General features: G+C 36.4%; 1 protein-coding gene and 1 pseudogene across 1 annotated transcript; both read right to left on the minus strand.

Moving 5' to 3' along the window:
* Positions 1-29823: 29823 nt before the first annotated feature.
* LOC113294383 lies at positions 29824-31354 on the minus strand (annotated as a pseudogene).
* Positions 31355-31960: 606 nt separating this feature from the next.
* On the minus strand, positions 31961-33949 carry LOC113296733 (40S ribosomal protein S5-like). The gene is made up of 4 exons (XM_026545058.1): positions 33763-33949; positions 33062-33333; positions 32447-32650; positions 31961-32222 (listed from the first exon to the last, which is right to left on the minus strand). The coding sequence occupies exons 1-4, from the start codon at positions 33844-33846 to the stop codon at positions 32168-32170; spliced, it is 615 nt and encodes a 204-aa protein (XP_026400843.1). The 5' UTR covers positions 33847-33949; the 3' UTR covers positions 31961-32167.
* Positions 33950-72089: the final 38140 nt, after the last annotated feature.

Genomic DNA, 72089 nt, shown 5'->3' on the forward strand with positions numbered 1-72089 from the left:
GTTCTTGGAAGCCAGATGAACCAACTCTAAACTTGTTTGGTAGTGTGGCAAATCGATTCCAAGATTGTAAATATGAAAAAGGATTTACAAAGTAAAGATGTCGACATACTTTGAACATGTGCAGTAACTCTTATCATTTATTGTTCAAAGATATTCCTTAATAGCTAAAGGAGAATCCCGGATCGAAACAAATTGAGAATCTTTTAATTAAGGTTTTTAGTTTTATATGCTTTTAATTTCCATCAATTAAAATGCATATCTTTAGAAAATAAAAATTAGTAATGTGCATTTACTAGTTGGAGATTTTCTACTGAGATTTCGGTCATTAATTGGACAGAGCATTTCCAGGAATTATGAAAACCGATTTTGTGTTTAATGCATATCTTTGAGAATATTTGGTTTTGGAAATTCTTTGGTGTCCAAACTTCCTTGGTCTATAAATATTGAAGTTTGCATTTCAAGCAAACTAATCCTCAAAGCCAGCAAAACTACCTAGTTGTGTTGTTACTGGTGGATCCGCTTATTCGGGAAGGAAAGTAACCTAATTAGGCGAAATCTCTTACGACCACTCGGTTTAAAGACTTCTTTGGGATTAAGAAGCTCCATTAGTACTGCTGGTGGGAAACTAGATGATTGCAGTTTATTATTAGTTTTCGACTAATTTGATTGACTAACGGTTGTTGAAATTTGATTGCACCTAGTTTGTTTATGCTTGAGAATCTTCTCTTCTGATATAAGATTCAATCAAACTAGATCGAAGTTTCGACGGGGATATTTAGACTGTTTGTAGTTTTAAAGACGTCTTGTGGTAATCCGTAGTTAACAGACTCCGTTATGTGTGTGATTGATCACAAGAGATTCAAGTTTATTGTGTGCAGGTGTTTATTGAAGATCTAAGAAGATTTGAATACGAAGAAGATTTCTAATTTGGGTTCATAATCTTTGGTGTACACAAAACTTGTTTCGGCTGGAAAAGGATCCAACTATAATCAGTTTATCTTTGTGATAGATTTGAATGATTAGTTGTGTAGATCGGCATCAATACAATTCTTTGCGATTCAAAGTATTGATTGCAAAATCTTGACAATTAATTTGGTAATTGTTATTGGATAGATCTAAGGACCTGACAAAGGAGTTTATTGGGATAAACAGAAGATCCTTTTTTCAAACTCATATGACTTGGTTGAAAAGAGTTGTTACCGAACAGATTTGTTGTTCCTTTACTGTTTGGAATACAAACCAAATGAATTTTTCTAAGTGCGTGACTTATTGCAAGTTGGAGGCGCAAGGATAAAGACAGAACTAGGTGAACTATAGGTTTACGTGCTTGGTATCAACTATACGAAGTTGGTTTAGATTATGTATAACATCTTAATCCTGAGAGTATTCAATTCTGGACAAGGTCCCGGGGTTTTTCTACATTTGCGGTTTCCTCGTTAACAAAATCTTGCCGTGTGTTTTACTTTTCTATTTCCGCAATCATAATTGTTTTATTATAATTAGAAGTAAATACACAAATGTTAATTCATATTTACTTGATAGCAATCCTATTGTGTTTGGTTAAGTCCGAACCTTTTATCAAGTAAACATACTTCGTTGTTGTATTATCTCGATCTTGTATCCATAGTCAATCACACAAATTATCTTGTTGTTGTATTGTCTCGATCTCGTATCTATTGACGATCACACGAAGTGTGAACCGATTAGTTGTATTGTCTCGACTCACTCCATAGACAATCATTTTCGGAGAAAGGACTTATAGGTGGAAAAGTTTTAGATTGAGGTATATTTGGGCACCCTCGTCTTTTCACAAATGGTGAAAAAACAGTCAGTTCTGGTATTTGTGCTTCCTTACACTGGAAAATACAGAATCATGACTTCATTGGTGATTTACGACTACTTCCATTGGGAGGTTGTGATGTAGTTCTTGGTGCTGATTGGCTTAAGAATCTAGGAGATATACTTCTAAACTTTTCTACATTGAGTATCTCTTTTCAACATCAAAGGCAGCATATAACTTTAGTGGGCACTCATACAACTCCTTCTCTTCAGATGATTGATTCAGAGGGCTTCAAGATTACTTTATGAAGAATTCTCATGTAATAATGGGTCAGTTATTCTCTGTTACCCCTACTCCACCCCAATCCCTTCCCCCACCAATTATATTTGACATTCAACAACAGTTTCAAGATGTTTTCTCTGAACCTACTGCACTTCCACCACAAAGGCCTTTGGATCACTCTATTCCCCTCATCTCCAACTCCGCACCAGTTAAACAAAGAACCTACAAATTCCCTTACATTAAAAAATAGGTGGTTGAAAATTATTCCAAGAAATGCTACAAAGTGGAGTCATTCATCCAAGTCATAGCCCATTTGCTTCTCCCATCCTTCTAGTAAAGAAAAAAAGACAATAGCTGGAGATTCTGTGTTGATTACAGAAAACTCAACAACATCACAATTAAAGATAAGTTTCCTATACCTGTTATTGATGAGTTATTAGATGAATTATTTGGCTAATGTGTATTTACTAGGATTGATTTAAGATCAGGTTATCATCAAATTAGGGTCAAACTAGCAGATATTTACAAAACAACTTTTAGAACCCGTCATGGCCATTATGAGTTCACAGTTATGCCTTTTGGCCTTACTAATTCACCCACAACATTCCAGGATTTAATGAATAATATCTTTCATCCCCATTTGAGAAAGTTCATCTTGGCCTTCTTTGATGACATTCTAGTATATAGTCCTGACATGGAAACTCATGCAAAACACTTGCATATTACACTCTCCTTATTGAGACAACACCATCTATATGCCAAATTGTCTAAATGTTGTTTTGCACAACCTGAACTGGAGTACTTGGGTCATATCGTTACTGCACATGGTGTTGTAGATGATCCTGCTAAGATATCTGCAATGAAAAGCTAGCCTACTCCTACAACTATCAAAGAACTCAGAGGTTTTCTAGGCCTCACTGGATATTACAAGAAGTTTGTGAAAAATTATGGTGTGATTAGTAAGCCACTCACTGATTGCTGAAGAAAAATTCCTTCACTTGGACTGCAGCATCTACTCAAGCTTTCAACACTCTCAAAATGGCCATGATCACTACTCCAGTACTTGCTCTGCCAGATTTTCAAAGCCTTTTGTTCTGGAAACTGATGCTTGTGCTACTGGCATTAAAGAAGTACTTATGCAAGAGGGCAGACCAATTTCTTTGTTTAGCAAACCATTTGGTCCTAGAGCAACGGGCATGTCTACTTATGAAAAGGAACTTATAGTTGTAGGGTATGTTGTGACCAATTGGAGGCACTATTTGCTGGGCCATCACTTCACTATCAAGACTGACCATGAGAGTATCAAGTACTTTTCGGAACAAAAAATAACTACTGGCATCCAAAAAAAATGGCTTATGAAGTTACTAAGCTATAATTATGATATTCAATATAAAAGGGGGTGGAGAACAAGGTAGCTGATGCTCTCTCCAGAAGATGTCATAATGAGATCACCTGCTGCAGCATTACACTTTCTCAGCCACTGTGGAGGCAAGAGGTGATTTCCAGTTATGTACAAAATCAGAAGGCTCAACAACTAATTTCCCACTTACTTATGGCTCCAACCTCTAGTCCTCCTTATACTTATCAAGATGAGGTTTTGAGATACAAGAACAAACTTTTTATTGGCACCAGTAATAATGTCAGGCAGTCTGTTCTCTTGGCCATCCATGCTTCTGTAGTGGGAGGACACTCAGGCATACATCTACTTATATCAGAGCCAAAAGACATTTCTTCTGGCCTGGCATGAAACATGAGGTTTTTTCTTTAGTATTTACTTGTGATGTTTGTCAGAGACACAAGGGAGAACACACATTACCAGTTGGGTTGCTTCAGCCTTTACCAATTCCAGATCATGCTTGGTGACACATCAGCATTTATTTTATTTAAGGCTTGCCAAAAAGTGACAGAAAAGATGTCATCTTAGTGGTGGTGGACAGATTCACCAAGTACAATCATTTCATCCCTCTTCAACATCCTTATACAGCTTCCTCAGTGGCCAAAGCATTTATGCACCACATCTTTAGATTTCAGGGTTTGCCTGCTTCTATTGTTTCATACAGGGACAAGGTATTTACCAACAACTTCTGGCAAGATTTATACAAGAATTTGGGTATTGCTCTCAAGCTTAGCACTGCCTACCATCCTAAGACAGATGGTCAGACTGAAAGGGTCAATGCTTGTCTTGAAAATTACCTTAAGTGCATAACTAGTCATCATCCCAAGAATTAGATGCATTGGTTGTACTTGGCATAATGGTGGTATAACACCAGTTTTCACACCAGCCTCAAGGTGTCTCCCTTTAAAGCCCTGTATGGATATGAATCTCCACACTTGGATTTCCCACCTTCTGCTAGCACTTCACTGGACTCAGTGGAGAAGTATCTAAAACAGAGAGATGGCATTTTACTGATTCTTAAAGATACCCTGAAAAAAGCTCAAGAGAGAATGAAGCATTTTGCTGATGCCAAGAGAAATGACAGAGTTTTTAAAGTTGGTGATCTGGTTTACCTCAAACTACAACCCTACAAACAAGTCTCAGTTTCTCTGAGAAACAACTTCAATCTCTCAGCTAAGTACTATGGTCCCTTCCCTGTGATTCAGAAAATTGGGGCTCTGGCTTACAAGTTACAATTACTTCATGAAGCTAGGATTCACCCAGTGTTTCATGTCTCCCAATTGAAGAAGAAAATTGGAGTTTCTCACACTCCTTCCCCTACACTTTCAGTGGTAGATCATGAAGGGCAAGTCATTGTCACTCCCATTGGAGTTTTGGGTAACCATTCAGTTCCACAACTCCTCATTCACTGGTCCAACTCATCATCAAAGGAATCTACATGGGAGGACTCAACAAACATATCAGCTCATTTTCCATATTTTAATCCTCGAGGACAAGGATTGTCCTATGGGAGGGGTATTATCATATGTCTAACTCCTCTTCTAGGTTAATCTGTTGCGTGTTGCTAATAATTTACTAGGGTGTATTAATAATGTTGAGTCAGTAGTTCCCTGTTTAGCCGTTAGGATGTTGACATATGTTAACAATCATTTAGTCCTTGTTTTTCTCCCCTGAATGGTTAGGGGTTTAAATGTGTAAGAAAGAGGATGGCGGCTGGGAGGAAAGTAATGAAATAGTTTTAGTTTTGTGCTTAATTTCTTAATCTCATCTCTTCAGGCTGATTGTTTGAATCACATTTCTCCATTATCTTGATTCTGTGTGTTAATTTGTTGTGGAAACACAACATGATCATAAACTTTGTTAAATCATATTAGTGCTTTTACACATTTGATTACTTTGATTGGCCTGATTCCATAGAACTTAATGCATCTAGAGAATTAAAATTAATTAGTGCACTTTCTACGTTAGGTTGTTTAATAAATAAAATTCATGCTTGCGTTGTTTTATGTATGTGTGATGAAATCAGAAAATTAACGGGATATTCTTGCGACCAAGGTATCCTAAGGCTTTTGATAAAGTTAAGATTAAGTATCAATTCTAGTTATTGTTTCAAATACATGTTTGTAAATGAAAACGAATCTTTGACCAATATCTTCATCTTATTGATTACTTCCAACTATTTACTTTGATTTTGATTTAGTTTTCATTCTTTTCAAAATTTCTGAAAAATCCCCGTGGTTTCGTATAATATATTGAAAACAATTAACAACCTAGACCTCTATGTGGGAATGATCCTTTCTTACCCAGTACTTCATAATGAATTTTAGGTAGTGAGAAAGTAACTTAATCTTGACATGCGTACGACCACATCAATAGTTGAGTATCAAATATTACTTGATAACCATCGAAGATTGAATACTACAGAACAAACAAAGACATTTACGAGAACTTCATCAACAAAGAGGTATGTGAAGACTGACTTATCCTAACTCATCATATCTACCACTCAATCTTATGAGACGTTTTCATATGATTTTATTAGATTTGATATTGCAAAAAAGAAATTTTGAGTTCAAGCTTGTCTTTGTTAAACTCTCGAATTATGATTCAAGCAATTGATGTTCATAGATCCTTAACAATCTTAGTTAGAACAATTTATTGTTCATAAACTATTTTTGTTCAAGTTGATCATTTGGAAATTTCCCAAGAAACAGTGCAAATTTCCTATGGCTATTAGGAATATTTCAAATTTAAGAATGAGAGAATTACAGAACTGCTTAAAGCAAGGTATGCATTCCCAGTATGCATACCTAGTCGATCTGAATTCCTCGAACTATAGAGGTTTGCAAACCCAGTTTGCATACCCTTTACATATGAACTCGGGAATATTTGAGATTTGCATACCTATCCAGTTCCAGATAGCAGAAGTTCACGAACTATCTTGCATGACTATGTTATCTTTTGAGATATGTAGTGGAGAAACAAGCTATGTATGAATGTTGCTTCAACATTTATTGAGGTTGAAGCCTCCACATGTTGCTCTTAGGTAGCCTCCCTCAGAGATCCCTCAAGGAAGTGAATTAAGTCCCTTTTCCTTGTGGAACTGCTTTTTGGTATCCTTTAGAACCGTTTATACATATTAGCAATGGCTAAACTTTTTTTTCAAAATTTTATACAAGCCGCGAATCATATTGCCGCTTATGGGGAAAAATTAACTAAGGGGCTAATGATCACCCACTTGGTTGGTTTTTTTTTGGTTGATCAGTCGCTTGTTCATCTTGAGCGGCACAATTTCAATCCTTTTCTTTGGGAAGTATATGTTCAGCCTCTTAGTCTCCGCTATCAGCCATTCCTTCACTTTAGTGAGTATATTAATGAGGTTTGGTAAAAAATTAAAATTGGACCTCTCCACCACCCATAAAAGCACCTAATTTGATCGTTTTTGATCAAATTTTTTCACTTTGAGTAATAATTTTCGTCCCATAATACTTGCTCTGAGTCTTAGGTAATTAGAGAATTTAGAAATCATCTTCCCTATTATTTTGTGAGTGAATATTCTCGTGTACGACCATGGAAATGGTGAAAACCACTAGCAGAAGTATTAATGATAACAAAAAAAAGCGACCCATTAATTTTGATAAAAATCAGATACAAGTACCCGTATCCACACTATAGACAGACCAATTACATACTCATACACACTACTATACAAAAAGTAAAAATAAATAAAATCACACACTATTCTTTATAAATTCCATTGCTAGACATACACCGGCCAAGCCATAAGGCCCAAGCTCTTCTTGATGAGAAAACCCATGAAAGTCATCAAGGCTTGAGTAAAGGCTGTAAACAACCGAATTATATCTCACAAACAGATCAAATTCGGAACGACGGAATCCACCAAACCAAACTTGCAGCTCTCCAACAAAGTATCTGATTGTTTAATACGGATATATTAAACATAAAAAGACACGCAACTTTCTTCTCCTACTTATGAGAATACTTAATCGAGTAGACGGCCTCAATGAAATTGATTACATAGAGCATACTTGCTAAAAGCGCTAATATCCAACGCCAACGCCTAATAATCCATGCAGAAATTTCGGATACCCTAGTTTTGTTTTCATAATATTTTACCACCTCTTTTATTATAGCAGCAGACTTGTCGTCTATATTATCTGCCATTATGATTGTGTCCCTCGTAAGCTCCTTCATTACCGAAATAACAGCCTCGTCGCTAGCAAAAGAACTGGCTATGATCCCTTGGGAACGGAGCGAGTTAACATCATCAACCGATAGAATAAAAAAAATTCAGGAGGTGTATGTAAGAGATCAATTCCTTACTAGTATCTCCAACAAGTTGATAAGTTTTCATATTATAGAATCTACATATTGTGCCTTCGTCGATGATGATGGTAGGTAGCTTCACTGTTTTAGATCTTCTGCTAAACTTCATATCCTTGTAGGTTGCAACAGGCTTAAATGTTATTCTATATGTTTTGGTAAGCTCTGCCGCAGAAACTTTCACGACACTTTCTCCCATAATTGGTTCCTGGCATTCTCTTCCTCCTAGTGTTCCTGTTATATACATGTCTAACAAGTGATGGCCTTCGATCGTGGTTGGAGCAAGCATGAGTCTGGCTAGATAGTTTTTTGTTTCCTGTCAATGCATAACTGGATGAATATTATTCTCGAAAGAAAAAGAAATACGATAGATAATCCCAATCTCTTGGTATTTTTAACATTAATATCACCGGTAACAAAAACAGTAAGATCGTAAACAATTCATTTTTCACAAGTAATATTAACAACAAAAACTGACATTTGAGACCGAAAAAAAAATCAAAACAAAATGTAAAATAAGAGTTTTTGATATTGAACAATAATAAAAAAAAATAGAAAACCGAAACAACAAATGAATAAAAAATTATAATAAAAAGATGTTTTTTAATTTATTTTATGATCAAAACTAATTTCTAAAATCTGATTTTTGAATTAATTAAGATATGAGAGGGATGTACCACCGAGATTAAGGAGTTAAAGAATGTATTTACCTCTGCTGATAAGCCTTCCGAAACAGTAAGCAATGTGGAAAGCACTAGATAAGGAACTTGGTTCTCCAGCAACAACAAGTCATCCATCACATAACTATAGTTCAAGATATGCCCCTGCTTGCCAAATATAAGGTCGGTAACAACATAATCATTACCATTGCGATTACCCTTAACGACACCCAAGAACTCCAAAATGAAAATTCCGTCCACCATCATCAGTTTGATGAAGTTCTCTGGCGTCCAACTATGCAATTCAGGGACCTGCTCGTAACTTTTCCACAATTTGTCATAAACTTGCATGAGTTCGTTTAAGTACGTCTCTTTGGCCGTGGTTGGTGATCTCTTCAGGAATTGAGTTACGGCTCTCTTCTTGTGGGACTGCATGGGCTTCAGTTGAGGTCTACTGTAGTGGTACGGACCGATGGATACCATTTTAGGCTGATATGCTTTTGGGTTTCTTTTCTTTACATGACTTGGGATTACGAATATTTGTACTTGCGTCTCTAACTCTTGAGGAAGCACGTCGATGATTGCATGCTGTACAGGCCTCTCCAATTCTGGTGAAAGCATGTCGTTAAGGGCATCCTGTACAGTTCTCTCCAACTCTTGTGGAGGCATGTCGATGAAGGCCTCGATCATCTCCAACTCTTGTGAATTTTCTTCCACATCCAGTGAGTTTTCTTCTGCACTTGATGTTGCGTAATTTTCTTCCATATCTGAACTCATTTTTGGTATCTCAAGAAATCCTCTCTTATGTTTGCCTACCCTCTTGAACTAAATCTATTACTTGAGAAACCCAGTGAGTAGTGTCCACATATATATACAGGTGCTCCTGCAAATGTAACCGCCTTCCTAACCCCCAAAGTACTTAAATTTTTTTGGCAAAGATAGCCATTAGCCAGGTCATTTTCACTTTGGATATCCTACCTATGGTCGGCGTGTGTAATAAATTAGCAGGCCCGGCTGATATAGCCCTACTTGCCTATTGTCGTGGCCTCGTGGCCTGTGGTTGTGCAACTATAAGTGATGCATGTAGTCGTGTCAATGACCGACCATCTACATGCTTAAATACTCAACGAGTGCGAATTCGTGCACCCTTCTTAACGAGGATATATTTCACATTTTAATCTCTACCCTTGATTTAATTTAAGGCGTTATGTAACGAGGATCATGATTCTAAACATGAAGGGTAATGGGACCATCAATTAAATAATCAACCAATCAAAAAAAATATGTGAAATATACCCTGTTAAAGAAGTGTGAACAGATTTGGACTCAATACTCAACTGTCTTGTCTGCTTGTTCGTACAGTTTGTACACTATACGTCTATACCCTGGTTACCGAATGCACGCGAATTACACGCATAGTTTCCGAGTAAGCTACAATCCATTAACTCTTCTTGTGACTATTGAAAGACCGAACCGACTTTTCAATGCGACTACTTGTAATTTTGCTGGACCAAACAATTTAATCACTCGATTGACGTCATTGGGTTCATCACTGTTTTGTACTTGATTGACGTCATTGGTTATGCTTTATTAAAGAAAACACCTAAAGGCAATTCCTATGGCAATCAACTTATTATTTTGTTGAGTCACGTGATGAACAAACTGCATTTTACATTATGGAAAGAAGGTAAAATGAACAAATATGATATTTTAGGGAGCCACTAGTGATTTTATTAATATAAACTAATAAGAGTTGGGTCCCACTAATGAAATAAACTAATAAGAGTTTGGTCCCACGGATTATTTAACTAAAAAATAGACCTTAAATATGATAACCGGGTTTGGGAGAGAGAAAAGCAGGGGGGGTTTTCCTAATGATATAAACTTCAAACGCTGGAAGTTTTTCCTTCTAACTCCAGCGTTCTCCCTTCAAGCGCCAGCGTTTATGCCAAGCTCGCCCCGTCTTCTATTACGCGCGCACTACATGTTTCATCTCACTCAACAAACCAACAAATTTGTTGGTTTGTACATCCATTTTTCATGTTTGTGGAGTCCATAGTGGGATCAAAATCAACAAACTTCAAGTTTGTTGATTCCTTAGGAAGTGCTCTAATAAACCACACTCTTCTCTCCTCTAGCCTCTTTTACGTTAAAAAGATGCCCACCCACCCCTCTATAGGTCTGTCATAATTTACTTGTCAGAATAGTTTGTCCCGAAATACTTGATATATTTCGTATATTTCGTTTTTTTATCCTAATCTACCCCTAACTTAGAATCAGGCCTTAACATAGAGAATTGTGTAATTTAACACTCTCAAATACTAATATATATATATGTATTCCTTTAACGTTTTTTCTCTTGAGTTATATAGTTTTCTCAACTATAAAAAATTAGGACTTGTAAAAATTAGGATCTTAAATACTAGCCTAAGGTAATTGTGGTAAAGAAACTATTCTCTTTGTATTTCTTAATATTTGTGCAAAACCATATTTTGGTAAGTAAACTATGCAGAGGGAGTAAAAACATTTTCGAGTTCAACTTTTCTTTAAGTAAAATTATTAATTAATTAAACAAAGAAAAGAAATAAGAGGCGGACATAAAACAAGTACCTCCTGTAGAAAGGAAAGGAAGAATTACATCAACAACCTCATTAAAAACATTTCATCTTGTTTAAGTCCATGGGCATAACTAATCTCAAAAACCGGCGTGTGAGATAAGGGTTGCCCAAGAATTATAAACTGCAAGATCTTAAACTTCTCGTACCATGTAGGACTAATAATCTTAACATATCTGAAAATTATTTTCAGGAGATTTCAGGTAAGTTCCATATTTTGGTTTAACATTTTTCTTATTGAAGCCACTCAAAATAGGCTGAAAGGCATCCAATGGAGGAATTAGAGTATCTTCTACCACCATATTCTCCAATGTTGGCCATGACGAAAAATTGGATAGCCATCATATTTATTATCATCTATAAGCATGCTAGACTACTAAATCTATTAGTGTTAGCATGGTATCTATGTTTAACTTCCGAGAGGAGATCCATCCTCTATGTCCTGTTTGTTGTGAATAATCCCATCTTCCTCCTTGGATAAATCTGCCTAGTGAGAGAGCCTTTCAAAATACCGAGAGTCACAACATTCCCGGCAGTCTCATTGACACTTTTATAATCTAAAGCTGGATGTAAACTCACATCATCTAAAAGTTGACAAGAAAAGGGTTTATTTTCCTCTTGTTGCTCAAAGTTTTTACCAAATTTTTTTTGAAGTAGATTCTGTTTGGCTCTCTTAGTGAAGAATACCAACATCATCATTCTTTTGCTCCACTACTGGTTCTGGGGAAACAAATAAAGTGTTCAAAATATCACCTTGATGAGTGACACTATTATTGAAAGCTCGCTGCTTGGGACTGTTAGAGCATCGCTCAATTGAACTCACAGATTTTTCTATCTCCAACTTGTTGCCAATGTTAGTTTCACAAACCTATACCTTAATTTTAAGTCTACAAAAGTCAAGTCCTCGGACTAGGATTATAGCATAGTAATTGAGTATCATATATCACTAAATAACCCTCGAATATTGAAGACTGAAGAACAAACGAAGACATTTGCAGGAACTTTATCAAAAAAAGAGGTATGTGAGGACTGACCTATCCTATTTACTCATCATATCTACCATTTTTTCTTATGAGACGTTGTCATATGATTTTAGTAGATTTAATATTTCAAAGAATAAATATGGAGTTCAAGCTTGTCTTGTCTAAACTCTCGATATATGATTCGAGCAATGGGTAATGTAGTCTTAGTTGGAAAAATTTATTGCTCATTAATTTATTTTTTTAAGTTGATCATTTGAAAATTTCCGAAGCAAACAATGCGAATTGTCTATGGATATTGAGAATGTTTCAAATTTAATTGTAAGATAATTACAAAACTTTTTGGAGCAAGGCATGCATATCCAGTATACATTATTAGTCGTATACTTAATTACGCGTACTGTACAGGTATGCATGCCCAGTATACATACCCTTTCCATCTGAGTTGCAAATGAGGGAAGGTATGCATGCTCTTCTGATCTGACTTCGCGAACTGTCATGAGGTATGCATACCCTCCAAGAGATATGTGAACCTGATCTTTTATACCTATCTAGTTTCAGATAGCAAACGGACTTCCAACGGCTTTGTATATTTGTTGTGCGTACCTAAACTGTGGCTAGTCCATTTTTGCATCTCTCGTAGACACTTCTAAGCCAACTTTATTCACAAAATCTCTTTGGGCTTGTGGATTATTTTTTAAATCTTGAGTGTTCTTGTGCTTGTAGGTTCACTGGCTTACTTAGCCGCTATGGATTATCATTGTGCACGGTTTCATAATTCTGGATTAATCTGTGTAATTTCAAGGTGGACTTTTAACATGCTTACATGAATTCTTAACTTAAAATTTCATCTAAACTGAGAAAATGTTTACTTGAATCTCAAGCTAATTTAGATTGAAAACCTATAAATAGAGAGACTATTACAACATGATTTATTAGTCCCTGACACTCTTGTGTCCTAGTTGTAAAGCTAGATTCATTCTTTATAACCTAAGTTTCTTTATAGAACTAAATCAGGTTACGACTTTGAAGATTTCACTTAGGGACTCACCGAGCCCGGTTAGACGATCTTTTTATCTGATAATTCTTGTATCTATATCTTGTTTTACTGGTTGTTGAAGTTACGAACTCTAGATCAAGAACAAGATAAGTAGAAGTCACAAAGTTATCTTCGTCTCAGATTTTGTGATTCCTCGAGATAGATATCTAAACTCTTCTTAGATTTTTTGTGGATTGTTCGTGAGAGGTGGTTAGTGGTCTAGGCTTCACTTTGATAAGAGTGCAAGTGTTCCAGATCCGTGAAGTTTATTAGACTTGTCTACTGCAAACATATTTTTAAACCTAGATTGAAGCATATCAAAAGGGAAATCAAATAGGCTTGTCTGTCAGAGGCAGATAGGTACCAAAAGTCTTCACTGAGGTTGAAGCAACTCTTAGGCTATAAAGGAAGTCAACTAAGGGAATCAAATGCGCAGAACCACATCAGGTCAGAGACTTAAGGAGCATGAGTGTAACTGAATTTCCTGAAGGTTTATTTCGGTCTCAACTGCATTCTATCGGGAAGTCTGATAGTAGGCTAGTGTCTGTAGCAGTTTAATATACTGTGGTGTTTAAATTTGGACGAGGTCCTCAGGTTTTTCTGCCAGTACAGTTTTCCTCTTTAACAAAATTCTCATGTGCGTGCTTTTCAGTTTTGTGCATTAAAGGTTACTATTTCGATTATTAAAAGTACTACACATGTTCATAATCATATCAAATAAAAAGTTGGTGATGTACTTGGTACCTTCTCTTTTACAATTTTGTATCATATATAGCAGGTCCGTGTGTTACGGTGTAACATCCGGAAATGACAATCCCTTGCTTTGATAGGAGCAATATGTGTACAAATTCTGAGCGTGTTCTCGAAACCATTAATGATAATATGTACACATATCATGGATAAAGTTATCAATAATCTTTGTTATGAAAAAACACGATTGATAATGAAAATTGATGGAACTTATGGTGAACTATATATCAAGAATTCTGATATTCGAGAAGGATATGAAAGAGAGAATATTCTTCAAAAAGGGTTGGTTGATAAAATCCGTATAAACGAGAAAAATGTTTCTGTGTTAGCCGAGACAAATGCTTCCTTGAAGAAAGCTCTTGTGGATTCGAAACCTGAAAAGAAAACATCCAAAACCTCGAAGGATCTAAATCGTCCGTCTCTTGATTCAGGAGATAAAAGTGGCATTGGCTTCGAGAAACCTGTGTTGACTTATATGCCGTCGAAAATTACATGGTACATTTAATTCCACATCAATTTCCTCCTGTATGTTTTGTGATTCAAATGAACACTATCAATATACCTATTAAATCATCACGTAAAAGATTTCCAAATCTCTTCACAAAAAGGCTAAAAAGCTTCTTTCTAATATAAGGAGACTTACAAAGAATCTGACAAGATATCTTGTGAAATTAAAAAGTATTGTCAGTATGTGAGAGTTTTCTCTAAAATCCATTTCATCCTTTCAGTGGTTTCTTAATAGTGGTTGTAGCCGACATATGACATGTTATCTTTCATGGTTCCTGAACCCAAACTATTTCAAAGGAGGACCAGTAACCTTTGGAGACGGTATTCGTTGCTATATTAGCAGAAAGGTTACGATCACACTTCATATAGTCCCCGAAATTCATGACGTTGTTTAATTCAAAGGTATGACTTATAATCTTCTTTTTCTTAGTCAAATTTGTGACAAATACCAAAAAGTTATATCTAACACCGAATGATGTGATATTAGAGATACGTATAGAAAAGTAATTATTCATGGCATTCGTGGCAAAAATAATTATTATATTTTAGATATTCAGTTTAATCATTGTTGAAATTTTACCAAGATGGAGTCAACGAACCTTTGCCACCAGCGTTTTGGTCACATCAATTATCGCTTACTTGGCAAGATCATTAACAAAGAACTGTTCAGGGGGTACCCAAATCAATGCCAAAAATGTGGTTCTTTTCAAAAGGGAAAACAAGCAAGAATTTTACATAAGTCATGAAACATTGCCAACAAAGCACCACTTGATTTAATTGGACCTTTTTGGGCCAATCCAACTACCTACTATTAGAGGGAAAAAACATGTTTTGGTAATGGTTGATGATTAACACCAGATTCACTTGGGTGACATTGCTAGCTCATAAGAATCATATCCTATGTGAATTTAAGTTTATTGGGAATGGAATATAGTATGAACAAGGTGGAAAACTAAAGAAAATTATAAGCGATCTTGGAACAAAATTTAAACATACTAAGATATTTGAGTTTAGGGACACACTAGGTATAATTCAACAATACTCACCACGTATAAATCCACAAGCTAATGGAGTTGTAGAAGAAAAAACAGGAATAACCAAGAAATGGCTAGGGTAATGCTCTGTAGTAAAAACTTACCTCTAAAGTTTTAGGGAGAAGCTTCCTTCACAGCATGTTACTTTATCCATGGGGTATACTTAAGGTCTCGTACCCTAAATATTCCTTACGAGTTATGGTATGGTAAATACCTAACTTGGGATATTACTGTGTGTTTGCAATCATGTGCGGCATCCTCAAAAATCAAGAACAAAAAGGGAAATTTGGTTCTGAAAAATGACGAAGGAATTTCCATAGGCTATGCCTCAAATAGTCATGGGTTTAGAGTTTTCAATATCCAAACCAATGCCATGATGTAATCAACTAATGTTATTATTAATGACTTGAGCAGTTTTCATAATGATAACATTCATACTGAATTTTCTCCTAAATAGACAATTGAGAAAGAAGCATCAACATCAGTAGAAGTTATACCAACTGCTATTGATATTGATATGACTAGTGATAAAGAGAAAATCCCTGACAAGGGTGCTCCTGATAAACGAACCAATGTTCAACCAAGGCTCAAAAGGATCATGATACCACCAATATCACTGGGGAAAGGACTTTACTGCTAAAACGCGAGGTCAACTTCAAAATATATGCAAATTTCCATGCTACATATCGCAAGTTGAGCCCGAAAACATTAATGAAGCTCTGAAAGATCTTGGTTAGTTTTGATGATATGCATGATGAGTTAAATTAATTCAAGAGACAAGATGTTTGGATTCTTAGCCTTTTCCCTACCAACGTAAATATTGTAGGTACCAAGTGGATATTGAAGAACAAGTCGGACGAATTCGAAACAATGGTTTGGGATAAAGCAAGATTCGTCGCACAAGGATATTCTCAGATCGAAGGAATTGAATTTGATAAAACCTTCACTCATGTTAAACGCCTTGAGTCCATACTTTGCTAATAGATCATGCTTCTTTTCTCAACATTAAGTTATATCTAATGGAGATGAAAGAAGGGGTTTTTGTAGCTCAACCTAAAGGATTTGAAAGTCCACAACATCCGATCATTATTCATGATCAATAAAGAATTATATGGATTAAAACAATCACCTCGAGTTTGGTATGGAAATCTGACAACTTCTCGTCTTAGAAAAGGGCTCTCAAGAGGTGGAGCTGCTAAAACATTGTTTACCAAATGGAGTGGCAAGGATGTCTTGACTTCTCAAATTTATGTCGATGATATCATCTATAGGATAACATCCAAAAAGCTTGCTAATGAATTTCAAACCTCTGTAGGTGAAGAATCCGAAATGAGCAATGTTGGTGAATTAAGGTTCTTTTTAGGGTAACTCCTACGTCAAAGGAAATCATCCAAATCTTTGTGATGATCCTCATCTTATGGATTAAAAAACGCTACTATGGATGATTTATCATCCATATGTTTATGAAGTCCATATGCTACTCCACAAATTTGAGGGGGTCTCTATGGAGTAGTTCATCCGGTCATAGGCTGATCGGACACCCCATACGGACATTAAGTGTTCAGATGTATTTTTTTTGTTCTGTTTTTTCCCACCTTCCGGTCACCTAATAACCAGATGCAACAAACTATTTTTTCCATCCGGCTACTTTACAATCGGATGTGACTTTTGGTTTTTGGTATGGTAATTATATATCTATTCATATGTTAAGGAAACTGTTCCTTTATAAACTAGAACGCTTACAAGTGTTGCTAATTTCAAACATTTGAAATCAAACTAAATTTCTTTTCATCCGATCTTGGAACAAGACGAATATTTTGAGACTATATTTTTTTAAGTCCGGACTATAAGGGACCGGATGGACTAAGTTTTTGGTGAATCTCCATGGTGGGTTTTAACTCCACTAGTTACTGAGGGTCCACATATATGTGGATACTTCTTATGTTATGGATGTTTTTCCTCTATACCATAGGAGTTTCCCTTAGGGCTAAAAATTCAACAACATATGGAAAGGATTTACATCTCTCAAGAGAAATATGCCAAGGATCTTGTCAAGAGATTCGGCCTTAAAGAATACACTCCAAATCCCACTCTCGTTTCCACAACTAGGAAACCATAAAAAGGTGAGAAAGGTGTTAAAGTGGATCCAAAACTTTGTAGATCTATTATTTTAAGTCTCTTGTATTTAAAAGATACAAGACCTGAAATTTCCTTCAATATTGGTTGTTGTGCAAGATTTTAAACTGATCCTAGAGAGTATCGTCTCCCAGTTGTAAAAAGGATCTTCCAATATGTTAAATACACTATCGAGTTTCGTCTATCTTACACCTTTGATATTAACACTGATCTCATAGCTTATTCTAATGTAGACTGGTAAGGATGTGAGGAAGACTCAAAAAGTACATCAGAAGGATTATTTCACGTGGGACTAAGTCTTGTTTCTTAACATAACAAGAAATAAACTCACAATCTTTATCAACATGTGAAGCAAAATACATTGCATCAGGTTCGTGTTGTATTCAACTCCTATAGATGAAAAAACTGCCTACAAATTATGAAATAAATATTGGAACTATGAATATGTTTTGTAATAACTCAAGTGAAATTCGAATTACTGAGAATCCCATTGAGCACTCAAGAACAAACCATATTGACATAAGATAACACTTTATAAGATATCTCTTTGAGAATGATATTTTCAAAATGGAACATGTGCCTTCTGATCGATAATTGGATGATATTATTAAAAATCCTCCGGATACACGAACGTTTCACATCCTTCGTCAGGTTATTGGCATTGTTCTTGGTCATTAACGCAAGATGGTTCTATTTCCTCGATCCTATCTATATATTTTGGGAAATAAAGCTTGGGTTCTAGTAAAAGAATTGTCATTGTTTTTATTTTCCTTCGCTATTATGTTCAGTAATGTGTTTTGGTGGTTCCCCAATCTCTATGTGATCTTTCGTTTCAAATTCTTCCCTTATTCATTTTGGAAGACTATAATTGTCAACTATATTTATCGAGCCTTGCTCCAAAAATATGTGTCCTAGGTTCATCAAGTTACATGACCAGTTGTTTCTGTAAGTTTGATCGTTATCATATATGTCCTCCTTGGACCTTATAGATAAGTCAGTTAACTTGGTGCTATCACATCAATAATAGTGAGTCCAATATGTAATGACTCGATATAGGTATATACAGTTCTTATGCTCCTTGTAAAAAATTATTTATGTATATCTGACTCTTAAGCAAGAGACAGGAACAAGATCCATGGGAATGTTTAACATAATAGACTAAGAAAAATATGCGCCAAGATTAATCTATCTTCTTATAATATTAGTATTTAAACTTAAAACAATCATTGGAATGAACTAACAACACAAACTATCATAGATTTTTCAAGGAACATTATTCACCTTAGTCTAACATGCAAACTTTTCTTAATAAGAATCGTAAAGAGAACTTGGAGAATTAGTTCAATTCATATTCCTTCATTGTTTATCCTATGATTGTGTTTACTACTTCTAATAATATTATTCTACCATATTCCTATGACTATTCATCGAGTCAGTCACTGAGTTAAGTCTGAACTCACCGAGTCACCGCCAGCATAGTTAGCGAGTAAGCAATGTGCTAGAATATATTTCCTCGAGTTTCGTTTTTTATTCTTGATGTAACTTGTTTCGTTGATTTGCTTCTTCTCGATTGGAGGGTTAAATACCCAATCATTGTAAATCTGAGTTCATCAATGAAAAACTTATTTGCTTCCAAAATTGAAAGTTAGGATCTGATTCTTCAGAGAGGAAGCAGCTTGCTGCTATTATCACCTTCTTCATCTTGTAGTTATACCTTGTATACTACAATTGGTATCAGACTTCCTTCCTGGCACCTGTATTCATGGCCACCAAACAACAAATTATAGATCTCACTGTTCGAGTGGATCAAAACACTCAATCCATCTATACTATCGAATCAGACATCACTGCTTTGAAAACATCGAGTGCTAATATTGAATCACAACTAGCTATCATTCTTAATCTCCTAAAAGATAATCACCAATCATAATCCGATTTACCACCAGATCCACACAATGATGATGATACAGAAGCTTCAAATCGTTCTGTCAATGGATTTCGACAGATTATCAAAACCTTATCTACTACACCCAGTAAGTTCTCTCGTACACTGAAGGTTGATTTTCCTCGATTTAAGGGTTTTAACCCTCGCAGTTGGGCTCTTAAATGTGAATGATATTTTGCGTTTCACAAATTTCCTGCTGAAGATCGAGTAGACATGGCCGCAATTCACTTCGACTCTCAGGTTGATGCTTGGTGGTTAAACTACCAACAAGGTAAAGAATCTATCCAATGGAGTGATTTTGTTCGTGATTTATGTATTCGATTTGAAGATATTTCTCAGGATGATTATGTTGGTAGTTTTAACAAAATAAGATCAAACTACAACTGTAGAAGAGTACTTTGATAAATGGGAACATTACAAGGGTTTCATGGTTGCTAACAATCCTTCATTACCAGAGAGCTTTTATACCCTCAGTTTTATTAGTGGTTTGAAAGAGGATATACGAAATACTGTGAATATGTTCAAACCTGAGTCTACATCTGAGGTTTTTTCTTAGCCAGAATGCAACAGGCTTCAATACACCATCAGCAAAAACCCATAAAATCCTTTTCTAGACCCTTCACCCCAACCCCATTATATGTCTCTCATCCACCTTCTTCTATTAAACCATTTTTCTCTTCCACATCTTCTTATACTAAACCACAGAATTCCACCACTACTCCCTTTGTGACAGATCCTCCTACTTCAACAAAAACTTCACCTGACAACTCAATTCCTCCTATTAAACGACTTACTCATGCCCAGATGCAGGTGAGGAAAGATAAAGGTTTATGCTATAATTGTGATGAATTCTATAGGCAGGGTCACAAATGCAAATCTCAACGATTATTCATGTTGATATCTGATGAAGAAGTTGAGGAACAAGAATCACCTACTACTGAAGCTACTGATGTTAATTATCCTTCTTCTAGTGAGTCTCCTATTGAGATATCTCTCCATTCCTTAACAGGCCATGTGGTTCATGATACAATTCGTATTGCATGGCATTTACAAAAACAACACATAATGGTTCTTGTTGACACTGGAAGCACTCATAGCTTTATAGACTCTCACATTGTTGATAAACTCAACATTCATGCTTCACCCACAGGACATATGTTAGTTACACTAGCAAATGGAGAGAGCATAACTAGTAATGGTATGTGTCACAATCTTCAATGGGAAATGCATGGTCATCTTTTTTCTTCCGACTTGAGGGTTCTACCATTAGGGGGATATGACATGGTTTTAGGAGCTGATTGGCTACAACAATTGGGAGATGTTACTTTCAATTTTGCTCATCTGAAGATTTCCTTCCTACATCATGGTGCTTACATCACACTTCAGGGAAGTTCTTCTAAACCATCTCTTAATCTTATTTCTAGCTCTTCCTTGCGCAAGTTTATCAAAAGTAGCACCCCCACCCTAATTGGACAGTTTTTTGCTATTTCTGCACCCCCTTCCACCCCTATACCTCCTCCAATTTCTACAGTTTTGGATTATTTTTCTGATGTTTTTGCAGAACCTACTACACTGCCCCCATCCAGAAACTTGGACCACAAAATCCCACTTAAGCCTAATTCTACACCCACTTCTCAAAGACCTTATAAATGGCCTTATATACATAAATCAGTTGTGGAGCAAATGGTTCAACAAATGCTATCTGCAGGCCTAATCCAATGCAGCAATAACCCTTTGCTTCTCCCATTTTTCTTGTGAGAAAAAAGGATGGCACATGGAGGTTTTGTGTTGATTATAGGAAACTCAATGACATCAATATTAAAGATAAGTTTCATATTCCTTTGATTGATGAATTATTAGATGAATTAAAAGGTGTTATTATCTTCACCAAAATAGATTTAAGATCTGGCTACCATCAAATCAGAGTTTTTGGCCCTGATATCTTCAAAACATCCTTTAGGACTCACCATGGTCATTATGAATTTAGAGTCATGCCATTTGGCCTTACAAATGCACCTGCAACCTTTCAAGCTCTCATGAATGACATCTTTTAACCTTTTCTGAGAAAATTTGTCTTAGTATTTTTTGATGATATCTTGGTTTACAGTTCTTCTATGGAAGAGCATGTTATTCATTTGCAACAGACATTCTCAATTCTCAGACAACATTCATTATATGCCAAGCTATCTAAATGTGTTTTTTTTCCAGTCACAATTGGAGTATTTTGGGTCATATCATTTCTGCAAATGGAGTAGCAGCTGACCCTGAAAAAATCTCTGCTATGCAAACTTGGCCTCTACCATCCAACTTGAAGCAATTGAGAGGGTTTTTGAGGCTTACAGGGTACTACAGAAGATTCATCAAGGGTTATGGTACAATTTCAAAGCCACTCACTGATATGCTTAATAAAGATGCCTTTCACTAGTCACCTGCAGCACATCAAGCTTTCACTGATCTCAAAACTGCAATGACTCAAGCTCCAGTATTGGCTCTACCTGACTTTTCCAAGCAGTTCACCTTAGAAACTGATGTTTGTGATAGAGGAGTTGGGGCAGTTCTCATGCAAGAAGGCGGACAACTCTCATTCTACAGTAAAGCTTTGGGCCCTAAAGCACTTGCCCTATCCACTTATGACAAAGAATTTCTAGCAATTGTCATGGATGTTCAGAAATGGAGATATTATCTTTCACACAGTCAGTTTATTATCAATACAGACCACCACAGCCTTCAGTATTTAATGGACCAAAGAATATCCACTACTTTTCAACAGAAATGGATGGTCAAGTTAATGGGTTTTTACTATGTTATCAAGTATAAGAAAGGCCAAGAAAACACAGTTGTTGATACATTATCAAGATTGCCAACTTATTCTGCTGCCTGCAATGCTATGTCACTTAGCACTCCTCAATGGGCACAAGATGTCATTTCTAGTTATGAAGGGGACTGTGTAGCACAACAACAAATTGCATCCTTAATTTTCTCTCCAGATCATCCTAAATTTTCTTATTCTCATGACATTCTGAGATTCAAAGGAAGACTCTATATTGGATCAGGTAATGGAGTTAAACAATCTATCCTTCAATCATTGCATTCTTCTGCAATAGGAAAACACTCTGGCATGATTGGTACCTACCACAGATCCAAAACTCATTTCTTCTGGCCAAAAATGAAGTTTGATATACTACAGTTTGTAGCCACTTGTGAAGTCTGCCAATGCAACAAAGGAAATACTTTTTTCCCTGCTGGTCTTTTACAGCCCCTACCAATTCCAGACAGAGCTTGGCAAGACATCTCTATGGATTTTATTGAGGGCCTCCCAATGTCAAATAGAAAGAGTGTCATTTTGGTAGTTGTAGACAGACTTACCAAATACAACCATTTTCTTCCTTTGAGCCACCCTTTCACAGCTATAACAGTAGCCAAAGAATTTCTCAATCACATCTTCAAGATCCATGGCCTACCTTGCTTCATAGTTAGTGACAGAGAAAAAATATTTGTGAGTTAGTTTTGGCAGGCATTATTCAAGACCCTGGGCACTACTCTCAAACTCTCAACTGCATACCATCCACAGATAGATGGCCAAAGTGAAAGAACTAATGCTTGTGTGGAGAAATATCTCAGATGCATGACTAGCTCTAACCCCAAACAATGGACTCAGTGGTTGGGTCTTGCTGAATGGTGGTTCAACACCAACTACTACACTAGCTTGAAGATGTCCCCATTTCAGGCATTATATGGCTATCAACCCCTTCATCTCATCTTTCCCATTGTTGCTTCCACTACAGTTGCTTTTGTTGAAAATTATTTGTAGGAGAGGGATGTAATGTTGTAGATTTTGAAGGAAGATCTCACTAAAGCTCAGGCCAGAATGAAATTTTTTTGCTGACAAAAAACGCTTGGATAAAGAGTTTGAAGTGGGAGGTATGGTGTTCCTCAAACTTCAACCATACAGACAATCTTCAGTGGCCATAAGAAAAAACCTCAAGCTCTCTGCCAAATACTTTGGCCCTTTTGAAGTGATTCAGAGAATTGGTTCAGTGACTTATAAACTGCGGTTGTCAGTTGGATCCAGAATTCACCTTATCTTCCATGTATCTCAACTAAAGAAGAAAATTGGTCTCCAAGCTTATACTATGCCTATATTGCCAGTGGTGGATAATGAGGGACACTTTATCATTGAACCAGTTGTTGTCTTAGACACTCGATTTACACTCAGAGGTACTCAATCTGTCCCTCAAATTCTTGTTCAATGGTCTAACTCTACTCGAGAGGACGCTACTTGGGAGGACACTGCTCATATTCAAGCTCAGTTTCCAGACTTTATCCTTGAGGACAAGGATCTTTGAAGGGGAGGGCAATGTCATATTCCTATGACTATTCATCGAGTCAGTCATTGAGTTAAGTCTGAATTCACCGAGTCAACATCAACATAGTTAACGAGTAGGCAATGTGCTAAAACATATTTCCTCGAGTTCTATTTTTTATTCTTGATGTAACTTGTGTCGTTGATTTTCTTCTTCTCGATTGGAGGTTTAAATACCCAATCATTGTAAATCTGAGTTTATCAATGAAAAACTTATTTTCTTTCAAAATTGAAAGTTAGGCTCTGATTCTTCAGAGAGAAAGCAGCTTGCTGCTATTATCACCTTCTTCATCTTGTAGTTATACTTTGTATACTACATATTCAAGGAACATATTTCCCAATGATCTTCTATCTATTGTTCTTGCTAAAAAAATACTAGTGCATGGATTGGATTTTTTTTAATCCTTTTTTCTGAAAAAGGTCACTATGTTGTTCTTTTGAGAATGACATCAGATGGGGGAGGGTACAATTTTGAACTTGTGCTTAATTGTTATCTTTGTGGGGAGTGCAACTGTGAAATTATAGGAGATGAATGTACTTTAATCTCTCCTTGATGAAGATGCTAAGTTGTGAAACTTAATGGAAACTTCTTAAAGAGTTGGTATATATGTTATCTTTAGACTCGGTAACTCTTTTGTGCAGTTTATTATGATCTCTTTTCTTTTGCCTTTGCCATTTTTTTTGACAAAAACGGGGAGAATTCTTAATAGTATTCTAATAAAACAAATGGTTTATCGAATAAATGTGCAATAGGGAGTGAATTGCGAGTGTTTAGGTTACTACCTATCAAGAATAAGGGACAAGTAAAGATTAAGGGGAAGAACATATCACCGTACTAGTGCTTCAAAGTTGTGGTACAATGGACTTTGAAGTAGGTAAAAATACTCCGCACTTATGATTATTGAAAAAATCTAACTGAGTATTCTCATAAGTTGTTATGTACTATGGATATTCAACAACGGAGGTGCTGAAACGATGACATGCAGAACCCTGTAAAAACTTAAAGTACGAAGAATTCAAGCAGATATTGAATATTTAAAAGATCAAGCATTAATGGAAATTAAGATGAAAGGTTGTTTTTGTTAAATCCATATGTATTTGATAGTTTTGTCTAAAATTAACAAAAAGGGAGATTGTTAGAGCATCACTTGGTCGAACCCACAAGTTTTTCTTTCTCAAGCTTGTTGACAATGTTAGATGTATAAAAATATATCTTGATTTCTAGTCTACTAAAGTCAAGTCTCGGACTAGGATCATAGTAAGGTAGTTGAGTATCAAATATCATTGAATAACCCTCGAAGATTGAAGATTGAAGAACAAAAAAAGACACTTGTGAAAACTTCATGAACAAAGAGGTATGTGTAGACTGACATATCCTATTTACTCATGGCATATACCATTCTATCTTATGAGACTATGCGTATGATTTTAGCAGACTCAATATTGTAAAAAAGAAATTTTGAATTCAAGTTTGTCTTGGTTAAACTCTTGAAATATGATTTAAGCAATAGATGTTAGCAATCTTAGTCAAAACAATTAATTGTTCGCAAACTATTTTTTGTTTTAAATTGATCATTTGGAATTTTCCCAAGCAACAGTACATATCGTAAGTCAGACTGAATTCCGGGGACCGTAAAGGGTTTCTAACTCGGTTTGCAAACTATTTACATCTGAGATCGGGAATAAGGTAGGTTTGCAAACCCCTATCATCTGACTTCTCGAACTGGTATAGTTTTGGAAAACCCTACGACCTGACTTCGCGAAGTTCCATAGGTTCGCAAACCTATACAATTCCAGTTTAACGGAAGGTCACAGAATATTCTATATGACTATATTCTCTTTCGCTACAACTCTCATAGACACTTCCCATACAACTTTATTCACAAAATAAATTTGGGCTTATCGATTATTGTTTATTCTCGAGTGTTATTGAACACCTCTAAGTGATTGTATTTTCAAAGAAATACTTGTTGCATGAACTATCATTGTTCACGGTTCCAAAATCGAACCATAGTGCATATTCTTCTGTGTAATTTCAAGGAGGAATTTTCACATGCTTACATGAATTTCTAATAATAATTTCATTTAAACAGGGAAAGTATTTGCTTTAATCTCAAGATAACCTTAGATTGAATTCAAAGCTATCTGTAGCCTTGAAAATATATAAATAAAGACTTTTACAACATGATTTCTTTGTCCCTGACGCTCTTGTGCCCTAGTTCCGAAGCTAGAGTCGTCATATACAACTTAGGTTCTTCATAAAAATGTTTCTAGGTTGCGAGTTTGAAGACTTCACTTAGGGATTCGTGAGGCTTGGTCAAATTATCTTTTACCTGATAGTTCTTGTATCCGAATCTTGTTCTATTGGTTATTGAGGTTCACGGACATTATTTCAGGACAAGATAGATAGAAATCACAAAGTTCTCTTCGGATTTGACTTTGTGATTCCTCAAGATAGATATGTAAACTCTTCTTTGATATGAGCTTGAGAGGTGGTTAGTGATCCAAGCTTCTCTGCTAACAGAGTGTAAGTATTTCGGATCCGTGAGGATAGATGGACTTTGTCTACTGCAATCATATTTCCAAACCTAGATTGAAACATATCAAAACGGAAATAAAATAGGTTTGTCTGGTAGAGGCATATAGGTATCAAAAGTCTTCATTAAGGTTGAAGCAACTCTTAGGCTGTAAAAAGGACGTCATCTTATGGAATCATGTGCGTAGAATCTTGCATGGTTTAAGAGGCGTAAGGAACACGATATAGCTGAATTGTTTGGAAGGATAATTCAGTCTCAACTATATTCCATTCCAAAGTCTTATTGTAGGCTAGTGTCACTGGCGGTTTAGTATAGTTTGGTGTTCAAAGATTGACAAGGTCCCGAGGTTTTTCAGCCAGTACAGTTTTTCTCGTTAACAAAATTCTGGTGTTTTGTGTTTTTACTCATTATATTGTTTATCTTTATAATATGAATAACACAAGTAGTACGTTATCAATCTAAATAGTTTAGTTCCTATTATTTGGGATCAAAATAATATTTGTTCTTGTTGAATTCATATCTTGAAAGATAGATTGCGAATTTAATACTTGTTAGAATTCGGATACGCCTAGATTGATATTGAATATTGATTTTTGAGATCGTCCAAGAACTCTTCTACACAATCACGTACATGGACCTTTGGTCTATACATATTGATTGTGGAAGAGAAAGAGAAAAACTTTATATACAATATTCTTCAAGGATTTTTGCTTTGAGCTACTTGTGATTGTATTAAGTCTTGTCCATACAGGTTACCGAACGCAAAATTTGGTGGTGTACTTGGTACCCTCTCCTTTTCAGTAATGTCAACTGTAGGTATCTCATATTTATCTCATGGTCCACTCTAATTTGTGGCCGGTGTCATAGGCGTCAAAATATTTTAAGTTCTTTTACTTCACTAGATATGGGTTAAGCACCATAGTAAGATCCAGTTTGTTCACACAATGAGATATGGAGTTGTTATTATTTGGACAACTTATGTAAACAAGGGGTCTTAGTTGAGTTTAAACTAAAAATATGGAAAACAAGCAATTCATATGGGAAAGTAAAATATTATAAAAAGAATCGGAGAAGAATTTTCGTTTTAAGGAAACCGCCGTCCATCACTACACATGTTACTCTTTTTTGAAAATAAGGATATATATATATTACTGCAGACAAAGTTAATCTGCAGATTCAGTCTCCTTTGGAACTGACTCGGTTTGAGTCGTCCGTCTAATGGCTGAATCTATATGATTAACCTCTACTGATAAGGATACAAAGCTGAAATTAGTATTACAGATATCATAAGCTTTGACAGTGTCAAAAGCTATTGTTGTAATTAAAAACATAGGTGCATCATGAAACCAAGAAAGCATTTGAACTTCGTTTCTTCCTTTTCTTGCCAAGAAATCAATTACTTTGTTTGCTCTTCTGTCCACAAATTGAAAATCCCCAAAGGATACGAGTTGTTTTTACATCTTCTTAACTTCCTCTAGAATTGCTACACATTTTTATTGGATTGTTGTTTCCCTGCTTTCTAAGTACTTAATAATTGCTTGGTTGTCTCCTTCTATGACAAGATTTTGCAGATTGTTTGTGATGGCCCAACTTGTTGTTTGTAGCAAGGCTATAACTTCTGCTTCTTCAGCCGAGGAAGTCCTGCAACTCCCCATTCCTGCTCCGTTGAACGTACATGTCCAATTGCGCATGATGAAGCCAAAACCAGCATCAGTCTTAGCAGATATCCAAGATGCATCACAATTAAACTACACATGTTACTCAATCAAGCACTAAAGCCATCATTCATTCTCTCGTGGTATCAACAATCATAAAATATGCCCACTTGTTGAAATATTTCATTTTGCCTCCTAATATAAACACATACTGCAATGGTTAGTATATGAATTCTTTTCCGCCAAATAACTTAGGGCTATCGCTAATGGATTCAACTTGAGGAAATAACTTTTTACGAGAGAAGTTATTCATAGGAAGTACAACTCAAAATCGTGAAATACTCAACCCACGGTTAAGTTCTACTTATGACTTCCTTCCGGATTCACACCGCTAATGATTACAAAATGCTACTTGTTATCAAGGTTCCTGACAACATTACCTAAGAATCTTAACTAGCTACAGATATATTATCAAGCCTATTTACAGTCCAGCTCAAACAAACAAGAAAATGATTATATGAACACAACCACATAGTTGGCAAAACATGGACGACAAATTAGAGAATAAATAACAAAGTCTGCGCTAATTAAACAACATGACCAATGAGAAAACTAGTTAATCACGTACTTCTCTAAATGCATAAAAATAAAAAATCTATAGAAAATAATACAAGAAAAATATTTCAAATCATTTTTCTAAATCATGATCTAAGTAGAAAAACCTCCCATAATCACCACCCTAACTCCCTCTTCTCCTCCGTCAAAAAGTGTCTAACTTGTATCCAACGACGTCCCTATAATAGCGCGTTTGGATACACATCCAGAAATAACTTTTGACTTCTGGAAATCAAAAAGCAAGAAGTCAGGTTGGGTGTAGAATTTCAGAACAACTTTTAGAAGTAGAAAAATCGACTTTTTGTGAAGCAAAATACCTGGACTTCTGACTTCTGCTTTTGGAGAAGCAGAAGTCAGAAGCAGAATTATATCCAAACGCGCCTATTAAATAGTATCAAGTGTTGATGTGCCCCAACATCAAATCCTCTGTCAAGTTTGCGTTAAAGAGTAAAACATTCCCCGCTTCATCATATAGCTTGTCAGTTTGCTGGAACTGACAAACGAATTTCGCTGCTTGGGCTTTCATGGATGCGGAACAATCCCAGTTGCATCTATTCTCGATTGTTAAGGTCGGGTACCAGTTTTACTAGGCTGGTACGATCCATTCAAAACAACACAAATGAAGAAATCCATATATGGTCACTTTCAAAATCTTAAAAGTAAGTGCGATGAAATGAAGGAAAACTTAAATTGTTCTGTGAATTTTCCTACTCAAATGTTGCTGATACAGGTAATAATGAAATAACAACTCTAGAGAATCGACTAGAGCCATGAAAGCAAGTCGTCCCTCCCTTAGCATGAGTCAATGTGTCCAGTGCTGTTGCATATAACCCCCGCAGCCCCGCTAAACAAAGAAGAACTTGTTAGGATAAAACAACCTGCTCCTATTATTATTTACAAAATTGTGGTAACCTTAGTGTATGTGGTTATGTCAATGACCCATTGTTCCATTCGTCTGCTACTGGTTAATATTTTGAGTTCTGACGGATCACCTACTGCTTAAATATTCAAGTGTGGAGTGCGACTGTCTTAAGAGGAACAAAATCATGTTAATCCTGCTTAAATAAAATCAAGTGTGGAGTGCGCCTGTTGATACTTGGTTATTTTCAGCGTTAATGATGATTAAGTAACTGTTAACAAAATTAAAACAGACCATAGACTATGCTTCAAAAAAAAATAAAAAAATTCAGGACAGATCATAGGTGCACGCGTGCAACTCGTATTGAGGTTGCCATAGGCCTTCAAGCTGAACCCCAAAGTTACCTGAGAGGCGCTCAAACTGACCCCATAACAGACTCCCCAAGGACGATTTTGCAGGCCTTTCCTCTCCGCCCCGACTGCAAGTACTACTGCTTCTATTATTCTGGGAGTTGGAACCATTGCTGGACCATTCTGCTGGAATTGATTTATTAACCTCTAAAACTGTCGCTCCAATCTCACTTCTGACCAGCTCCATGGTCTTAGGGTCTGCATTTTTTCCTGTATATGCATCTGTAACGTAGAATGACCCAATTGCCTTCTCGCCAAGTGTACTAATTTCTGCCCTTGACACGGACAAGCCATGCTCTCGGAACACCCTAGTAATGTCTGATAGCAAACCCACTCTGTTCTTAGTGCACACATCTAACTTCACCCCATGGGAAACCCTGCGTTCCGCAGCTTCTATCAAGGACTGCATGACCCTTTGTCTCTCCTTCTCTGAATCCAAAGTGCAGCCATCTCTCCGCCTGATATAGTACTCCTGGACAGCAAGGGAGTCTCTGGAGCTTATAGCAGCATGAAACACCACGTACCCCAAATCTGTCGAAGTGCATACAGTGTCGAATAACAGCTTTGGCCGGTCTTTACATCTCACATTCACCACTGTGTACCCTTTCTCTTTGCAGTTCTCTATACACACTTCTGTCACTATATTATTACTGCCGCTACGCCTCCTCTTACCACTGTCATTCCCATCTTTGCTGCAGCTGATCTCATGGTGCATATCTGCTTGCATCAGTTGATGTAATCGACGTCCAGTGTGTACCCTTTCTGAAGGCGGACCCTCTACCAACCTCATTATTCTTCTCTCACCCTTGCAATGATGGGCACCTACAACAATCGCAAGTTGTTCTTCCAGACGGAGCAATCTTTCGGCACTTGTTATGGGTCCACCTCCGTTTGATTCATCCTCTATGTACAATACACTTGCTGCGCGCTTATTGTGAGTCCAGACAACGGCAGCAGCCACATTGCAGCGAAGCTCAGCCAGTACAGCAGAGATTTCAGACAGTAAGCCAGGTTTATCTATTGCCGTCAATTCAAACGCAGTGTAATCTGTTGATGCATGCAGTGATCTCATTATACTTCCTATGCACGTTCTGTTGGAGGTTACCTCATTCACTTCTGTTTTATCTCCCCTCCTTCCGCCACATAACGACTGCTGGATGTACTGGATGAGGGTATCGTCAGTTAGTTTGTGCCCAAGTTGGTCCGTCACATGGAACACGTCCATACACCAACCTCCATCAGAGGAGATGTATGATTTGGAGATCAGGAGATCAAGATCCGTGAGCACTTGAACCATCTCTACCAGTATCTCGTGTTTGTTTGCTGTCTACTTTCACAAGTGTACAATCTGTACATGTTTCATTATCTACGCAAACTCTTGGAGGATGTATTCTCTCAATCAAAGATTCATAGTCTGGATCAAAATATGGCTTACATCCAGTAGCCATACCTAGCTATAATAATACGCTTCTTCACCGCAATCAATCGTAGTCCAGCAATGTGCATACTCACCTTGCAGCAATACAAACTTTTCATTCAAAATCAGAATCAGAAAATATACAACCATGGATTTTTTTTTTCTCCCACCTCCCAGAATTCACTCTATGTTCAAACCAAAGTGTTATTATTGACTCCTAGTTACAGATTTATATACTTCTGAAATCGGCTCAGAGAAACACAAGTCCTGATATAACTAGAAATAGGAATCCTAGAGGATAACAGGACTGCCTAGAAATAGAAGTCCTAATACAACTAGATAAAGGAATCATAACTGGATTTTAAGTTGATTTCCTGAAGAGCAAGGTCGTTGCCTTTTGTAACTTAAAGAAAGTACTCAGAATTACAGCAACTGCTTCAAAGCCCACTAAATCTTACAAGAAACTCCCACAGGCCGAACAATTATCACATCCCACGGATAACGTTAAGTCTCAAGTTATAAACAAGGGACAAAACGCAGTAGTAAGAAGTCAGAACACCTAACTTTTACATACCAGTCAACATGACACAGATTAATGAAAATTCCAGAACGCCAAAGAAGTAAAAAGAGAGACAAATAAAAAAAAGAGATCCAACATTTAAAAACTTAGCTACATTTAAGTAGTTCACATAATGACATACCAATTACCATCCTTTGAATACACAATTAGTCTGAAAGAAACTACACTAGAGCTCAAAAAAGTACATCCTAGAACTAAAGCTGACAAAATCCTCTTGTAAAGTTTAAGATCCAATTCAGATGACAATATAACCAATTTGTAGAATCAACGATTGGCCTTGGCAACACGTTCAATCTCATCCTTTTTCTTGATTGCGTAACTGTGAAGGAAGATAATTACACGTTAGTTAGCTACTATTGTATCTTGAAAGTATTTACACAGTACTAAAAATAGAAATTAAGGCCCTACTACAAACGACAGAGCGACAAACAAAACCTGTCAAACAAAGGCTCTTAAGATATCTGTCACTTGGATTTGATGTACAAGAAAAAATAGAAAGGTTTTGACGTACAGGGAAAACTAGAAAACAAAACAATCTCAGACCTGTTAGAGGAACCCTTAGCTGCATTGATGAGCTCATCAGCAAGGCACTCGGCGATTGTCTTGACATTCCTAAATGCACTCTCTCTAGCACCAGTGGTGAGAAGGTATATTGCCTGGTTGACTCTCCTCAATGGGGAAATATCAACAGCTTGACGCCTTACAACTCCAGCGGAACCAATCCTTGTTGCATCTTCTCTTGGTCCACTGGTATAAAAGAGTATAGAAAAATATTAGAAAAATTCCATATGAAGGAAGCATACATAATCGAGATCCGTTTATAGTAAAATTTGACTTTACAAACTAAGAATCTCACAAAATCCTACGAAAATATGCCTAAGAGCACAAGATAAGACCCATTGAGTTTTGTTTAATTACAAGCCTATGTAATAAGCCAGATACTTGCTTTCAAACTAAAAGTAAGGTAGTAAAGATTGCAAACGCACAATTGCCAAGCATACTAAACCAAATTTGAGCAGTTTATTTTGATTGGAGAACTAAATAAAAACTCACACCAAAAGGCATGACATATATAAACCTACATAAGACAAGTATATGAAAATTTTGTACAGTAACATGACAAGACAACAATTTGGACAGACAGTTTAGCAGATATACCTGTTGATAACAGCATCAACAATGATTTGGATAGGGTTAGCATCAGTCAAAAGATGAATGATGTCCATAGCATGCTTGATGATACGAACAGCCATAAGCTTCTTTCCATTGTTACGGCCGTGCATCATAAGAGAGTTTGTCAATCTTTCAATAATAGGACACTGAGCCTTACGGAACCTTTTGGCAGAGTATCTCCCAGCAGTGTGAGGAACATAGGTAGCATGTCTAGATGCACTTACTCCAATGTAATCTGCAAGTGATATGTCACCAACCTGGAAAAAAAATCAATTAAAACAAATCAAATCACAAACAAATCTACTAATGTTCGTATGAAACTATGCATCTTCATTACAAACAGAGCTCCACAGATGTCATATTGTGCATTATTGCAATATCTTCATAAGTACTAGTTATTCAGCTAAAAAATTTAAAACCTATTATTAACTACGCAAGAATCACCCAATCCAGAGGTCTGGCAATAAAATAATAGTTACCAAGTAATATAGGCAAAATCTACAGTTCAGTTTTAACTTCGATGCAGCAAAATCAAACCCAGAGATCAATACACAAATTGAAACTAAAAAGATCAATCAATTCCTACAAATGAAAAGCAGAACATACCCAATCATCCAAAAACAATCCTTTTAAACTCAAAAAATCAATTAAATCTAAAGAGTTACGAAAACAGAATAATGAGCTACCTCAATATCATCGAAAGTCCATTTGTTGAAAAGCTTAACGTCAAGGTTTGGGGCTACAGCCTGAGCTACTTCTACTTCCGCCATGATGTTGTTGCAGGGTGAAGGGAAAACCTAAACTAGATGAAAATGGGTGCCGCGGAGAGTCGAAGAGAGAAAACCTAGTTATGTTGGAGATTGAAATACAGAGTCAGTTTTAGGGTTTCTTGAGTTGGATTTATATGGACTTTATTGCCCATGACAATATTTGGTATGATAACACCTCGTTTACACTTAACTATGGCCATGTATGTTCGTTCTACGGCCATGTATGTTCAAATGGCCCTCACAGTATGACAATTGAGATTCCATAACACTAGGCGGTGTTAAAGGAGAAATATGGAGAAGAAAAAAAATCTTACTCATTAGATATGAATGTAGAGTTACATGGGAATAAGCCTTTATAGGCTAGGGTGTAAACCACGGTTATATATAGATGGGTCGCATACTTGGACCAAAGGCCCTACAATATTTCTCCTTGTGCGGTCCGGTAATAGTGTTTCAGATATAATTCTTCAGATCTAATTTCTCTCCTCGATGACCACTGTATTTAAGTCAATTGCCTCATTAAAACCTCGCCAGGAAAATCCAGAGGGACAAAACCTGAACTAAGGAAAAAGAGTGCAGCATCGCGAAAACTTTGAATAGTGTTGGACTCGCTTATGTTGCCTCGTTAAAACCTTTACAAGGGAAAAACCCAGTGTGATAAAACCTTAACGAAGGGAAAAGAGTACAACGCGACAAGTCCATAAATATGCCTAATCTGAATACCTATACATAGCATTCTTTCTATGTTTTATAGGTGATTGATGAAACCCAATATTGATACGCAATAGTAGTATCAGTACTACTAGTTGACTTGTGCCGAAAACTAATGTGGTATAATCCTTGCTTCGTTGTGTTGATTCTGAAAGTGGTTTCACCTGACAACTATCGAGTTTCATTTCTTTGATTCTGATATTGTACAGCAATATCAATGCGATCTTCAGGTCTTCAACATTTAACATGTAGCTGGTGTAGTTATGGTTGTCTCGCTAAAAACCTTGTCGAGTAACAAAAACCCTGTGAGAAAAACTTATCTCGATCGAAGGGAAAAAGAGTACAACACAGCTTCACATTTCGGAGTCAAATATGTCGACATCATATCCTTGGATCCTCCCCCTGATTTCATTCAAAGGAGTTTCCAGATAGTTCATTTAGTCATATACTTTCTGAAAGTGAATGTAAATAAGTCATTCATGTCTCCTCCTGATTACTTTAATGGGTTAAAAGATGATTATAACTTTTGGATTGCATTTGCTTTAGCAGTCCTCTTTATGTCTTTACATGGATAAAACAAACTCATGTCAGCGGTTCCTTTTAAGTATATGGTTACATTCATTATACCATTCCAAATATGTTGCGTCGGCGCTAAGCTATATCTAGCTAACAAATTCACAGAGGATGAAAATATTTGGTCGAGTACATTATACTAAGTACAACAATGCATCTATTGCACTTAGATAGGGAAATTTCATCTCCCAACACATCTTCATCATCTTCCTTTAGAGGAAATGGACATTTACTTACATTTGTAACTCAACTTATCATGGGAATGCTAGCAGGATGCATGTCTTTGTTAAATTTCCTGAGAACTTTGGAGATATGCAAACTGGTGGAATAATATACCACAAGCTCGGTGTTCGATCGAGCTTTTCCCAGATTTCCATCTCAAATTTGATTTTCAAGCATCTTGTAAAATCTCTTATTTCATTAAGAGTAAATATTATGTCCATATCATCGCCATAGATAGCTACAATTCCAATGTAAGAACTTTCTTCGTGAGTACGCAGGGCATAATACCTTACTTGTGTATCCCTTCCCAATCAAATAATCACTTAGACAGGTATACCAAATCCTCCTGATTGAGCATTCCACTCTGATTTTTAACGCACTCTGTGGTTTAAAATCTTTTGATTTGGGAAACAAAAGGCTATCATGCACTTTTGTAAACATCTTTATCCTTTAATCCTTATGGAAATATGTATTAACCACATAGAAAAATGCTGAATTTCAAGTCCTTTTGAAACTACCAAGCTAACTAAGTAGCAGAACGTTATAATGTTCATTACAACATAGTAAACAATTCCAGGGCTTTGTGAGATACCTCACGCCACAAGGCGAGTCTTTATACTTTAAGACTTCATTCTCACTGCGCGTTTTGACAAATAATCATGGATGACCCAGAGGCTTTACACTTGCTTGATTATCACTACCACACCAAACACCAATATATTTGTCAAAGAACCAAGTTCTACTTGGATTGTGTAGGCCAAATATGATCTTTGTTGATATTAAACAATAAAAAGCATGGTTCGATCTTATCGTGCTCCTTGAGCAACTGTACATAAAAATAATGATCATTAATATGCTTGCAAAATATTTCCACTGACTCGTGTGTATTCTCACAATCCTTTAGAATTTCATTGTTCTCTGGAATCATTAATTCGAAGCGTCCTCCGGTTTGATTCATAGACATAATCAGATACAACTCAATGGGATGATTTTGTTGATGATATGAATTAGTTTGTGCCTTAATCACCTACTTCGTTTCTAGGTGAGTATTGATCGAACCTGGTGGTCTCTCCATCTTCCTTTATGGATCCACGGCCTTAACTAAACTTCCACCAAGTGTAGTTGCAACACCTTAGTCTATGGTGTACCCCTTATTGAAGATTTATAACCTCGCAGGCACATGTCACTTTTCCAGTATCAACGCGCTTTCTGAAAATATATCAGTCCTTTCACTTCACATTTACATTTGTGGAGTACAAGAATCAATATGAGATAGAGTGGAAACGTACCACGATAATTTCTGTCGTTCCTTTTCTTGTTCTTATCTCCCCCTAATAATGAGAAGATTGTGTCATCAAGTGACAACCCGCAATTATAGCGGATAAGAGGTTGCCCGCTAAAGGTTTCAAAATGCAGATAATTGTTGGGAATTCATATCCAACATAATTGAAAAAGCGGGGGTCTAACAACCGCACATAATATTTGGCTTAGCGATCTGTATGGACAAACTCCAATATGCTTTCAAGAGAATCAACTATACAGTCAGACTCAATCTTAAGAAAAGTATATCAAAGAGTTGTATCTCAATTCAATCCGCAATCAAACAAATGGGAATTTGCGAGCCCGATTGAATATAAGAGAAATAACTTGAACGGTACCAAAGACCAATGTTCAAGGATCAATCAATTTCAATCAACAACCAAAGGTTCGATTTACCAATTGATCGATTCAACGCACAACCTGTGATATTTCAATTATATAACAAAATATAATGCGGAAAAGAAATAACACAAACACCAGAAGTTTTGATAACGAGGAAACCACAAATGCAGAAAAACCCAGGGACCTAGTCTAGATATGATCACCACACTGTATTAAGCCGCTACACACACTAGCCTACTACCAAGCTAACTTCGGACTGTAATGTAGTTGAGCCCTAATCAGTCTCACACTGATCAAGGTACAATTGCGTTTCTTACGCCTCTTGAACCACGCTGGATTCTGCGCACTTGATTAACTTAGATGATCTCACCTACAACTAAGAGTTGCTACGACCCAAAGTTAAAGACTTGATAAACAAATCTGTATCACACACAAAAGTCTATTGAATATATATATCTGTCTCCCACAGATATACCTACGAGTTTTGTTCCGTCTTTTGATAAATCAAGGTGAACATGAACCAATTGATAAACCGGACTTACATTCCCGAAGAACAACCTAGTATTATCAATCACCTCACAATAATCTTAATCGATTAACGAAACAAGATATTGTGGAATCACAAACGATGAGAAGAATATGTTTGTGACTACTTTTCAATCTTGCCTATCGGAGAATAAATCTCGAGCAGATCCTAAAGAAGATAGTACTCAATCACGAAAGAAAACAACAAGATCGGAACACGCAACTACAGAGAAATAGTTGGGTCTGGCTTCACAATCCCAATGAAGACTTTAAGTTGTTAACCTACAAGATTTCGTGAAAAACCTAAGGTTAAAGGAGAATTGACTCTAGTCGCAACTAGTATCACACAGGAGGTGTGGAGATTAAGTTTCCCAGTTGCTAGAGTTCTCCTTTATATAGTCTCCAAATCAGGGTTTGCAATCAATGCTACCTTGGTAACAAAGCATTCAATATTCACCGTTAGGTGAAAACCTAATTAGATACAAGCTAATATCTTTCAACCGTTAAATCGAACTTAGCTTGTTATACACAAATGAAATGTACCGTCACTTAGATAAAGGTAACCGTACCTAAACGTGTACACTTAGTTGGTTCAACAATAGTTAACCAAAGGTTAGCCATATGAGAACTTTCATATCAACCTTATTCATTTTTATCATAACTAGTTTAAATGACTCAAATGAAACCAGTTAGAGACTTGTTCAATTGTTTATATTCTCATAGAAGTATACAAGACACAGTTGAATATAAACACTCGAATCATTTCATGAACATTATAGCCACAGTTTGCAAAAGATTGCACTCCTTAATATATAAATGTATTAGTTCATGAACAAACCGATTTTAGAATGTAACCTACTTAAGTATGCAAACGGGTACGCATACCTAAGTAGCCGGACTGAGTTTGGATACGCCAGTACGTGTACGGGTACGCATACCATTTCACCTTTCAAACTACAACAGAAATTTACGGGACTTGTACTTTCGCCAGTACGCGTACGGGTACACATACTTAGCTCCCGGACTTCCATCAACCAACCAGTACGGGTACGCATACTATGGTTCCCGGTTTTAGACTTTACACAAATGTGAATACACACTATGTTTATATCCAAACATGGTTACATGTTCTAAACCCTCATTTCAATCATTGAAACATTCTTGGAAGATGAAAATAGATGTCTCACACAAACTATTAGCTTCAAAGCAATTTGAAGTGATCGAACGACCAATACGAAACATTCCGAGTCTACATCAAATGACTGTCTCACACAAATCATGTAAGATGTTACAAGTCGATTTTCACATGATCATGTTATGACTTGCGTCAAGAATAAAAGATGAACTTGGTTAAAGCAAAAGCTTACCAACACATATTTCGAGAAATAGATAAGCGAGAAACTCGGCTCGAAATACCAAATGTGTATAATTGAAGTCTATATAGCAATACGACTTTTTGTCTCAAATAGGAGACAGAGTAGATAGAATTTTTGAGTGATAGATGAGTTCAAGTCTCCATATACCTTTTGTTGATGAAGTTCCACAAGTTCCCTTGAGTAGTTCTTCGTCTTCATTCGATGAACATCGTGGAGTCTAAAGCTCAACTACACTTACTATCCTAATCCGATACTTAGCTATAAGTAGACTAGAAATCAAGACTTATAGTTTTGGTAACTAAACTTGACAAACAAGTTTAAGATAGCAACGCTTACGAGTTCGACCGAGCAGTGCTCTAACAATCTCCCCCTTTGTCAATTTTAGTGACAAAAATATCAATACATATGGATTACAAAATAAATAAACTTTTTAGCTTCTCATCCAAATTCTTGATCTCCTTGGTTCTTCAACATTACTCGAAATCTTCGTCACTTCCAAGTACTCCAATGATTCTAAATGTGTTCAACTTAGCATCATCGTTGTTTAAGATCCTTAGCTATAACAATGAGAAAACAATAGCTCTCAATCATTGTTATACAGTGTCATATTATTATTACACAACATCAAAGTTCAATTGTATCACAACTTTGACAACAATACTATGGTGATATGTATCACTCCCCCTTAGTCAATACTTCATCTCACATGAAAACCACTCCCCCTTACATAATGATCCGTAAACCACATGTATTTGTAGTGTGAACTACACATTAATTCTCCCCTTTTTTGTCAATATAAATTGGCAAAGGTACGAAAACTAGTGGGATCCTAATGAAATTTTCATAGAGATACTTTATGACCAAAAGAGAACAACATATCAACTTGTTTTAGATGCAATCATATAGCCGAAGCTAAATGCATTCATCAAGGAGTTTATAAAGATACAAGATAACCCCTATAATATTCCACAGCAGCACTCCCTGCAAAGATATGGCAATTAAGCACAAGTTCAAAAAGAACTCTCCCCCATAAATGTCATTCCCGAAAGAACAACAAGGGCGACCTTACTTTCACAAGAAAATAAAGATTTCTTTGGACATTAACAAATCACATGAAACATGAATTGTATCCAAAATACTCAATTAAATTATGAAAAGACGAGGGAACCCAAATATACCTCAATCTAAAACTTTTCCACCTATAAGTCATTTTTCCGAAAATGATTGTCTATGGACTGAGTCGAGACAATACAACGAATCGGTACGCACTTCGTGTGGTCGTCTATGGATACGAGACCGAGACAATACGACAACAAAGTATGATTACTTGATAATAGGTTCGGATTAACCAAACACTATAGGATTGCTATCAAGTAATTAGGAATTAACGTTTGTGTATTTTACTTCTAATTATAAAATAACAATTATAATTGCGGAAATAGAAAAGTAAAAGACACGTCAAGATTTTGTTAACGAGGAAACCTCAAATGCAGAAAACCCCCGGGACCTTGTCCAGAATTGAATACTCTCAGAATTAAGCCACTACACAAAATCTAAACTAACTTCGTATAGTTGAGACCAAGTGTGACGTACCGTAAAATTACGCCTTTGGCGCGTTGCCCCACAGGCCGTAACTTCCCCGATGCGCCATGATGAAGCTACGATCCGGGCCTTAAATCTAGGCAAATGCACGTTCATCTGCCTTCGCAAGCATGCTCGTGGAGCAAGATGCAACTAAATTAGATTTCACACCGTTCCAACTTACCCTCGTTCCCCCCAAAGGGTTCATTAAGAAAATAAAGACTTTCTTAAAACGGCAAAAACGGCCTTTGGAGGCCCTAAATGATGGAATTTGGCTAAATTCTGGTGACCATGTAGATCCACATGTCTTGATATTTGGGTCGTTTCCCATCAAAATGGACTCCTCTTGAGCTAAATTACAACACTCGGGTTTTTAGCCTATGTCGAACGCCTTGATAGGAAGTATGAGCATCCAGTGAATGGAATGCAACTTGCCTCATCAAGTTTGGGCACAATCATCTCTTGCGTCGAGCTACCGAGACAGATGATATGAGAGGCCAGAATGTCGCAATCATCTCACAATTAGATGATATGAGCGACAAAATGCTGGACCGGCAATGTTGCAACTCATTGCGGCTTCCTACGTACCCTAACTTCTCTACTCTAAAGGGATTAAGAACAGATCGTAGTTCATCCTCGAAGGGACAGAAACTTAAGCAAACTCATTTTCAAGGCTGTGGCCTAGAAAATATGGTAATGGCCTAGTCCGTATAGGCCGTTTCGTCAAAATGCACAATGATTATGCATTATCGGGTCCGCGGCGTGGCATAGTAATGCCTAAGCATCAATTTCCCTCTTCGCAAGGCTATGCAACTATAAATGAGACTTAGGCATCATTTATACTCTTCTGGCTAATCTATGAAGCTTACTTGGCACATAGTCCGCATATGCACCTTCAACCAAGTACCCCTCCCTATATATGTCTTAATGGAATTTCTACAGGTATGGAAAGGGGACCAAAATGACATGTCTGCTTCACTGTTCATCGCAGTGATTGCGCATAATGATTGCGCAATATTCGTTCGGCCAGCCCTCTGTGGCCTGATGCACAATGATTACACACCACTCGTTCTGCCGTATTGCTTAATGATTATGCAATATTCTCTAGGCCATCCCGCTCTAGCCTGATGCACAATGATTGTGCGATATTGGTTCTAAGCCAATAGTCTTCATAATACGCAATAATTACGCTGCGATCTCGAGGCCACCTATCTAACTGGCCTAATGCCTAATGATGATACAATATTGGACTTTTGCCAATATGCCTACGCAATGTGCCTTCCTTGGCACCAAATATGGCCCCGGTCCAAATGCATCTCACTATGCAAAGGAAGCTTTGGATGAAACTTCATCACAAGCAAATAGCGCATCTTTTAGCATGTGCCATGCGAAAAACACGGGGTGTTACACCAAGCAACTAAACCTATAGTTCACCTAGTTCCCTCAGTATCCCTGCGCCTTCAACTTACAATAAGTCACACACTTGGAACAATTCCTTTGGTTCGTATTCCAAACAGTAAAGGAACAACAAATATGTTCGGTAATAACTCTTTTCAAACAACGTGATATGAGTTTGACAAAAGGCTCTTCCGTTTATCCCAATAAACTCCGTTGTCAGGTTTTTAGATCAATCTATTCAACAACTACCAAAGTAATTGTTTAGACTATGCAATCAATACTATTAATCACAAAGAAATGTATTATTGCCGATCTACTCAACTAATCAATCAAGGTTATCACAAAGATAAATCGATTATAGTTGGATCCCCAGCCGATCAAGTTTTGTGCACACCAAAGATTATGAACTCAAATAAGAAATCTTCTTTATCTTCAAATCTTCTTAGATCTTCAATAAACACCTGCACACAAACAACTTGAATCACTTGTGATCAATCACACACAGAACGGAGTCTGTTAACGATAAACTATCAAAAGACGTATTTAGATCTACAAACAGTTCTAAAGATCCTTGTCGATACTTAGATCTAGTTTGAGTGAATCTTATATCAGAAGAGAAGATTATCAAGCATAAACAAACTAGGTGCAATCAAAGTTCAACAACTGTTAGTCAATCAAATCAATCGAAAACTAATAATAAACTGCAATTATCTAGTTTCCCACCAACGGTACTCGTAGATCTTCCCAATCCCAAATAAGTCTTTAAAACGAGCGGTCGTAAGAGATTTCGCTTAATTAGGGTACTTTCCTCTCCAAATAGACGGCTCTACCAATAACAACACAACTAGGTAGTTTCGCTGGCTCTAGGGATTAGTTTTCTCGAAATGCAAACTTCAATATTTCTAGACCAAGGAAGTTTGGACACCAAGGAATTTCCAAAATCGAATATTCTCAAAGATATGCAATAAAGCCAAAATCGGTTTTCATAATTCCTGGAAATGCTCTGTCCAAATATTGACCGAAATCTCAGTAGAAAATCTCCAATTAGTAAATGCACATTAGCAATTTTTTATTTTCTAAAGATATGCATTTTATTGTTGGAAATTAAAAGCATATATAACTAAAAACCTTAATTAAAAGATTCTCAATTTATTTCGATCCGGGATTCTTCTTTAGTTATTAAGGAATATCTTTGAACAATAAAAAATAAGAATTACTGCACATGTTCAAAGTATGTCGATATCTTTACTTTGTAAATCGTTTTTCATATTTACAATCTTGGAACCGATTTGCTACACTTCCAAACGAGTTTAGAATTGGTTCATCTGACTTCCAAGAACTATGTGATTGATTATCCTATCAAATCACCATTAATGGGTTTCACGGTTCTACCAAAAGATAAAGATTCGGTTCTACCTCCATGTGGGTACTAGGATAGGTTACACTAGCTTTCCAAAAATTGGTTGACTAGGTACTGGGATCGTTTACCACATTACTTGTGATCGGTTGCACAAGTCATAGGATCGGTTACCAATTACTAAGACTTGTTTCACCTCTTACAAGGATCGATTCCACATACTTGTGATCGGTTGCACCTCTTACTAGGATCGGTTCCCCAATTTCTAGAGTTGGTCATACTAATTACAATATATCGATCATACCATCTCAGGTGATTACTGACTTTCACTAATAAAAGTCATACAAATACAAAAGTCAGGCATTGTGAATAGTTTTACCAAGATACATAAACAAGTTATGAGCGGTTATACTAAACACACATGTTGGTAATCCAAAGATTTGCAATGAATAACAATACCAATAAGCCTAGCGACTTCCTTTTTGATTCACAAAACAAGTTTATGAATTGTACTTCTTTTATACAAATGTAAAACATTGTTTCCTAGGACGAAATCTTCACCCATACCCATACATAATCACAATAGCATTCATACGATTATGTCGATGTCTTATATACGAAGTTCACAAGATAGACGTTATACTTCGTATTGTAATTCCTTAATACTATGTCTAACTAGAGTATAATCATTCACAGCTCCGCAGTTATGTTTTCAATATGCACGACTTGAAAGATACATTAGGAATGAAACAGTTCACGTCAAATATTACTAACCTCAAGAGGAAGGATGATATCGTTGATGTAGCTCTTTACTTTTTCACATTCTTCAAGTCTTCACGTAATACTTATAAGTATCATATCCTAGTAACTTTTTAGCTAACCTATACGAAGTTGACTCTAGTAAATACTCATGCGACTCTTTAAATGAGTTTTGATTCACTAAAATATGACAACCAAACTTGACATACCAACGATTGTCGTGTTTAACCGAGCTATGCTCTAACAAATTAACCACAAGAGAACCCATGATTAATTTAATCGGAAATGCTCACATAAGAAAACTTACGGAGCCGCACAGTATTTACACAAAGATGTGGATCAGGGAAGACCAATACTGCATAATAAACAAAAATTCGTTCTATCTTTCATCACTGCATAGAGACATATAATAGACTTAATCTTTGTAAACAAAAGTTCATCCTATCTTCCATCTATATTTGCATAATGACATAATATACTTAAATTTTGTTGTCAAAAGTTCATTCAATCTTTTATCAATATTTTCATAATGACATATGATAGACTTAACTTTTGACATATATAGGACAATCATAGTTCACGGTCTCAAACACACTTATCCCATAATATTATTTACAATATATAAAACCAATAAGATGAAATACTGCAAAATCATCTTCCAAAAGCTACAAATGAGCTTAGAAGAGAAGTACTCCAAGAATCCAAGTGCCCAAGTCTAAGATAAGTGGAACAAGTGCGATGAAACGGAGCAAAACACTCAAAAACATGAGTCGGGACAAAGACCAATATTAACTCATCCAAATTCAGGACTTCTCATCACCATTTTGTATAAAATTCAAATAGGAAGAGAATGCAAAAAGAATGAGGTCATTCCGAGTTCGAACGAAGAAGTTACGCCCAAAACAAGTTTACCCAAAATCGACGTCTACAGGCCAGTATGCATACCAATTTGCAAACGAATTTTCGTGACCTGGAGCAGTATGCAAGCGGGTTTGCGTACTAAAATCCCTGGATTTTGATTTTAAATGATGGTATGCATACCTGGTATGTGTACCATGAAGTCCAAACATCCCGAACTACTATTTTCAAACCTAAACATTTAAGAACCTTAAACACAAATCAAGTTAGGTAGAAATGAAAGATAAGCAAGGTACATGGATCATTATAAATACTCTAAGCAAATAAATAAAAACACAAATATTTCTCAAGTTTATAGACATACCTTTTTAGAAGAATCCAATGAATTCTACGACATTACCAAAGATTCAAAATCATACCAGACACAATATGTGTGCCCCAATTCTCGTGCTTCCATCACCGTATACATAGCAAGGAATTCCTTGGTGAGGATGCAACACAATCAAGTTGTGTGGAGGTGAACAATGTATTGCTCACCACAAGTGACTGAAACATACTTTTCCGCAATTATGGACTTTTCACCATCTATAGTTTTTGGATTATTCTGTTTCGCTTTTGGATTATCATGAAAGAGATAGATTTTAGAACCTTTCACATCCAAATCCATATTTCCAAAGAACTCTTTAAGTTCCAACATCATGGATATTGCCTTCTCCATAATCATGAAATTTTCTGGGAGATCATTCATTTTCACACTCAAAGCATCATTGACTTCCTTTGGAACCCACTTATGAGTGCGTTTAGAAATAACCGGAACCTTCTTCCCATTACTCTCTTCAAGATTTCTCGAAAGAAAATTTGATTAACTATTCTTTTGCAAGTTCATCTTTCTCCAATTGGGACCATCGGATCTTGTCTTCGTCTTTACGAAGTTATCCTTTTGATAACCATTAAGATTGTGAAAAGGCTTCGTATGACGTTTATAGGCAAATCTAGGTTTATCACAGCAATGATTTTTTTTCCTAAAGGTTGGAAAGTTACAACCTTTAATGTTAAGGGGATTAGCCTTAGCATATGATATTGTTTTCACAACTTCTTGTGATGCCCAAACAAGAACATCATGAAGTTTCTCATTCCTTATACGAAAACGACATCTCCTTTCCAGGTGACCTTTATTTCCTCAACAATGGAAAACATAAGGAATGTTCTTACCTCGATCTGTATGTACTGAATTTGGAGGTTGATATACATTGCTCTTTCGAACTTTAACTGCCGGTGAAGGTATTTCACTTTTACCATCCGTGGAAACCTTTTATTGAGAATAATCACTAGCCTTGACAAATTTTACCTCTTTGTTAATACTTGGAGCATCTATTCCCTTATAGCCAAATCCTCGTGTATCACAATGATTTTTACTTGCTCCTAGCATAGTGGTTAATTTTCTTGAACTAGTATTAAACTTTTTCAAGTCATCTTCCAACATCTTTATTTATCAAGAGCAACAGCTAAATCAGCCTCAAGGCGTTTTTCTCGAGCGAGATAAGCGCTTTCTCTGTCGTCAAAACTTGCTTGCTGGAAGTTAATCCTTGCTCCAGTTTCTGCAAGTTTCTCTTCCTACAAAAAATATTTTTGATAAATATTATCACATTCAAGTTACTTTCTACTCAGGTTTTCCTTGGAATCTTTGAGGATCGATTCGCAAGTGCGATTCCAACCATAAAGACCTCTGTATATCCTTTTCAATTTCTTGTTTTCTCGACAGAGAGGAGTCAGAAGAGGTCTGACATGAGAAATTGTAATCTTCTTTATTTTCAACAAATCCAAAAACTTAACATACTCTGAGACTTCCTCATTAACATCTCTATCAATATCTGAGTCACCTTCATCAAAAAGTTCATCCAATTGTTCTTCTAGGCGTGATTCCCAGTTATCAACAGTTTTTGCATCAAGAAAATGTTTAGATATTGACCTACATGTGACATTTCTCTCAGGTGAATCCAAACTTTAAATAACATCTGGTAATTTCTGAACTGTACGTTATTAGAGATAAACTCGTCCATAAAATAAGATTGCTACAAACACAGACTTATAAGGTCTTAAACATGTTTGACTTCTCTAATACCAATTGAAAAAGCGGAGGTCTAACAACCACACCTAATATTTCGCTTAGCAATCTGTATGGAAAAACTCCAATATACTTTTAAGAGAATCAACTAGACAGTCAGACTCAATCTTAAGAAAAGTATATCAAAGAGTTGTATGATTGTATCTCAATTTCTCAATTCAATCCGCAATCAAACAAATGGGAATTTGTGAGCCCGATTGAATATAAGAGAAATAACTTGAACGGTACCAAAAACCAATGTTCAAGGATCAATCAATTTCAATCAACAACCAAAGGTTGGATTTACCAATTGATCGATTCAACGCACAACCTGTGATATTTCAATTATATAACAAAATATAATGCGAAAAAGAAATAACACAGACACCAGAAGTTTTCTTAAAGAGGAAACCGCAAATGCAGAAAAACCCCGAGACCTAGTCCATATTTGTACACCACACTGTATTAATCCGCTACAGACACTAGCCTGCTACGAAGTTAACTTCAGACTGGTATGTAGTTGATCCCTAATCAATCTCACACTGATTAAGGTACAATTGCGTTTCTTACGCCTCTTGAACAACGCCGGATTCTGTGCACTTGATTCCCTTAGCAAATCTCACCCACAACTAAGAGTTTCTAATACCCAACAAATCTGTATCACACAAAAAATTCTATTGAATAGATAAATCTGTCTCCCACAGATATACCTACGAGTTTTGTTCCGTCTTTTGATAAATCAAGGTGAACATGAACCAATTGATAAACCAGACTTATATTCCCGAAGAACAACCTAGTATTATCAATCACCTCACAATAATCTTAATCGATTAACAAAACAAGATATTGTGGAATCACAAACGATGAAACAAAGATGTTTGTGACTACTTTTCAATCTTGCCTATCGGAGAATAAATCTCAAGCAAATCTTAAAGAAGATAGTACTCAATCACGATAGAAAACATCAAGATCAGAACACGCAACTACAGAGAAATAGTTGGGTCTGGCTTCACAATCCCAATGAATTATTTAAGTCGTTAACTTACATGGTTTCGTGAAAAACTTAAGGTTAAAGGAGAATCGACTCTAGTCGCAACTAGTACAACACAAGAGGTGTGGGGATTAGGTTTTCCAGTTGTTATAGTTCTCCTTTATATAGTCTCCAAATCAGGGTTTGCAATCAATGCTACCTTGGTAACAAAGCATTCAATATTCACCGTTAGATGAAAACCTGATTAGATATAAGCTAATATCTTTCAACCATTAGATCGAACTTAGCTTGTTATACACAAATGAAATGTACCGTCATTTAGATAAAGGTAACCGTACCTAAACGTGTATATTTAGTTGGTTCAACAATAGTTAACCAAAGGTTAACCATATGAGCTCTTTCATATCAACCTTATTCATCTTTATCATAACTAATTCAAATGACTCAAATGAAACTAGTTAGAGAGTTGTTCAATTGTTTATATTCTCATAGAAGTATAGAAGACACAACTGAAGCAAAATCGATTTTGATTCACTCGAATCATTTCATGAACATTATATCCACGGTTATGAAAAGATTGCATTCCTTAATATATAAATGTATTAGTTCATGAACAAACCGATTTTAGAATGTAACCTACTTAAGTATGCAAACAGGTACGCATACCTAAGTAGCCGGACTGAGTTTGGTGACGCCAGTATGCGTACACATCCCATTTCACCTTTCAAACTCCTACAGAAATTCATGGGACTTGTACTTTCGCCAGTACGCGTACGGGTACGCATACTTAGCTCCCGGACTTCCAACAACCAACCAGTACGCGTACGGGTACGCATACTATGGTTCCCGGTTTTGGACTTTATACAAATCTGAATACACACTATGCTTATATCCAAACATGGTTACATGTTACCGGACTTGTCTCACACAAACTATTAGCTTCAAAGCAATTTTCAAGTGATCGAATGATCAATGTGAAACATTCCGAGTCTACATCAAATGACTGTCTCACAAAAATCATGTAAGATGTTACAAGGCGATTTTCACATGATCATTTTTTGACTTGCGATAAGAATAAAAGATGAACTTGGTTAAAGCGAAATCTTACCAACACATATTTCAAGAAAAAGATAAGCGAGATAAACTCGGCTCAAAATACCAAATGTGTATAATTGAAGTCTATATAGCAATACGACTTTTTTGTCTCAAATAGGAGATAGAGTAGATAGACTTTTGAGTGATAGATGAGTTCAAGTCTCCACATACCTTTTGTTGATGAAGTTCCACAAGTTTCCTTGAGTAGTTGTTCGTCTTCATTCGATGAACGCTGTTGAGTCTAAAGCTCAACTACATTTACTATCTTAATCCGAGACTTGGCTATAAATATACTTGAAATCAAGACTTATAGTTTTGGCAACTAAACTTGACAAACAAGCTTGAGATAAAAATGATTGCGAGTTCGACCGAGCAGTGCTCTAACAATAACTACTTAATCATTTTGATGACCCGTTATAATACGATGTACAATCGTGACAGCACACATATGTACAACCTAAAATGCGTAACAATACAAATATCATGCTTATATCCAGTTACCAGCAGGTACGCAGAAATGGTTGACTAATTTTTGGGTTCTAAAAACGAATGAGTGAATATGCGTGTAGTATTGCATATCCCCCAAGCATTACAGGAAGGTTGTTACGCATAACCTATACTTAGACACCATCTACAGCCTTTGATGGTGGCCTCTGCAAGACCGTGGGGTGTAGGATGTTCTACAATGATCCTATTAAACATGCAATATTCATCAAGTTATTTTGATGCAAATTCTCTAGCATGAACAAGGGTGGTGAGCCCTTATATGTGTTACATGTACTAGGAGTTTTTCTAACGCATTATGTCTCGTGAACAATAACTAATTCAATGTGTCGAATTAGTCCAGTAGCCGTAAATCACTTGAATGGTCCGCATTCTGCATGAATATGTCCACAAATATCACCTTGTTTCCTTTGAAAGAATGGGGTTTTTATCATTTGCATCTTAGGGGATGGCCTCAATCCTATATACTAAAGAAATACTTTGTAAAATGAGTGACATGTGCGTTATTACTTTAAAAGCATAATGGGAGGAGAGGCGGTGTTTCTAGTACTTTAGAAAGCGTTGATTGTGAGAGATGCCGTCACTTTGCATTCTTTCAATCCTTGTAATTCTCATTTTCGTGTTCACTCAAACAATGCGACAACCTTGTGAGTTCTTTAAAAACGGAGTATCGTGTAGTAACCAAAGTGTCTTTATGGTCATGTCAAAACCTAAATGAGTCTGTACCCAACATTATATTGTCGGTATATCCAAATATTAGTGATTTAAAGTTCACCACACTATTTGGATCATTATTTTTGAAAAATGTGATTCCTTTCAAATTCATTAGAGGTAATTTGTAAATGCATTCCCATTCTCACTATGAGTTTTCACACGGTAACCATTTGCAAGATTTCGCGGGAACTTAACAAAGTTTGATTATATCTTGGTTCTTACATAGCTCATGTAACTTTTGAACTTTATACCAATTAGGCAACAAATAATGAGCATTTCTTTGCTCAACTATTAGTCTATTACTTATGATGAATAACTCGTGTAATAAGTGGTGCAGCCTTATTATATAACAAAAACAAAATCTATCTCATTTACTTAGAGTGTTGTCATTCATGAAGATGATAAACTTTTCATCATAATGGACGAATGATCTTTAAAAATCAAGTGCTTTTGAGTATATCTCAAGTGCATTAGAGTATTTTAATCTCGTGGAAATGATATACTTTTCATTCCATAAGTACAGACAACGGCTATAATTCTTTGCAAAAAATTTTTCTTTATTTTAGGTGACGAATTATCGGTTAAATAGTTGAGGATCAAATAATACAAAATATAGAAACAAAACATACAAAATTTGATTGAATAAGGATACCAAAGCAATCAAAAAGTTGACCAGGCAAGGTTCATGTTTCTAGAAAAGTTGACGACTAGGGGTATGACCTTTTCCAAGGATATAATGAGTTTTTTGTCCTCTAAACTTATTATATATCTTGTAGTTGGCTGCTACTATATATATGATACCTGCATTCTAGCGCTTGTACCATTCTCAAGAAATGGTTATACCAAGTTTCCAATGAGTCGGGATTACATCTTTGTCTCATGCTCGGTAGATACATTTACTTTTTTATCATTATCACCCGAGCCATAATCACATCTCTTGTCCTATTTTAGAAAAGACTTATATTTTCTACTATAATTTATGTGTATTCTTTCACATGTTCTAGTATACGAACGTGGGTATAATTTAGCACGGCTAACCCTCTAATCTTCGAGGTTCTTTCCTTATTCATCCTTGCCACAATTACCTTAACTTGAGAATTTTTTTTATCCCAACAGGTATACATTGTTGTTTAAGAGAATCTCACATAGCTCCCAACCACTTACATCGGGTTGAATATCTTACTAAAGACCATGAATCTCTTGTTAACATATTTCAGCATCTACTGTTACTTTAGTATAATGGATGAAATTGAAATATAAAAATGAAAAGATTTTTCTGACTCATGTATAGGGCCGGGCCAGATAGGCAAGCAGACAAATCCCCACTTGCAGGCAACAAAAGGCCAGGGGAAACAAAAAGCCTTGTATAATAATGAGAGGTTTTCATTAAAAAAAGCAAAATATGGAATGAATTATTAGTTACATAAATTCGAAGGGTTTAAAATAAATTATCTAAATATTAACTTTGAGAAGAAATGTTTTTAGTTGAATTTGTGCAATTTTTTTTAAGGGTCCGAAAAAAAATTCACTTCGGGGAAAATTTTCTCTAGGAACGGCCCTGCTCATGTCACCCTTTGTAAATTTCTTTCCACAAAAATTCAGGTGCTAATTTGCAACATATCTTTGTTCAAGTTATTGAGTCTTTTATAGACTAGCAAGTGCAATCCATCCCACTGAACATTCAAATTTTTGGGGAAAAAATTTCATGAATGTTTCAAAAACTTCATTCGAGGCATTTCATCGCCTGAAGTCAATATGCCGCCTTGAAAAAATAGAAGTTGTGCCTTCATCTTTTGAACAACGCGTCTTCATCGGTTGAAGGTTCTTATGATGGAAGTATATCCCTTGTAGACACAAATGACTTCTGTATCAGAGAACCTTTAATGGCATTCAAGTACTTCTGAGTTCAAAAGGTCAAATTCGAATCGAGTTGGTTTAATCAAAAACCCGGTTAATTGTTTGGTCAAGGCCCAGTCCATTGGGTTGACTAGATCATGGTTGATGGTCCATTTTATATGACGTACTCATGCCCATTGATAATAAACTTGAAACTGTTCGCATATAAGCCCAAATATATTGTTAACCTCAAAATAGGAAATTTCATCATCTAACTTTAGTGATAAGAAAACCAAATTAAACATGTCCGATGATAATGAAATTTTTACAGAAGATTCATCATAATGTTTTTCCACACTTAATAAAATTACAATAAAATCTAACGGCTAGATAAAAAGATATTCATGACGCCGTATGACTGTTCCAATTAACGTTTTTGTGGACGCAGCTGGAAATATCACGTTCTTTTGAGTACTTCCCATGGTTGGATCTTTATGAGATATTTAAGGAATATAGATAATGACAATATATATGACATACTAAAAATATAAAATAATCCAACTGCTGGAATTCTTGAAAATTAGGCTTTCTTACGCTGTTGTAAACTAGTGTTTTTCTGAATGTAGACAGTTTCATTAAAATAAGGTTTTGTAGATTGCATCATATTCCGATTTTTTTTTGTGTGGTAAATCTCATAAGATTTCATTCATGATAAAATAGAAATTACATGGACTTCAAGAACATCAAGATCAAAGATCGAAATACAATTAAAAGATACTAAGAAAGAGTAATTCGTGAAGAGAAGTAACGAACTACCAACAAGAGTACCAAGCAATCCGAAGATTTAAAGAATGGTTTTGGGATCATAATCCTACCATTTTGATAGGGTTTTTTCTTCTTTAAAAAGAGATTTTCCCATATAAATATGAGAAAAATATGCCCAAAGTCTTAAATCTTGATCACAACACTTGAACTTCCACCCAAGATCTCCATTGAGATCACAAATAAATGTCATGAGAGCGCATAGAAAATCTCCATAAAGGAGAAGACATAAACAAAAAGGGCATAAAACCCACAAGAACGCCATAAAAATCTCCTAAAAACAATGGAAATTGAAGCAAAAACTTTAAAACTACTAGCTATCTAAGAAAACAAGAAGAAGTAAAGAAATCTTCTTAGATATATCCCAAAATGGGATAGATCTGAGCAGTAAGCTTTAATGGTGGTGAGAGGGTTTTTTTTTTTTATTTTGAGAAGGAGCTAGAGAAGAGAGAGAAAAACAGCCGCCTCGTTGCTCTGTAAAATTCATCATATTCCGATTTGATTGATGTTTTAAAAGAGTAAGTAATACCTAATTGGGCTGAGCATATTAAAATTTTGTGAAAATTTAACGGTGAAATCTCTATGTTTGACAATCATATAATCTTGGAACCCTAATATATACTATGAAAACGAAATTCTTTTGCGGAGCGAGAATACCTGGTAACGCATCCATGATAAAATTTAAGCTTGATTAGAACCACGCTAATGTTTTCGTGAATTAATTCATGATTGATCTCGAGCGATAAAACTAATAAAAAAATTGCACAAAGTGATAGAGTCATGTTGATAACGGGTTGAAGGAGAAATATATAGAAGAAAGAGATCTTATTCATTAGATATAAATGCAGGGTTATATGGGAATAAACCTCTATTTATAGGATAGGGTGTAAACCGTGGTTACATATAAATGGGTTGCACACTTGGGACAAAGGCCCTACAACATGTGGCTTATTATACCATGCATTTGATATGTTATGCCTACGACCAAACATAATTAGCTTATCTGTCGCTATTACAAACTGTCATATCCCCAAGAGTAGTTTAAGGATGTCAACTTTGTTTGGGGAACACCTGAGCAATTGGGCGTCGTTATCATTTAATTAAGTTTATTAGTTAGTTAATTAATTAAGCATGCTTAGAGTCGGATTAGCAGTTATGGTTGTGGTTGATCCACATGTCTTGGCTTGTTTTAAAGTTTAGTCTTTTTCATAAGTAGCTTGGACTTGTAAGAGAAGGACTCAAATTGAGAAAATTAATTTAAGGATGTATTGTTTGAGTACATGGTTTTCGTATAAGAATTTTCGTATTATGATAAGCACGTATGTGCTACATTTTATACCCATATTCACATTAGTTAGGACTCAATATATTGGCTAACGATATTATTTTAATGTTTTTATAGAAAGTACAAATAAATCCGATCATTCGGAAATAAATGGCTAAAGCTGGAGCTAAATGGCGTTTGCCACCAAATTGAGCAAAGTCACTCGCAAAACTACCTGCTTATTTGCATATGTCCATGGCAGGGCCAGGCCCAAGGGAGTCTGGGGAGATCGAGTGAAGTGCCGTGACCAAGCTTGAGATGGACAATATTGAGATGGACCTCAGTCGTTGTCGTGTTGTGGTATGACATTTTGAGGGAAGAAATGGGTACGCATTGCCATCGATTCATGACGGCAGAAGATGGGTTGGTTATCGTTTACAATGGGACAAGGTGCAAAGCTGAAAACTAATGCAGTAGCGTTGTTCGGATGTTGTTGGAACTGATGATGAAGAAATTCTCAAGAGAACAAAAGCAAGAATTGTAATTCAGCTGGTGTTTCATTAACCAGTTTCCATGAAAGGGTCAATGACGTTGAGGCTAGGCTTTGAATCAGGTTGCTGATGTTACTCGGAAATGGACTGTTTGTTAGCGGATTGTAGTTGCAGGAAATCCTACACTACACCCCTCATATGATTTCATTATTACTCAACTCATTTTTTAGATTTACACTCTTAATTTTATTGATCAATCTTTGAATATTCTTACAAGAAAAGATAAAAGAATCACGAATGACCTATGCTCTAAACTTTCTCTCTCCTATTTACTTGTTTCTTACACAAAAAGATCTCTCTCTTTCCTTTACAACTAAACGACTATTTATAGGGAAGTACATAGTGGATGACAGCTAATCTGTCCTTTATTTTCGAATATGGGTTGCGACATTCTCGCAACCTTACAAATGTTAATCTCTAAAACTCTCTAATTTTCGCAGGACCATCATATCTTTCTCATGATTTTAGCTGTAGTCGTTTATTATATCATTTCTGAAATTGTTCTACGACGCTGTTGTGTTGTGTTGTTGATAATTTCGCTAAGATATCACTGTTGCGAGATTCTGATCCTACATCTTGCCTCTTCTCATATCTTTTCTGTTGAAGTAGAGAATGATGTGAGAAATGCCGCAGCTGTTCATTTCTTCATATTCTGCATTTATCACACGTACTCTTTCTTCCATCTGTTTCTTGACACGTCTTTTGTAACCGCTGTTTTTTAACCGTTTATATTTTTCCGTATTAATCGTGTTTATCTTCTCGAGAAAAATTCCCTCTATATATATTCTTTCCCACTCTTTTTTTCTTTCTTTTTATTTTCTATGCAACTTCATCGTTCTTCTACAAATCCGTTATTGCAATTTTTCTTCTTTCTTCTTCAATATTTTTAAGTTCTTCTTCATCTTCATACTATTTCTTCTACATATCTTCATCGTTCGTAATTTTCTTCGAAATAATCTTCCTGCTACTGTTTTACATGGATTCATCAAGGTTAGTTTTCTTTTTTCTTCTTTATGGGTTTTGCTGAAATTGATCTTGTTTATTGCCTTATTTAATGTTGTTTATGTGATTCCCATACTCTTGTTATTTCAGCAAAAGCGCCTGCAATACTAAATTTACAGTTCAAAACCCTAATATTCCCAAATCGCAGCATAAGGTTGTTGCGCATAAAAGAAAGTCTGCGAATGAGAAGGTAGTAAGAAACACTATCCTTTTCTAATAACAATATTGTTGACTCTGTTTCTTATCTGGAATGTAATTCACAGGGTGATAAGGATGTCAATAAACCTTTCAAGAAATATCGCCACCTTAAAACTGTTCCAACTTCCGTTCCATTCCACTTATTCATTTCTTCTAAGTCTCCTGTGACAACTTCGCAAGATAAACCTTTATCTTCCATTCGCGAAAAAGCTGCCCCAGACTTCATTTCTTCAGCTGACCTTTCAATGATTGAAACCCCCCTTGTTGATCCTTCTATTAATGAAACTTCTTCTCTTCCTATTGAGAATGTTTCTCAACCTTCTATCACTGCCAGTTCTCTACCTGAGTCTCTTCCTCTTTCAAAAGAAACCGTGGAAGGAATAGATATTGCTTTCAAAGTTTTATCTGAAGTCCTGGATGATGGCAAGAAGTCTTCTATTGATCCTATCAAGTCAAAGTTTTAGGGATGGAAACTTTATCAGATGAAAATAAAACCTTATATCAAGAAAAGCGAACTTGTTTAAACAAGATAGCGATTTCTTCGCAACAACTTAGCATTCTTTAGAAAGTATGTGATGACCAAGAGCAATCTCTTCGCTCCTTGAGAAATGAACTTAAAGAAGTAACAGAGTCATCTATCGCTGAAAGAGATACACTTATTCAAGGTAGAATAGCTTTAAGTGTAAAGGAGAATCAACTTAAAGAACAATATTCCAAATTAGAAGAATCTTATTCTTCTCTTGCGAAAAAAAAATGCCTTTCTTATTTCTAAAGAGAAAAACCTTCAGTCTCGACTTAAAGGTTTAGTTGGAGATAAATTTGATGACGCAATGGACCGTTGGGAGAATAGTTGTTTGTCCTTGATTCAACACCTTTTGCAGATTCTGAGAAGAATCTTCATTCCTCCATTTCTGTTTTGGAGGCTAAATATGCCAAAATTCGCAAAGAAAATGCATTGCTCGTCTCTGTCCTTACTGGTTCTCGCGACCAAGAAGAAAGAAGACTTGATTATCTTGCTCATTTTAAGGATATTCAAGATAGGAATCATCAGAGAGCACTTCTTCGTCAAGTTCATCTCCGGGCTGAAGTCCTTGTAAATGATATTTTATTTTCCAAATCTCTTCCTCCTACATCAATTGAACCTTTGGAAGTAGATGATGATGAAGTTCCTCGTCCTGCTGATAGTGATTATGATTATGAAAGTGGGGAAGAGGATGATTTCTTGGAAGGTGAAGAAGAAATTCCTTCTAAGGAAGCATCTGCTGGTGTTAATCAAAATGAGAAAGAAATCTCTCCTGAAGAAGTAATTGCTGGCGATAATCAAGGTGCTAGTCAAGGCGAAGATCAGAACCGAAATGAAGGAGAGGCTTGCGATATTGAGAACATTGGCGAATTATCTTCTTGAATTGTCTTACTTTTATCACTTTTGCAAATAATATTCTTCAACCAACTTTGGAATCAATTTTTCCTTTTAGTATTTTGCTGATGAGAAAGATAATGCTTCTTGTTTATTGATTCCCATACTTGCCTCTCATTATCTTTCTTGCAAAAAATAATTTGTTACGAATACTTATAAATATTTTGTTTTATCATGTGGTCTTATTTTGCCTTCCTAATTAATGGTCTTATTATGCCATCTCTTGTCATTGCGACAAAATCGCAGGACGTCCTTGCACTTTCATGCAAAAACCCATTGATCTTTCCTTAACTTTTTCTTTTGTATTATGGCCTCTTCAGGAATGTTGCGACAATATGACAGGCCTAAATATTCTTGCGAAAATAAAGCCCCATGACATTGCCGTCTTGCGACGAAATCGCAGGACGTCTTCGCACTTTCATGCGAAAACCCATTGACCTCGTCTTATCTTTTTCTTTTGTATTATTGCCTCTTCAGGATTGTTACACAAATATGACAAGCCTTAATACTCTTACGAATATAAATCCTCATGACATTTGCGTCTTAAGACACTTATCAGCTCCCTAATGGAGGGTGCCGCCCTTATCTTATATGCATTAAGTAACATTTCTATGTTCTGTCCTTCAAACTGTTTCCCATTATCAGATACCAACTGCGCAGGAATTCCGAATCTGCAAATGATATTTTCGAATATGAATGTAAAGATATCTTTGTCGCGAATATATTGTACTGCCTTCACTTCTGTCCATTTTGTGAAATAATATGTTGCGACTATTAAGTATCTTCTTTGTCCAGAACCTGGTAAAAATGGCCCCACAATATCTAAGTCCCACTTTCCAAAAGGCCACACACTGGTTGAAGATGATAATGGTGCTCCCGGTGCATGTATTTTCTTTCCATGTCGCTGACAATCTTCGCAACGTCTTGATATTTGTTTTGCATCTTCGTGCATGTATGGCCAGTAATAGCCTTGCATTTTTGCTCTATGTGCCAAAGATCTTCCCCCGTTATGATTGCCAGCATCTCCACTATGTAACATTTTTAGCACTTTTTCTCCTTCCTCTCGTGTCAAACATCTGAGTGATGGTCCATTAAAGGATTTTCGGTATAACAACCCATCTCTTAATTCATTATTCGTTGCACGGCTTTTTAACTTGTGTGTTTCCAATCTATTTCTTGGTGTTTCTCCTTTCGCCAAATATGCATGAAGTTCCATTCTCCAGTCAGCGATATTGTTCATTTGTTATTCTTCTTCATTGTCTATTATCATCACATCCACTGCTTCTTCTTCTTTATTGATTGATGGTGACATAAGTGTTTGTATTTTTATGCATCTCGCAGTTGGATCTTTCATCATGCTTGAGATGAAAGAAAAAGTGTATGCGAGTCTATTATCCTTCCTTGAAATGTGCCTCCATTTTATTTTTGGGATTTTCGCTAATAATTCTTCAACGAGCTTCTTGTATTTCTTTAAGGATGGTTCATTTGTAGTATACTCTCCCTTTATTTGGCGAATAACTAGCTGCGAATCGCTAGTGATCCTTGCATTTTCTAGTTTCATTTCTATTGCGAATTTTAATGCATGTATCACAGCTTCATATTCCGTTTCATTATTAGTGGATGTGAATTCCAATCTGAATGAAAAAGCCATCTTTATTCCTTCTGGCGACATTAAAACAATTCCAACTGCATTTCCTTCTCCATTTGATGATCCATCTACCAATATATCCCATCTATTTGGTTATGTTAGTAAATCTTTTGGATCTTCGTGTTCTTCTTCTATATCCATCATTTCTTCTACTGCTTCATCTTCTTCTAAAGGAAATTATGCCAAGAAATCTGCAACAACTTGTGACTTTGGTGAAGACAAAGATTCATATTTAATATCAAAGTGGCCTACTTGTACATCCCATCTCTCCACTCTTCCTGATCTTTTAGAATTCTTCATCACTGATTCAATTGGTACTTTTGTTAATACCTTTATCTTATGCGCCTGAAAATATATGCGGAGCTTAAATGATGCATAAACTAATGCTAAGATTAACTTCTCAATCTTTGAGTAATTCTTCTCGGCAGTATTAAAAGTAAATGGGTTTCTCCACTCCTGCGTCTACTCGCAATAACACAACACTTAATGCATGCGACGTCGTCGCAAGATAGATCAATAATTCTTCTCCTGATTCTGCTTTTTGTAAAATAGTTGTATTCATCATATGTTCTTTGATCCCTTAAAAAGTTTTTTCACATTCATCAGTCCATTTAAATTTCGCACCCTTCTTGAGTATGTCGAAAAAATATCTACATTTGTCTGATGATCGCGAAATGAATCTCCCCAGCGAAGCTAGAAGCCCATTCAACTTCTATACATTCTTTATTGTTTCTGGTGTTGGCATGTCACAAATTGCTTGCACTTTTTCTGGATCAACCTGTATTCCTTCCTTTGATACAATGTAGCCTAAAAAATTTCCCGATGCAACTCCAATAGTACACTTCTCAGGATTCAATTTAATGTTATACTGCCGCATTTGTTCAAAAATCTCCCTCAGGTCTTGTACACGGTCTTTAGCTTCTTTACTCTTTACTAACATGTCATCCACGTATATTTCTAATGTTTTGTGTATCCATTTTGCGAACATCTTCTCTACCATTCTTTGGTATGTTGCTCCCGCATTTCGCAAACCAAATGGCATTTTCGTGTAACAATATAAACCTCTAGGGGCGAAGAAAGCAGTATGTTCTTGATCTTCTTCAGCGAGAGGGATTTGGTTATACCCTTTGTACCCATCTAAAGACGATACTCTATCATTTCCCGCTGCGGATTCCACCATTTGAGGAATATCTGGTAACAGAAAACTATCTTTGGGGCAAGCTTTGTTTAAATCAGTGAAATCTATGCAAATCCTGATTTCTTTGTTTTTCTTTGGGACAATGACCATATTCGCTATCTATTCTGGGTATTTAGCTTCTCTTATGATTCCTGCATCAAGCATTTTCTGTAGTTCTTCTTCTATTTGGGAATGGTAAGTTGTTGCAATTTTTCTTATTCTCTGTTTAAATGGTCTCACATTTTTGTTAATCTCCAACTTGTGGCATGCAATTGATGGATCTATTCCCGGTATCTCATCCATGCTTCCTGCGAAAACATCTTTATATTCTCGCAACAGGTTAACAGTTCTTTCTTCTTCTTCCACATCCATTTTGGTTCCAATTCTCAATATTAGAGGTTCTTCTATAGTCCCAACGTTTATTTCGTTTGTTGGTTCTGCGGCAGTGTAACTGGGTTTAGGTTCTCCCATTGGTGTTGGTTCTTTTATTGTTTTCACAGGTCCTTCTCCTTCTTCCGAAATTTCGCTGGGTATTCTTTTGCCTTCTTTTGCCCTTATCATATATACTCTAATTTCTTCTTCTTTCTTTGCTTCCTTTGCCAACTTTCTGCGAAATTGTTTCTTTTTTGCTTGTCCTTCATAATGCTTTACTTCAATTTGATGACATAATTTCGCATTGTCAACATCTCCTCTAATTTCACCTATTCCATTTGGTGTGGGGAATTTAATACATTGATGCAACGTTGATACTACAGCTTTTATCGCATGTATCCATGGTCTTCCTAATAACATATTATATGGAGATTCCATATCCACCACGCACAGTGTTACGTGTGTTTCGATCTCTCCAAGTGGAATTCGTACCACTATTTCTCCTTTAGGTTTTGTTGTGGATTTTCCAAAGCCGTGAATAAAATATGTTGAACTGGACATTTTTTCATCTTTAATCCCATTCCCCGGAATGCATGATAAAATATTATATCCACTGAACTTCCTGTATCGATTAAAGTTCTGTTCAATATCCATTCTCCCGTGGATTTTGTTGTTGTCTCCTTCTCTTTTCGCGTAATATGCACTGTAATAACCAATGGAGATGTGTGGTTCAAATTTTCTTTTGGTATTTCTGCCGCCATGAATGTAATTTTTTGCTTTTCCCAATCTTTCAAAGGTGATGTCTTTTCTACCACCATAACCTTCCTTCCTTCAAAATTTCGTTTATGTATTCTTCCTTTGATGTTTTCATGGAATTCATTAACCATCGTTTTTGTTATCATATTACACTCCAATCTTTTGTCATCTTCATTAATTCTAATCATCTTTCTTTTAACTGGTTCACTAATTTATTTAATCACTTTCTTGATTTGAACATTCTCAACAACAATCTTCAACTTTCGATCTTGAAGTCCCTGTTTCTAGCGCCATTATGTAGTTGCAGGAAATCCTACACTACACCCCTCATATGATTTCATTATTACTCAACTCAATTTTTAGATTTACACTCTTAATTTTATTGATCAATCTTTGAATATTCTTACAAGAAAAGATAAAAGAATCAAGAATGACCTCTGCTCTAGACTTTCTCTCTCCTATTTACTTGTTTCTTACTCAAAAAGATCTCTCTCTTTCCTTTACAACTGAACGACTATTTATAGGGAAGTACATAGTGGATGACAGCTAATCTGTCCTTTATTTTCGAATATGGCTTGTGACATTCTCGCAACCTTACAAATGTTAATCTCGCAAACTCTCTAATTTTCGCAGGACCATCACATCTTTCTCATGATTTTAGCTGACGTCGTTTATTATATCATTTCTGAAATTGTTCTGCGGTGCTGCTGTGTTGTGTTGTTGATAATTTCGCTAAGATATCACTGTTGCGAGATTCTGATCATACACCGATCTTAATTCGAAATGGAGATGCATGTTGGCAGGACGTGAATGGAGTTGGTACAGTGAACAAAACAAACAGTGGATATCCAGTTGGTGTTAATCAGAGCAGTGGTGTATCCCCGGCATCATTCGATTGTCATGGTCTTGGACTGTGTATCGAGAAGGTGTTTGCTGGATTCAAGGTTCGCTGAACAATTGCATACGATCAGTGGCGTTCTAATTCAAGTAGAACATGGAGAGGAAGATAGGGTTTGTTGGTTCGAAGGAGCTGGTCATTTTTGGTATAGCTACAAGCGAAAGACTTGAACGGCAACAACAAAGCAAGCTGATCGGTAAACTCGCAGGCGTGAATGGAAGAGAAACAACAATGTCTTGGAGTTGGAACAAGGAGATTGAACTGGCAGCAACAAGTGACCTGAGATGCCGGTATTTACATTGCAGTGGTGAATGATGAGTTTTTGTCTAGATGGTGCTTCTGATATTTGTACTGGCTAAGAAACACTCAGCAACATGGAGAAGAAAGTGGTCCGAGTCTCTAATGATTATGGGGTTTTTTTTACTGGTCGTGGTCAAGCTGTCTCGCCTTGTTAGTTGCATGGGATTGAGTTTAATCGGTAGCTTTCATGATTAGCTTTGGCGGAGATGAAGAGGAAGGTGCTGATTCGATGGTTGTTCGTGGACAGAAAGTATTTTGCAGTGGCAATGGTTAAGATAGGGACTCGATATGGCAGTTTCCGGACTGGGAAGGAAGCTAGTGAAGTACGATGTGGCTGGACTTGTTGGTGAATGGTGGGTGCAGTGTATTGTTATTTCTCCAGATGTAACAGAAGATGGACCAGAGAGCAGTCAAGTTGGGGAACTGGATTTTGTGCCGGAACAGAGATGGCAATGACCGTACTTGACATGGAAATGGGTTTGACATAGATCGATTAAACAAGAAGATGAAATTGAGTTTAGTTAGGCGTTAAATGAGTTGGTTTTAAGCAAGTCTGTGCAGGCAGCAGAGAAGGTGACTTTTCGATGTTGTTTGCAGTCAGTTGTGGCTGTACAGATCGTAGACGATATCGATTCAATAGAGGGGTAGAGATCATTAAGCCTTGGACAGAGTTTTGGGGAGTTTCTGGACTTGTTTCAAGCCGGAAGACCAGCTGACTTGTTGTTGCTGCTGACGTTAATTGCGTGTATGAACGGACAAGATTATGAGCTTGTTGCGAGTTGAATTGAACAAGGAAATGGTAGAATAATAGTGAGAAGCAATGGCGGTGATCAGAGACGAATTCAAAGTAGTGTTGTAGTTGGTGTTTGAATTGAGCAAGTGGTTGAATGGAGTTACAGCTGACGAGATGCCTGCGAGTGGAGATGAAGACGCGGGAGAAGACGGAGGAGTTTTGTGTTAGCTGCATTCCTTTTCGTATTGTGTTATTTGGCCGAGATGAAGAGGAAGGTGCTGATACGATGAGGTGATGAGCTGAGCTTGTGCAACCGCGCATGGCAAGATTAAACGAACATAGATGGGGTACTTGGCCTGAATAGTCGCTGGAGTGGTTTACATGAGATGTACCAGTTGACCGGAAAATGGAAGAGTACGTAAGATGCTGTTGCCGGACGTGGATAGGAAATGGATTTAGGTGCTGTTGAATCGGCTAGAGAACTGATGCCATGGTCCAGGTGTTGGTTGGATATGAACTGAGTAGTGAGATGGTCAGAGAAGTTGCATCTGGTCGGTTAACGAACTGAGTATGGAAAGTAGGTGTTGCGGTTGGAGTTTGGTAGGAGCTGAAGAATTAGTAAGCCGGAGCTGGTAATGGACTGGGCCTTGGCAGATACAATGTTTGCTAGGTTTTGGTCGCAGCAACACTGAAAGGGAGAGATATAAAACCAGGGACTGAAAACAGAAAAGGGGAGTCGGCCTCTGGAGCCGAAACTGGGAGAACTCAACAGAGACGGGAAAGAAAGGACGACGTAGCAGTAGTTCGAACAACCGTGAAGGCGAGAACGGAAGAACAAGAGATCGAAGGGGAAATGAGATGATTCGGTGACAAGGGTTTAATCTTTTCCTCTATTTTCTTGTAATCATTTTATTTGGGTTTTTAAGAAACCCATAATCATGTGTTGTTAGATTTTCGTAACTAGGGTTTATGTTGAAACTACTTTGGGTATTAGGCTACTTTGATTGATTATATAGCAATAGACCATTATGATTTGAATAGATTGATTTTCGAATTTTGTTTATTGATTTATTGAAAAAATGAGTTGTTGCTCCACCGGTTTAGTAATAATCTTTGTGCGTAATTGGACAGTTTTACAAATAGGTTTGGTCTCATTATTTGATAGTTCATGCTTGGGTTGAGTCCTTTGGTGGGTTATACTTAGAAGAGCCAGATGCAATTTGTGAATCAATAATTTAGTTTCGTATAACTTTCTCGCTAACACAATTTGATGGTGCTTGCTTGGGTTTAGTCTTTTGATGTGCCATGCTTAGGGTGTCCCAGTGATATTTGCGACTCTAATACATATAATAGGTGGTGTCGATAGAACGAACAATGAACATATATTTGCAATCATGTTTCATTTCAGTAATTAAATAGAGATAGTAGTGGATACCATGAAACCCTGGTTACCGACTTTTCCTTTGGATTTACTCTATTAGTTTAGTTAAATTTTATTATTTCATTCTTAATCCTAAAAATTCCAAAAGTATTGTTTTTCGATTAGAGATATTAGTTATCTGTATTTCCACCGCCCTTGTGGGTTCGGTCCGTACTTGCCTCTGTCTACTAGTTGGACACAGTGCGATTGCGGTTTACTATATATAGGGTTCTTCCAGAATCCCATCAATTTTTGGCGCCGCTGCCGGGGAGCGGCTGTGGAATATTGTAATTAGTATTTTTGGTTTTGTAAATAGTTAGGTGTTTATTTTAATTTTTTGTACAGTATTTTTATTTTTTAGGGTTTCTTTTTCCTTTTGACTTGTTTTGTGCTTCAGAATTTTATTTCAGGAACCTTTTTGAGAACGATGAGTGCTTTGCGCGAGACGTCGTCTATGACGTTTGGTGAATAATGTATGGGTCACGGTACAAGGAAGTTCTTGCTTATAATCGTCTCAGGTATGGAACTTGGAATCCACGTAATTTCGCTATGGGTGGTTATTCAGATAAGTATCAACCCCAATACCATGAGGGTAAAAATGAACTTGACACTAGAAGTGATTTTAGGAATTATGATACCGATATAATATCTGAATCTATTGTATCTTACCCAACTCATGATCATTTAGTTGATTATTTGTCTATTCAAAAGGATGAGAGTTGTGTTAGAGATGCCATTTATTCAGATAATGATGATTTAGAAGAACATATTTATAAAGAAGACACTATTGTTGAGTCTGATGACTTAGAGACAGTAGACGTGCGTAATGAGATATTTTCTAATCATTCAAATAATGAGTTTCCTATCAGTCACTTAGTTGCAGATAGCGATGAGGTGATTATTCATGATGTTGTTGCTCCATTGTGCTCTTGTTATTCTGATCCATATAGTGATTTTCTGAATACTGATATGAATGTTGAACATATTGATATTGGTCAGATAACTTGTGTCAATGATTTTGAGACTTTATCTGTTTGTTTAGCCCATTTTTCTGATTCCGATGACCCTATGATTATTGATATTATAAATGCATTGCGACCTCCAATAGATAATCAAGGTAACTCAACAACGAAAGTTATTTCCGCGGACTTAGAACCGGATTTAGGAGTTGCAGATTTTGACAAACTTGAACCATTAGATACAAGTTTAAACCATTGTGTTGAGTTTGATAATCCGGTACCTTTTTGCATTGTCAATACATTGCTTCCTATGATTTCTAGTGAAGAAAATGTGTCGACCGGATGTATTTCAGCTGATTTAGAACCTGATATAGAGTGTGCTTCCCGAATAGAAAATAAGATACATTCTATGTTTGTTGTCCATGTGAGTGATTTATTTATCTCGACTAAGGACTGTTTTCTATTGGGAATGGATTTACACATCTTTTTGGAGGTTTATAGTGTTTTCAGGTTCATATTCGCAGCTGACCTGATTCGTTGGATTGATCCCCAACTTTTCAGACTTTATATATATGCTTTGCTGCTTACTTTGGTGCAACCTCACCTTGTTTGAGGTTCTTTATGTGCGGAAGCAGGGATATAAAGATTTTGCTTCATGGGAGTCAACCCATACTATTTCGCTTCATGGGAGTCAACCCATCATATTTGTTTTTCTTCCTCCATCTTTTATCTGTTTGCTTGAATCTCCCATCTTAATTTCTACATTGGATGACTCAATTACATTGAGGACAATGTAATGTTTAAGTGTGGGGGAGTGGCATTTTCGTTAGGAGTTTTGATTAAAAAAAAACAAATTGAATGAATGACAAGCTGTTTAGCGGGTCTACATAAAAAAAAAGAAAAAGATGATCAACTGTGTAGCGGGTCTTAAAAAAAAAACTTTTCGGGTTATGACCAGTTGTGTAGCGGGTCTTGTGTATGGTATTTGTCATGACCAGCCGTGTAGCGGGTCAATTCTTTGTTTTGCTCGAGGACTAGCAAAATATAAGTGTGGGGGTGTTGATAAGCACGTATGTGCTACATTTTATACCCATATTTATATTAGTTAGGACTCAATATATTGGCTAACGATATTATTTTAATGTTTTTATAGAAAGTACAAATAAATCCGATCATTCGGAGATAAATGGCTAAAGCTGGAGCTAAATGGCGTTTGCCACCAAATTGAGCAAAGTCACTCGCAAAACTACCTGCTTATTTGCATATGTCCATGGCAGGGCCAGGCCCAAGGGAGTCTGGGGAGATCGAGTGAAGTGCCGTGACCAAGCTTGAGATGGACAATATTGAGATGGACCTCAGTCGTTGTCGTGTTGTGGTATGACATTTTGAGGGAAGAAATGGGTACGCATTGCCATCGATTCATGACGGCAGAAGATGGGTTGGTTATCGTTTACAATGGGACAAGGTGCAAAGCTGAAAACTAATGCAGTAGCGTTGTTCGGATGTTGTTGGAACTGATGATGAAGAAATTCTCAAGAGAACAAAAGCAAGAATTGTAATTCAGCTGGTGTTTCATTAACCAGTTTCCATGAAAGGGTCAATGACGTTGAGGCTAGGCTTTGAATCAGGTTGCTGATGTTACTCGGAAATGGACTGTTTGTTAGCGGATTGTAGTTGCAGGAAATCCTACACTACACCCCTCATATGATTTCATTATTACTCAACTCATTTTTTAGATTTACACTCTTAATTTTATTGATCAATCTTTGAATATTCTTACAAGAAAAGATAAAAGAATCACGAATGACCTATGCTCTAAACTTTCTCTCTCCTATTTACTTGTTTCTTACACAAAAAGATCTCTCTCTTTCCTTTACAACTAAACGACTATTTATAGGGAAGTACATAGTGGATGACAGCTAATCTGTCCTTTATTTTCGAATATGGGTTGCGACATTCTCGCAACCTTACAAATGTTAATCTCTAAAACTCTCTAATTTTCGCAGGACCATCACATCTTTCTCATGATTTTAGCTGTAGTCGTTTATTATATCATTTCTGAAATTGTTCTACGACGCTGTTGTGTTGTTGATAATTTCGCTAAGATATCACTGTTGCGAGATTCTGATCCTACATCTTGCCTCTTCTCATATCTTTTCTGTTGAAGTAGAGAATGATGTGAGAAATGCCGCAGCTGTTCATTTCTTCATATTCTGCATTTATCACACGTACTCTTTCTTCCATCTGTTTCTTGACACGTCTTTTGTAACCGCTGTTTTTTAACCGTTTATATTTTTCCGTATTAATCGTGTTTATCTTCTCGAGAAAAATTCCCTCTATATATATTCTTTCCCACTCTTTTTTTCTTTCTTTTTATTTTCTCTGCAACTTCATCGTTCTTCTACAAATCCGTTATTGCAATTTTTCTTCTTTCTTCTTCAATCTTTTTAAGTTCTTCTTCATCTTCATACTATTTCTTCTACAGATCTTCATCGTTCGTAATTTTCTTCGAAATAATCTTCCTGCTACTGTTTTCCATGGATTCATCAAGGTTAGTTATCTTTTTTCTTCTTTATGGGTTTTGCTGAAATTGATCTTGTTTATTGGCTTATTTGATGTTGTTTATGTGATTCCCATACTCTTGTTATTTCAGCAAAAGCGCCTCCAATACTAAATTTACAGTTCAGAACCCTAATATTCCCAAATCGCAGCATAAGGTTGTTGCGCATAAAAGAAAGTCCGCGAATGAGAAGGTAGTAAGAAACACTATCCTTTTCTAATAACAATATTGTTGCCTATGTTTCTTATCTGGATTGTAATTCGCAGGGTGATAAGGATGTCAATAAACCTCTCAAGAAATCTCTCCACCTTAAAACTGTTCCAACTTCCGTTCCACTCCACTTACTCATCTCTTCTAAATATCCTGCGACAACTTCGCAAGATAAACCTTTATCTCCCATTCGCGAAAAAGCTGCCTCAGACTTCATTTCTTCAGCTGACCTTTCAATGATTAAAACCCCCCTTGTTGATCCTTCTATTAATGAAACTTCTTCTCTTCCTATTGAGAATGTTTCTCAACCTTCTATCACTGCCAGTTCTCTACCTGAGTCTCTTCCTCTTTCGAAAGATACCGTGGAAGGAATAGATATTGCTTTCAAAGTTTTATCTGAAGTCCTGGATGATGGCAAGAAGTCTTTTATTGATCCTATCAAGTCTAATGTTTGCGAAATTCTGAGTAAGCATTTAGGTTCTGACAGAGATGCTTCGCAGTCAGCTTTGGAAAAAGAATGTAATTCTCTTCGTCTCGAAAATCAAAAGCTTCAGAATGTTTTGTTGGATCGTGACAATCTTCGCAATAAGAATGATGAATTGATAGGTATGATTTTCTTACCCATGTCTTCAATTTGCATTTTTAATGGTTTTATCCTTCCTATATTTAATTATCCTTGATATCCTTCTTTCGCATGTTAAGCCTTAAATCAGAAACGAATAATGGAGAGATATCAATTTGAATCTGCTGTTGAAGAAGCCCGTGTTGATAAAGAAATTTTGATGGATCAATATAACCAATTAGATAGCCTCTATTCATATTCTCTTGATCATATAAATAATCTTACCAATGAAAATACCCAATTAGTTCAGAGACAAGATTTATTAAGTAATGAAGTATCTCGCATTTCTTATTCTTTAACTAAAGCTAATTTAGGGATGGAAACTTTATCAGATGAAAATAAAACCTTATATCAAGAGAAGCGAACTTGTTTAAACAAGATAGCGATTTCTTCGCAACAACTTAGCATTCTTCAGAAAGTATGTGATGACCAAGAGCAATCTCTTCGCTCCTTGAGAAATGAACTTAAAGAAGTAACAGAGTCATCTATCGCTGAAAAAGATACACTTATTCAAGGTAGAATAGCTTTAAGTGTAAAGGAGAATCAATTTAAAGAACAATATTCCAAATTAGAAGAATCTTATTCTTCTCTTGCGAAAAAAATGCCTTTCTTATTTCTAAAGAGAAAAACCTTCAGTCTCGACTTAAAGGTTTAGTTGGAGATAAATTTGATGACGCAATGGACCGTTGGGAGAATAGTTGTTTGTCCTTGATTCAACACCTTTCGCAGAGTCTAAGAAGAATCTTCATTCCTCCATTTCTGTTTTGGAGGCTAAATATGCCAAAATTCGCAAAGAAAATGCATTGCTCGTCTCTGTCCTTACTGGTTATCGCGACCAAGAAGAAATAAAACTTGATTATCTTGCTCATTTTAAGGATATTCAAGATAGGAATCATCAGAGAGCACTTCTTCGTCAAGTTCATCTCCGGGCTGAAGTCCTTGTAAATGATATTTTATTGTCCAAATCTCTTCCTCCTACATCAATTGAACCTTTGGAAGTAGATGATGATGAAGTTCCTCGTCCTGCTGATAGTGATTATGATTATGAAAGTGGGGAAGAGGATGATCTCTTGGAAGATGAAGAAGAAATTCCTTCTAAGGAAGCATCTGCTGGTGTTAATCAAAATGAGAAAGAAATCTCTCCTGAAGAAGTAATTGCTGGCGATAATCAAGGTGCTAGTCAAGGCGAAGATCAGAACCGAAATGAAGGAGAGGCTTGCGATATTGAGAACATTGGCGAATTATCTTCTTGAATTGTCTTACTTTTATCACTTTTGCAAATAATATTCTTCAACCAACTTTGGAATCAATTTTTCCTTTTAGTATTTTGCTGATGAGAAAGATAATGCTTCTTGTTTATTGATTCCCATACTTGCCTCTCATTATCTTTCTTGCAAAAAATAATTTGTTACGAATACTTATAAATATTTTGTTTTATCATGTGGTCTTATTTTTCCTTCCTAATTAAAGGTCTTATTATGCCATCTCTTGTCATTGCGACAAAATCGCAGGACGTCCTTGCACTTTCATGCAAAAACCCATTGATCTTGCCTTAACTTTTTCTTTTGTATTATGGCCTCTTCAGGAATGTTGCGGCAATATGACAGGCCTAAATATTCTTGCGAAAATAAAGCCCCATGACATTTCCATCTTGCGACGAAATCGCAGGACGTCTTCGCACTTTCATGCGAAAACCCATTGACCTCGTCTTATCTTTTTCTTTTGTATTATTGCCTCTTCAGGATTGTTGCACAAATATGACAAGCCTTAATACTCTTGTGAATAGAAAGCCTCATGGTATTTGCGTCTTAAGACACTTATCAGCTCCCTAATGGAGGGTGCCACCCTTATCTTCCCCCTGGTTGCCCCTTCAAGGAAGCGTACTTCTACCATACAAGGTTAGCTCCTCCCATCCAGTCTTAACAACAACCAGTTTTTTTCTCAGCCTCTTATCCCTTTTACCTATAGGGCTTATGGTTAAGAGACTGCAACCTAAGTGGGGTTTTCTTCGGGCCGAGTGTAGTATAAGCCAAGACTTGTCAAGAATGGCAAGGTACGCTTCAAACGTCCCTGACACTCTTGACTCAACCGTGTACCTCGGCACCTTGATCGGATCTGCACTCCTTGGGAGAGTTGTTATTACCTTAGTCGCCCAACCCAAGTCATATGCTTAAGCTGAGAATCCAAGGTGCCTCTCCCGGATGGGTTTTATTGACCCCAAATCTCCATGACTCAGGTTTCGGTGTCGGTGTAGCGTTTCCCTGAGCCATGCAACATGTACCTCCTAATATGACGTACTTTAGGTCTTACATTTGCCTCTTGCAAAATTTTATTCGCGAACTAGGGTGTACGCCATAAAGGTTCTCCCCTTTCTTTTATGTCATTGTTCTGTGATTATCTCTGCGAAAATTTCGCACATCATGGTCTTGTTTTGATATGAAAAATATTGCAAATATTCTTTCATAACCCATAACTTCTCAAAGCTTCTTCTGATAATATCTTTTTAAGTACAACCTGTTCCATGGTCTATCAAGTCTATGACCAACATCTCTACCTTCTGGATCCATTAATCTATAAGCTCTTGTTCCAACTATCTCCTTAATGATGTAAGTTCCATCCCATTTTTTCGCTAATTTTCCACCATTTTCTCGCTGATATATTGGTATCTCTCTCAGAACTAAATCTCCTGGTTGAATATCACGTATTTTGACACGTTTATTATATTCTCGGGCTAATCTTCGCTGATAATTCTCCATATGTTGTAAAGATTTTTATCTTCTTTCTTCTAATTCATCAAGTTTGTTTAAGATCAAACCCGCACTAAGATTTTTCTCCCAAGCTTCTCTCTTTGTTGTCGGAATAACAACTTCTGTTGGTAACACCGCTTCAACTCCGTATGTTAAACAAAAAGGTGACATTCCAGTAGCTTCTCTTCTAGTTGTATTATAAGACCATACTGCATTATGTACTTGTTCACACCATGCTCTATGATGTCCTTCCAATTTCTTCTTTAATATATCTGCGATTGTTTTGTTTGTTGCTTCTACCTGCCCATTAGCTTGTGGATA

The sequence above is a fragment of the Papaver somniferum genome, chromosome 7 (genome assembly GCF_003573695.1).
Source record: "Papaver somniferum cultivar HN1 chromosome 7, ASM357369v1, whole genome shotgun sequence".
Taxonomy (NCBI): domain Eukaryota; kingdom Viridiplantae; phylum Streptophyta; class Magnoliopsida; order Ranunculales; family Papaveraceae; genus Papaver; species Papaver somniferum.

What these genes read in the sequence shown, in the direction of transcription:
- LOC113296733 (XM_026545058.1), bottom strand. Translation starts at nt 33,846, where the DNA reads ATGGCGGAAGTAGAAGTAGCTCAGGCTGTAGCCCCAAACCTTGACGTT. An exon ending in GGACTTTCGATGATATTGAG is followed by an intron (nt 33,334 to 33,762) that starts GTAGCTCATTAT and finishes TTTTTTTTCCAG; the next exon opens with GTTGGTGACATATCACTTGC. An exon ending in GCTAAGGGTTCCTCTAACAG is followed by an intron (nt 32,223 to 32,446) that starts GTCTGAGATTGT and finishes CTTCCTTCACAG; the next exon opens with TTACGCAATCAAGAAAAAGG.